Below are 72,089 nucleotides of genomic sequence, written 5' to 3'. Positions count from 1 at the left end.
TTAGGGGACCAAAGGGCTCTAAAGTAATTTATCTATAACCCTTTATTGAGGGATAATTTGTGAAATGTTATAGAAGCAAATGTGTTTATCTTGCAGTTATGTATCAAAGCAATGTATTGGTTTTGTCATGTGTTTTGTAATTAGGGGTTTTTAGGGGCCAAAAGTCCCAAATTTTGATCACCCATATCCCAGAATGGTAAAATATTTTGAAATGCAGTACAGAAGAAAAGTTGTTCAAAATGATGCAAAAGGGCTCTAAAGTCTTTTATCTATTACCCTTTATTGAGGGATATTTTGTGAAATGTTATAGAAGCAAATGTGTTTTTTTTTATAGTTATGTAATGATTTTATCATGTGTTACGTAATTAAGGGTTTTAGGGGCCAAAAGTCTAAAATTTTGATCACCCATATCTCAGAAAGGAAAAATATTTTGTAATGCAGTACGAAGAAAAGTTGTTCAAAATGATGTTCTCAACAAAATGCAACCTTCAAAATTTCGTTAAACGGCCCCTAAAAGGAGATAAAGGATCAGCCCTTAAAACCTTCTTTCTCATATATCTCCAGAACGGTAACGAGTTCTAAACACTTGTTGACTAAATGTGTTCAGAATTAAATGTCCTTTCATTTGAATCCAAGAAAAAGGGATTGTCCCTTAAATTAGGGGATCAAAGAGCTCTAAAATCTTTTATCTATACCCCTTTAATGAGAGCCATTTTGTGAAAGGTTATTAAAGCTAGATTAGGTATAATACGTTTATATATCCTAACAATATAATGATTTTCTCTTGCGTTACCCAATTAGGGTTTTTGAGGGACCAGAGGTAAACAAGTTTGATCTTTTCTATCTTAATTGAAAGAAATGCAAGTATTTAAAAAAGCAAGAAAACTTATAAAAAGCGATACAATAAAGCATTTGTACTTCACTCCTTTTTCCATAACATGTTTTGTTGTCGAAAATCAAACTCGATGATGTCATATTTCATTCTAGAAATCGAACGGAAGACCACCTCGTTGCTCGCAACGAGATCGTGTCTAGTCTTATTATTCTTTTTATTCTTTTTTTGTCTTACAAATTTTGTGCAGGCGATTTCTCGAAGATGGCTCATTCGATTTTCTTCAAATTTTGAGGGTTGATGTGTGGGTATCTGCAATTTGTACCGCCGTTTCAATTTTTTGATAATCACTTCCGGTCGGAAGTTATCGTCCGTTTACGATTTTTAAAAGTCAATTTTGTCGGCTAGAGATATAAAAAACGAATAAAGATATAGGGCTGAAATTTTCAGCGAAGATAGTCTTCCACTTAACCTGTTGCAACATGGTCATAAAATCGTCCGCCGTCACTTCCGGTCGTCACCGGAAGGAAAGATAAAAAATCGGTTTTTTCAACTTTTTATTTATATATATTTTTCTAACGGGTAGATAGAGACTCTTTTACTGATTAAGAATATGTAAAAAAAATTTAAAATCGATTGATGCGTTCCCGAGATATTAAGCATCAAATTCCTGAAGCGAGAGTCCGATTAGCTCAGTCGTTACAGTGGTGGACATGTGCCCAGGCGACCTGGGTTCAAGCCCTGGGTGCCGACATTTTTTTTCCTAATTTTTTTGGAGTTTATTAACAATTTAGTCTTAGAAGTGAAGGATTTAATCTCATTTACTCAAAAATCGGACGGAAGACCCACTCGTTGCTCGCAACGAGAACGATCTAGTTTTTAAATGATGTTTTTTATGGATTCATTATGCTGTTCAACTATGGTATATTTCTTTTTACTAAAGGCACAATTGAAGAAAAAAAATTATGCTCTTAAATGACCCCAGCATACTAGTTCAAACCAATTAAGTGACTCAATGATTTTTTTTTACGAAATGTAAAGAGACAATTGTTCTTTATATATGATAAGGTTGTCGATTTTTTAGAATGAGAACGCAAAGTAATTCTATGCAAGAAAAGTTTTTTTTTCCCTCTTGTTGTTTTGTGGAACAAAAAAAAGTTAATAGGAGGCGGTAAAATCAATAGTGAAAGAATCAAGATCAGCTGTGAGTAATGTTTGAAAGACCACATCACAATGCCAATTAAAGTAATAGTTAAAATAATTGATAACTTTAAAAAGTCAAACAAATAAACCACAACGAAATTTTTAATGAACACAATGTTCATATGAAAATATGAGATTGTCTTCAGTTGCATTTAAATTGGGCGATTTTTTAAAACGTAATCGAGAAAGTTAAATATTTCGATAAAGAATCTTTTCTTTTATTTTTAGATAGCTGAATGTTTAAAGCAACCCAATTTACACATGCAATTTGCGCGTACACTAAATACCCAGGTTCACATTGCCGGGTAAGCAAACGATCTCTTTCTACGTCACTTCGATAAAAGAGAACGCATGTTTCAAATAATTCGGAAGGCAAACGCTTATGATTTTCGGCATTAATTGTTTATTTTGCCAATTTACGCCCGTCACTGTCATTTTATTAGGTTTTGAATTCGAAAATCTACCCGAAAATTGGTTTGCAATTGGCATTTAATCAAATGCAAGTCGCCTCCTGGGGAGAGAAAGAGAGGAACCAAACTAAGGAATACTTTTAAACCTGTCGATTAAACATTTAGAGAGAACAGGAATAGAAAAAAAAACTGTCAGTATTTAAACGGGTCATTTTAATAGAACCTTAAAAAAACATGATTCTAATGAACGGAGAAAGACTTTAATTATTTAGTATATAGAATTCTCATTTTAAAGCCCTGCGAGGAACACACAACGGTTCAAGGAGATAACAATCGAATATAGACTTTTCGTGATACTCCAATTCTTCCATAATTATACCTTTCGAGCAGCCAGGTAATAATGATATCAACAAAGCCGATGACGTCAGAGTAACCTCTTAAAAAATACATTTGGAAGAAGAACTTGATATCCCCAGAGAACAAATAAAACAGGAGCAATCGGAATATGAATCTCTAAGTTATAAGTCTTCTATAACCGATGCAAGAAATATGAAGAATGTTGGCATACTACAGATGTCGGTTTTTGTTAAGACTGGACAATACATATGAATTATTTTTGTGTGCTGTTTTAGATATCGAACAAAACCCAGTAACGTTATAGGAGTTCAATGTTCTCGCTGGAGCTGGAACAATTAAATTAACTCCATGAAATATTAGAACCAACGTAGGCGATTTGATAATTGAAGTCAAGAAGTTGTTGTTGCAATTTCAGATTTTTTTGGCAAGGGTCAATATTGATGCAGTATTGGAAATGGAATAATAAAGTTCCTTTAGAGTCATGAGTTAGGACGAGGGATTGAGGCAGACAGGTAAGAAAATTCATTATCGACAATTTGTTTTTAATTTGGTTTTCGTTATGGGTTTGAGAGACTTTAATTTGTTTTTAAAGTTGTTGAAGAGTGTTTTATTGTATTATAAGTCTACATCTCTCTCTCTCAATCGACTAATTAATCAATCACACACCTTAGGTTGCATTGTTTAAAACTCGAGAACACATTTCTTTGATTATTACACACATGTATAATCCTTCAAAAATGATAAGATCTGAAAAAATACTCGAGGCGTGATCTAGCCGTGCTTTATGTACAAATCAGCATTGATATTAGCAGAAACTTGTAGGATACATTAATTAGTTTAACACGTGCATTGTATGTGTATTTACCTGTGCCTAATGCAGTATTAATGAATCGGATTTCCTGATCAAAATAATGACAGATGCTTTATACCCTTATTAGGTCCGATATGTATTGAGGGTCTAAGATCAAATATTCATGAACCCAGAAACAGAAAGGGGTATTGTTAGAAACCAAGATCAACATTCCCTGTAGAAAAGTCAAATCAAATCGAACCACATTTCACAGACATACGCTCACAGAACATGGTTAAAGTGGTCAACAGGTCAACATATTATTATTGTTACTGAAACAAAATGGAGGAGGATTCTGATTATGATAGTGTTGAAAGCGAGCCTGTAAGTATGTGTTTTTACCTTTTAAGCAGTGCAATACTGAAGCTCCTTGGTCTTTAAGCTAGAGAGAGAGATAATAGTATTATAAAGCAGTGTTTGAGTACAGACCGTGCTATAATGGATGCACTGAATGTAACTGCTCTAATCTGATCTATAATACATTACATCGAAGGTTTAAGTCCTAATAAAACGCTTATAAAACTAACTTTAATGAAATGTTAAAAGATGCTATTATACTACATTAATGGAAGATAATGACATATTGACCTACAAGCGATTGTCTCTAGATGATCCAATTTCTTTATTTAATCGCGTTAAGGACAGAAAAGACCTTCAGAAACAATACGTGTTCCTCCCTTAATGAATAATTTACGTATCTGTCAGCCCTTTTCATGTCAATAACATCTCCCGAGATATTCCAAAGAAATAAAACCCAATAAGTAACCCCCAGTTCGTCTGCTTCCAATGCGAGATAACGGACGAGATTTTGGCGAGATTAAACTCTTCCACAAGGTATAAGTTGCAAGAATTAAAAACACAACGTTAACTGGAAGGGAAAACATAAAATAATTGAACTGAATGAAATTATATTTTTGAATTATTAATACTTCCTGCATTTATCTAAAAAAAATATAAAAAAAATGATTCAAATGGAGAGGTTACAACGTCCGTTTGATGCGTACTCTGTCATTATTGCAAAGTAAGGTTGATGTAAACCAAAAAATATGAAATTCAAATATAGTAAATACACCCCAAAGGATTAATTGATAAAACACGATCCCTGTCCTCAATGTGCTAAATGTCACATCATTAATTAAATTTTTGTTTTGGACAAAATCCACGATATGTACATGTAGTTAATCTAAATGTACCAATAACACGCATTTTCAAATTTGGGAGAATCTGTATACTATTTCTGCTACATGTATCCATTTCTAGACATACATGAATGTTATAAAGGTCATTATTTTTTTTAAAAGAATCGTCTTTTTCTTTCTATATAATTTTTCCAAGGCTCACACCATTGTGCTTATTTTGGAATGAATATTTTCTCTACAAAAAGAACAAATTCATAAATTTCAAATAAATAACGGTGTCTTTGACTTTTCTGATGATATCTTGGATTAAAAACGAACAAAACAATAATCAGAGTAGACAAAATCTGAGGCCAATACATCGGCATTAAAACAGTGAAAACGGTTGCGAAACTTTTGGAGCGTTGCATATATAAAAGCCAAAATTGCAATAAATTCCAATTATTTCAGAATCCCACAGAAAAGTACATTCATTAAGTTATTTATATGTATATATCTTTCCAATACACTACAGTTATTGGAGCAATTAGTCTTATTTCCTGCAATAAAAGGCAAGAAAGAAGTGTTGTGTTATAAATGTCGTCGCTATTAAAGGGAAGAAAGATGGGATTGTTTATCTATATTAGCACACATCTCTTCCGTCCGTTGTTAATTGCAACAGTAGCTTGTAAAAGCACTTTCGTAACGAAAGAGGTGTTTTGTGAACCCTACCGACTTTAAAGTGCAATGCTCGTGTAATTAATAATTTTTTTATTTGCATTTTTCACTTAGGTACAAGGCAGAAAGAATGGATACGCAAAATGCACCGGAAATATAAGTTCTCTTGCAATGGAGGATGTACGTGAAGTAGCAAAACTGTTCTTGGCCATCGCAAACGGAAAGGTCCGCCAAATAGACAAAATACTTGGGCAACTGGACGACATAAATGTCCGAGATGGAGAAAACAAGACACCATTAATGTACGCAGTATGTTGCACCAATGACGAAGTGCGCACACACGTAGTACGCTTACTGTTACGTCACGGCGCTGACGTAAACGCTCAGGACGAGAATGGCCAGACGGCGCTGATGTTCGCGTGCATGGAATGTGATCGAGTGGACATTGTGAGGTTGATATCGAGAAATAAAAGATGCGACTACAACGTACAGGACAGTGACGGATTCACTGCAGTGATGCACGCCATAAATTCGTCGAATTTGCTAGCACTTCGAATGCTCGTCGATCTCTCATTGAAACAAGACGTAGATCTTAAGCTACGCAATGCTCACAGCTTGAACGCCCTTGAATTGGCCGTCAAGCTTCAAATGCCGGAGTTTTGCAAATGTTTAATTAACGACGGAAACGCGAAAACCGGTTCGGTGCGAGATCAGAAAGGACTACGCATACTGCTTGACAGGGATGCCAAACCGAACATGTCGAGCAGCAAAATGATAATGGACATCCCAACTCTTCAGATTCACCGGCCCGGAACACCAATATCCAACAGCTTCCGGCGAGAGTCGACGTTTGATCGTGATATTAATAGACTGTTAGACGAAGGGGACAACGGTAGAACGTCAAACGGTCCCAGGATACGAGAACCCCCGACCCCTACAAGTTCTAGAAGACAGCAGGCGGATTGGATGGAAAGCCCACGGGCGTTGCGCCGCCCTCTGAAGCCCATTGCGGGCGTATCGGCGCGCGAGAACCAAGTGACTCCCCATAATTATATTCAGAGTTTACAGCCTGAATCGCCCGTATTCGGACACCGGATGAAGCTTCCGAGTATTCCGAGTGGAAAGCGACTATATCTTGTGTCCACAAAACGGGGGTCTTATGAAAGTGCACAGGAAATTACCTAAACGATGAAAAAAAGTTGTGTATTCATTTTCATTGAGTATATATTTGTAACCTGTTAACCATGTTTTTATTTTTTTTTTTTGTTATGATTTTGTTAGAATATTTTATTGCAAGTTTTGCGATCTCTCTAAATCATTTAAATCTATAGGTAAAATCATTGTAAATACGAACAGTCATTGTTTGATCAGCGATTGTGTATTCAGTGAATTATGGCCAATTTTTTGTTTACCTTCGCAAAACGACGCCAATATCCCGGTTTTGGAAAACCTGTTTTTGCATTAATAAAACAAATAAAATTAATTGTTAATGTTTGACTATGGATGTGCGCTATTTAAAAAGATTTCTTTGTAACAAAAATGAACTTTTAAACTGGTTTTAACAAGGAAATCAGAACTTAATCCCTCCAGATCCCTACTTCAAATTTCTCCCTCAATACAGTTTAGAAATATTAATTTAAAGGATAACCACTAACCACTGACGCAGAATATTTGGACGGTAACAAGCAAGGCGCATTCATAAAAGCCAAGCACCAAAACTCCCTATCAAAGATGAATTCCCATTACCAGACGAAATTGAGGCCTAAAAGTTGTTACGAACTGACATGTTTGTAACGCAACTGCTGTTCCGAGGCATAATTGAACAATAAAATGCTTGCGAATTGTCAATCAAAGAGGAATGCTCTTTTTACGATTAGAGAAAGGTTTACAAGATATTGGTGCATGTAGGCATAGACAGAATTCTTTGGACCAAGCTCTATTATATGTTATATTACTGCAAAGTATTATTACTGTGCTGATATTTGATTTATGTCACATAAATGAAAACTCATTACTTCCAACATGAAGTTTTATTGAGTAATGTTATTTTTTACGATAGTATTAGGATATTTTAAGTGAGTCATATTATTCTCGTACATGCTTTGATCAAGAGCATTAAAATCCACATGTAACATTAGTTGTTTTACTGGACAAGATAAAATTGACTGAAAGCTCATTTAAATTGATTGAAAATAAAATGATTCTCTTCTTTTAGTGTACACTGCGTACCTGTCATGATCTTAAATACCGGTATCAAGAATATTTTAACACTGAAGTAAAAGTAGTGTCAGGTTATATATATTCTTCCCGGTCACACTAATAAAAGGATCCTTAAAATGTCAAATTTTGCAAATACATGTTTATTTTAGCTATTTCCATTCAAAAATCCACTTTCTTAATGATAATTATACATTTATTGCATGATGGTGAGGAAAATATGAAGATTTATGATTTATTCCTCCAAAGAAAATCATATTTGCCGAGGGCAACGGCCGAGAGAAATATGATTTTTTCAGGTGTGTCTGTAAATCTCCATATTTTCTTCATCATCATGCAGTAAAGTGTTATTTTGCCAAACGACAGATGATTATTTAAAAAAAGAATACATCTGGTTCTAATCGTTTTTCAACTTTTTAAAATTAAAAATTGTCAATAACTCAAAATTATTAGTTTTCTGATATAAAAAGGATAAAGATGTTGATATAATCCAAAATTGTTTGATAACATCGTAGGCTCTGGCTTCCAAAGGGATGAGATGTGAGGAAAATACGACGATGACTAGGAAATGTGAAGTCATATTGTCCAGGCACGTGATTGTCTAGAACCAATCAGATACAATATGTAATCAGTTATATTAAACTATCATAATTAGGTATAAAAATATGCTCTACTAGTTTCTATACCTAAATCATAAATTCGTTTATTAATCGTAAGCTGCGTTCAAGAACGCAGGTGCTAAGGTGGCAGGGGACAGTTTTTTTGATACAATTCATTGTAGCCAAGGGATGCATGTCTTCGGAACTCTGTAACTAGAATTTCCTCAGTTCCCATTCAGCACAAATACCTTTAATTCACTCTTTATAAGGCCAGTCACCAATTTCTGAAGAAAATTATTAGTCAAAACCTGTAAAATTCTCTACATACTGGTTTTGATGAGATTTTGACCCTTTCATATTTTGCTAATTTTTCATGATTTTTCAGCTTTTATACCTCCCCCAGCTAATTCCCTGCAGAGAGTTGACCTTCCGTACCGCGTGCATGAAATTTGTTGATTTTCAAGGAAAATATTAATTATACATATAATCAACATTATAATTATGTAAAATGACACAAAAAATGCATAGGTATATTATATTTGATGCAGTAGTAACTAGGGTAGCCTTGAATATGATACTTATCATTAAAATTTTGGCTACGATTTTCTATTCATCCTAGATTTAAGATAGTAGAGGTTATTTGTGGCAACGTAGCCACTATGAATAGGCGTCGGAACCGGGGGGAGGGGGGGGGGCTTGGCCCCCCCCTCCCACTTTTTTGGCAAAGTTATACCTAACCATTAGAAACATAGCATGATAGTGGGTTCAGCCCCCCCCCCCCCCCACTTTTTCTCGCAGGAAAGATTATTGTTCCTAAATTTACCTTGAAAGATTGAGAAGTTGGATTTAGAAGAATACAGCCCCCCCCCCCCCCCCCCCCCCCCCCCCCCCCCCCACGGAATAGGAATATCATGATTTGGGGAAAAAAATTTGGGTAAGTAAGTTTTTTTTTATTTTGAAAGTATAGGTATACCCCCCCCCCCCCCCCCCCGGATTAGGATTTCCAAGATTTTTTCTCAATATTTCTGAGGATTAGTCTAGCCCCCCCCCCCCCCCTTTCAATTTGCTTCCGACGCCAGTGCTATGATCTTGAACGAAACCCTGGAAAAAAGGATGATGTACGCCTATGCGTCGTAACTAAAATTTCATTAGAGAGAAAGAGAGAAAAAAAAGCTCAGCAGTACAAATGATATTGGCAGCTAACAATCATAAAAAAGTATGATCAATATCAAATCAACCTGTTCCTGATGATACAATGGCCGCCATAAACTTGTCTGAATAAGCCGATTCATTTACAAAAATGGAGATAATATCTCTTTTTATTACAATACGAATTCATACAGAACTGAAATAAGTAGTCTTTCCAATTATCTTTTCCGATGTGAATGTCTTTCTTTGAGTCAGCACCACCTAGAGCTCGCTCTCTTGTGCAATCACACAACGATGTGAAGTCAATAAAACGCTAATCAGACTTCGGAGGAGTCGTTACACTTTGTCAATAGATATTAGGACGAGTATACTTGCGCAGTACGTGAGATTGGCGAGAGACAATTTTCAGAGGGAACTTTGATTTTAATGCCACTGTCTCGACTCTCCAATTGGAAGACCGTTTTGGTGTAACGAACAGTCAATTGTCGTAATTATTTCAGTACATCAATAATATTGTAGATGATATAATTATAGCGATTTCTTACAGGAATTAAGGGTCATAAAGCAATGATGTTTTGTTGAGTATACAATCTAAGATTTTTATTTATTGAGAGTCTATGACGGATATAGCCGGTATTTAATAACAGAAAAAAGGATTACGTCTGAATTCCGTAATATTGTTTTTTATTTCCTTTTGCGGGGGGGGGGGGGGGTAAGAAATGTATGTACTCCTTACAAACATCATATCTCTTTATTTTTAGCCTTGGTATATTTATACACGAATAATTTGATGAAAGCATAGCGAAATGTATATTAAAAAATATTAAAAAATATAGTAAATTTATGACAGTTCCTTGACCTTGTATAATTATAAACTTCGATTTGTACCTAGTGCATCATTAATATAGTTTAAAAGAGAAATAAAACAAACTAATAAATGTTTTTAAAAAAAGCTAGAGGATTGAGAATCATTTGTCGAATACGTGAGGGAAAGAATCTAAAATGATATTTTTTAAAGGTTCCTTATTACCGTATCGCACATTCTACAAGTGTATGTTACATGTTATCGCAATGTACACACCATCAGTATGTGAAATCTGATGATTTATGCGGATTAGGAAGGTAGCGATCATTGCAGGAACTATTTTAGCGGGTTATATATTTTTTCTGCAATGTCGCCATCTTCATATCCCGAATGAATCACCAAAGAAAGCATTTTATTGTTTAAATTAACACGGGTTTGCAATTAATTAATTTTAACTTTCATTCTTTCTATGATTTTCTTCTTCTTTCAAAAATTCAAAGATTTGACTCTAAGACACGAATACAGGATCTCTTATACAAGCCTGTGTACAACTGTTATGCGTTGTTTTCCAACACATTTACTATGACGAGTTATTTTCAATTTCAAACCACCCAAGGTTAAATCCATTTACAAATTCATGAGCTGTGTTTACATTTCATTAACTGTTGCGTCCGTTTAAACTTAGGCTTTACAGTTGATTCTGCGAGCATAGTGTATTTAGTCTTGCCAGTGAGGTCACAACAAAGATGTAATAGTTCGATAATACACACGTCGGGGTAACAAGTCGCCATTCATATACTTAATCTTTTTCAACAAAGTCAGACGCCTTTACGTTCTGTAGGGGGCCAATTCAGACCAAAGCCTCTTAATCCCGCGTCTTTTCTATTACAGTGACAACTACACTGTAAAATTTCAAATTTATGAATTTTCTGACAGAAAATATAATATCCTCAGGGAAAACGTGGTGTTCTGAGTTTTATGCATCAATTATGCTACATAATGTATATGGTTATTTTGTTGTTTTTTCCTTATCTTGGTCATATTTTGGTCCATTACTCATTTTGACCCCGAAACAAGAGACAACATTGTACGATTTCAGCTATTGACGATTAGTTAAAAACTACAGATAAACATCAGGACCGTTTTACTAAATTCTAGGTCTATAGCTGCATTACGCGTAAAAACAAGAAGATTATAAATAATTTACTTGAAATTGAATAGAATCCAATTGAAACTCATAGACGATTTTTGTAGTCAGCATGGATTTCATTCAAAACAGTAGCTTTTAATTACACCAATTTATGTGTTAACTATCTGGAATTGGATCAATCTGAATAGTTTGAAATTCCCAAAGCTCGCGTTCTTCAGATTTTGTTAAAAGCGATTGATTATTAGGATGCATTATTACTTTCCACTCCATCTAGTTCTTCTTGTTTAAATAGTTCACTTTTACGAATGTATCTCTTGTGCCACACTGAACTGAAAAAAAAATAATAAAAAATTGGTATTGATATTACCATAATATGTTCTACTTAAGGTATACGTTTACTCATAATGAAAAAGATTCCACTGATGATAATGAAAAACCATCTATTGTGTGTTAAAGACCTATCTTGGTAGTGCTATTTTTCAGTTTCAATAAAGTATGTCAATGACCTACTTTTTGAGATAATGGCCATTGAATATTTTTTGAAAATTTAAGAAAAGTCCCTAAAAATTTTACAGTATGATTGAAGTTTTCTTAATTGTGAAAATAATACAAATTGCTAAACTCTTTTAAAAATGAAATACAGTTTATGAATGGTAATGACACTGAACAGACACAAAGCATTAAGTTTTCATTCACAATTTTTATGAATTATTCCAGTCCGAATTTCCTCTATCAGTTTTCAAATTCCTACCCTTTTTTGATTCAATTTTACAAAAAACTGAATGATGATAATACTAAAACATTTATAGCATTGAACTAGGTATATTGACCTTACTCTGCAGGCATAAAAGTTGTACGAGGTCAATGATCAAAATTTTGAGATATGGTGTCTTTTATCATTTTTAAGCATTTTTCAATATTTTTGTAGTGTGTGCCATTCGAAAATCTAAACGAAAAAGTGAGATAAAACCAACAGAAAATATGCAAAATTATGTTGACTAACAGATAAAATCTTAACTTTGAATATTACAGTACTACCAAAAATATTTCAGTGAAAAACAAAATTTGAAAATTTTAGTCCGAATTTCCTCTGTTTTGCTAAAAGTCCAACTTCGTTTGAGCCTAATTCCATAATATAGTAAAAATGACATTGGTTTGTCAATAATAATTCATTTCATGAATACTTTTAGTGTTTAGAACAAATTTTACTCATGACATTGAACTTTATAACAATCCGAATTTGAGAACTCACACCATGAGTAAACAACGTCCTTAAACATTCAAAATTTGATAATTACATTTATTCTAAATTCATTTATTATTTTACAGGTCCCAATGTATTTTTTTAAAGACACATTTTTCTATTAAGATTTAGGTATTGGTGGTTAAATTACATGTTCCCCTTTAACATGTCAATACGAATGCCTTAAAACTACGTGTATTTTTGTGTGATTTGCACAGAAAAATTAATTATTTGGTTAGTCTTTAAATTATAACTGCAAATAGCAATGAGGAATAATAGTACAACTTATGTTTTAGTAATCATATATAAACTTTAAAAATTGTTTTATTAAATCGGTGTATTCTTTAAACTATAAGTGTCACTCATTCATTACCAAGAGGATTGGAGACTGGCAAAATAATAAATTTTATTGATTTTCTTTGTTTACATACACCAGGAAAAAAAGATCGTAAATTAATCGTCATATAACATCATTTCCACAGTTTCTGCATGAAGTTGTTTACAGATTTAGATTACAGATTGAAAACGTATCATATGATGCAGATATCACAAACCGTATCGATGTTGCAAAGGATATGGAAATATCACCAATTGTGTTCGAATTCTAAACATTTTTATTAGAACTTCTAGTCTTTTCGTATTTGCTGGGGATTTTATTTTTCCAACGCAGTATGTTTTTGTTTGTGAATGTTGCTTTTCACAGTTGCATGAACAATCTGAAAGGATATTAAACATGTTTTCATACACTGGAATTTTTTTTTCTCATTCAGATGAATTCGAAACTTGTTTAGTTTACTTTGCCATGCAGTTTACACTGACATAATCAGAATCAGAATCGTGAAACGTTATGCGCCATTGTTTTGAGATGACATTCTTCGATTTCAATAGAGTGAAGAGCGGTGTGTTTCCAGATGATTGATAGAAAGTTTTCCTCTCCCGGACACGGATAGATTTACACAGAACCTTACACAAAAATAACCAAACAAAAAAAACCCCCACCAAATCGATGAAGAGAGGAAAGTGTTAAAACCTCGCCCCTAGTCGCCAACCTTTTATATCCTTCTCTTTTTATGGTTTAGTAGGTTGTTGCGTTTTAACATAAAAATAAATTTTATTCGCATTACCGTTTTCCTCCGTGTGAGATCGCCCTCAATAAAAATAAATTTCCGTATTCCACAATGGTTTCATCTTCTCTCGCGTCTCGTACTGTTCCGTCGCAGAATCCCAACCAGTGAAAATTCAGTTAACGGTTCAAGCGATTACGTTTCTATGAACTTACAGCAATATGAAATATTTATGTCGTGTCGTGGAAATTAGGAGATTGCTTTTAGTTGAGTTATCAACTCGTCCACGCTTGATATCCTATTTCAGAAACAATTACTGTACAAAAAGAATAAAAACGATCGAATCCTATGGAATCGAGTCTGTGCGATATTTCAACGCGCGCTCAAAACCTGACGCTGCGTTGAGGTAAAGAAAACCCCCCTACTCGGATGTTCCTGGATATCACTTTATCCGTGGAATTTTTTATTCTCCTCGCGTGTTCATGCGACACACCGAATTCCAATTAACGAGACCGATCAGAGAAAATGTTTTGATTAATATAGACTAAAAGCTCATTGCATTGCCTGTGTGATCTAGGGGGAGATCGCGGTTGTATTGATCGCTCCTTGACTATACCTGTCGCGATGCCTTTTGAACGTGTGCATCATTTTTCAGATGAAATAGTGGTTTCTTTCGATGATCATTCAGAAAACTTATATCCCCTTTTCAATCATTGACACCGTTCCGCATTCGATCACTGCAGCCTGGGTTCTTTTAATGTCCGTCGTAAAACGCTGTCATCGAAAAAAAGCGACAGATAATCACAACCAGTGACTATTATTGGAATTCGGAACACTTTGTGTACTTGCTCTTCCTTGAATATGAAGGCTGAACACAGCAAGATTTTTGTTTATGTTGTGACCTTCTTCACAATGGTTACGTGTTCCATTTGCAACAGCAAGATCATACGAGATATCGGGAACCTATATTCCTACAGGAACGGAAACGTTAAAGGATTTTTGATCATGTTTCCAAACACCAGGCTTCACCCTGTGGACAGGGTTCTTGGACTGACCTACGCGACTCCACGAAATCCTTTCGGAAGGCCCGAAAAGTTTCTCAATAGAACTTCGGATGTTAAGAAACACATCAGCGAGTCTCCTCTGTGCTACCAGCGAGATGGTAATCTAATCTTCAAAGTTAAAGACATGTGCTGGAAGAGAGCAACCAATCTGAACAGGCTGGGGCTTCTCCAAAAGAATGAGATGACCGAATCGTGTCTTTCCCTCAGCATAGTCGTCCCAACCAAGAAGAAAGGTAAGAGATAGTTGCATTTCACAACAAATGCCATTCATTCACAACATTTTATATACTGCGGAATCATTAGATTTCGTAGTTGCTCAATTTTCGTGGAATTCGTGGGTACCTCTTATCCACGAATTAACATTCTCAACGAATTAATAAACTAAGACAATTAAGTCATATTTCCTTTTGTAGGTATACGAGAATACACGAAATTATGTCCCCACGAACCTGTAAAATTTAAGCAATCCACGAAAATTGGCCCCTACGAATTTTAATGATTCCACAAATGAAGATAATATATGGTAAGGTATTATTGATAATTTATTAAACTCTACATCAGTATATAATCTGGAAGATTGAAATTCATTTGTATAGAGCAACATCATGTTTTAACCCTCTCAGTTTCATCAGATTTCTTTATAAACATCCAAAATTTTGCAAAAATCACTGCAAAACATGATTGTATGTTCATAGTGGAAAAATAGCTAAATTGACTTTCAAATACATATAAACATGTGTAAGTTTTAAGGAGACGATACAGTACACTTTACTGTAGCAAGGCATTCATTGTGAAAAATATCTCAAAATGAACCATTTATTTCGAATTGCACGACCTTAAAGCCTGTCTCACACAGAACACACGGCTTATACGGTTGGCCACCCGTGTAAACCGTACATACAACCGTACCAACCGTGGCCTTATCCGACTTACACTCGGGCCATTCGAGTGTATCCGTGAAAGCCGTGTATGATTTTTTAAACTTTTAAAAAACTGGCACGGGTGCCATGTCCGTGTATGATCATATTAGCGATCGTACAAGACCGTGTGAGACTGTACGAGACCGTATATACAACCGTACGATTCACACGAGTGTACACACGGTTTTATACGACCAATACGGTTTCATACGATCGCCATACGACCAATACGGTTCAAGTACGAATTATACATGGTCAAGTACGACCAGACACGGTCTCTACATCTGCATGTACAAAGCTCGTGTATGATCATACAGCACTCGAACACAACAGAAAACACAACTACCTGCTGACACCTTGAAACAACAGAGTACTTGCTACATAATGCCTCCAAAGACGAAGAAGGTCCCCAAAAGAATCCCCACCATGGAAGATTTTCCCAGAGAGAATACAAAAAGGGCCACCAAGACCCTTCTGTTGAGTCATTCTCTTGTCCAAACTTGCCTCCTTCTTCTTCTCCTTCTAATGGCTTGTTCTTGTCTCCCCTCGCGCCTTCTGGCCAAAATAATCTCAATGTCTATCAGTGTTATCCTGATTTCTAATTCCCTTATTCTGTCATCTCTGTTGAAAATTCGAAAATTTATGAAGCCAAGCCATCAAAACGAGTCAATTTATATCAAAACATACACAAATGTGTGATAATTCGAGCATAACTCGAACAAAAGTCGATGGGACAGTATGTAAACCCTGTAAATGTCCAGTTAATCGAGTAAAAGTCGTGTGCAATTGTATTAGGCCGTAACAGACCGTACTAGACCGTACTTGGAACCGTACAACAATCGTATGAAAATCGTTTGCAAATCGTGTTCAAATCGTGACAAACCTTGCTTGACCGAGTATATCCGTGCTTTGTTCGTACATACTCGTGCTACATTCGAGTCTAAATCGTACCAACTCATCCCGAGGCACGGTTGGAGCTCAATACTCGTACCAGTCAACCCGTGTATAACCGAGTGTACCGTATTGGAACCGTGTGCCCAACCGTGTTCTGTGTGAGACAGGCTTTAACTACGGTGATCATAAACTCGATCGACATATCGTGTATATGTAGTCTAACCATGAGAAAAAAGATTTTAGATCCCGTTTAATTTAAACCAAAAGACTACATTTCATAGGCACATAGCATCGTTTTTGAAAGGTGGACTAGCCTTGGTCAAAAAACCTTGACATTGAAAAAAAGGAGAATTCTCGAAATCGTGAAAATCTTTAATCGTGTGTGTGTGTGTGTGTGTGTGTGTGGGGGGGGGGGGGGGGGGCTTCAATTTCACTGTTGATTACATTACATGTATTATATCTTAAATTTATTACATATTCCCCAAAACGGAGGGGGGGGGGGGACAACTCCATGATAATTTTTAAAATTCTTTATACACAGCAATGTCTGTAAATTTTAAAACCAAAAAAAAAAATCACCCGCCCCCCTTAGCCTGATGCTATGTGCCTATTTCAACGTTTGCAATTGTATGTACATGTATATAATGTCGTCAAAGGTGTTGCTTGAAAAAAAAACCCACATATGATTGCTTTGTTTGACTCCCATGTAAACGAAAATATTAATTATGTATCATGTCGTCAACGGGTGTTGATTTGAAAAGTGCATTCACTTTGAAATATATATGCTCCGTTTGATCTTTCGATCTAGCTACCCGATATTAAACGCACAAGCACTTTCAGACATTAAAAGCATGGGTACACATAGGCTATACTCTTAATTAATCTATATCTGATGTACGAAGTATCCTGGCACAAGCCATTGCGTTATAATCAACAAATGACTTGTAAGTACAGTATAACAGTTACAATAATAGTTCCAAGTTCTCGACGGCAGGTCATCAAGAGCTACTCACGTGTACTGCATTACAACACAAATACGACACCGTGCAAGGGATCAGGGCTCGAAAACAATCAACTAAATTGATAACAGATTTTCAATTCCATATTCATCCCCATATTGACATTGCAGGAATGCATCGCACTTGAAATCAATTTTATTACAAGCTTGTTGAACCTTTTCATCAGACGGGTCATTAGTGCTCTTTAAGCCAGCCCACTCTTTCAAAGGAATCGGTCATTAAGGTTTTTACTGCATAAAACCTAAAATAAAATGAGGGAACATAGAGCGCTTCATTGAGAGGATTTTGAAGAACAATAGTCTTGTTTTTTAAGCCTTAATTTCCCCAATCAGGGTTTTTGTTTACAATTAGCGTGGCCTGTCGACACATTAAAGAAGATCGATGCGGCAACATGAATTTTACTTTACTGGATAATTCACCGAGTGATAAAAACCCTAGAAAGGAAAATGGTGCGCGTCAAAGGGACGTGTTGGACCGTCATTATGTTCACCCTCTGTCACGTCAATTTGTAGGGGTGTGCGGTAATTTGAAGTTACTGCACTAGGCTAGTGGTTGCATGTGAAAAATGTCAAATGTTTTACCGATGGGCTTGCATGCAAAATGCATTGCAGCCACAAGCAGTAGTAATTCTTGCTTGAAGCTAGTTCTATCTATCTATCTATCTATCTATCTATCTATCTATCTATCTATCTATCTACATATTTATCCTTCCGTTTTGTTTTCAGTTTAATCTATACCCTTAACTAATTGCAGCAGATCTAAATGTTGACTGTTGTTACCCTCGAGATTTAACTTTTAGATCTATGTTTTAATATTTAATCATATTCTGCCTTTTCTGTACTGTTTTATAATCAAATCAATATGATACTACAACTAATTCAAGTTTATACATAGAAGTTTCTCGTGTTCTATCAAATATCGAGTAGCCTGAATAATCTTCTGGAAGAATTCGTCGGTTTAAAAAGACATATTTAGATAAATGAAAATGGGTTTTTTTTGCAAATGTTTTAATAAATTTACAAAACTGACGACACAGAAATTCTGATTTCGGCAGGGTTTTTTTTCAATTTTTGTGAAAATAGTAGGTACTTAAAAGTTTTGAGATCCCGGTATATATTTTAGTTAACCAACTATGCTAGGTAAAAAAATCATTATACATTATAAACAAATCGTAAATAGTATTTAAGGTGATATTTACTGTAATAGAAATAACGTCTTAGACAGACACTTAAATACCAAAGAGCAATTGATGGGCAAGGTGTATGCCAAGCATCTAGAATAAACGTTACTAGTTTGAGAGTTTCGATGGACAACCCAATCCTTGATCCATGCATTTTAGCTCGAACGAGAATTGAAAAACGTACAGTGATACTGAAGGTATCGTATGGCCACAGTTTGTTACCATGACGATCATTTGGTGGTCATTGTTCATAAAGGTTCGAATCCCTTCATGTACAAGCTCTCGCTACATGTCCATGGCAATTTGGCTGAAAAAAATTTCTTCGACGCTTCAACCAACAATCAAACAAATACTCAAACAGAATCTTAAATATTAGTACAGTCCATTATTTCTGTGCATACTTTTTCGTTTATGACTTTTTCTCTTATATCTTTATTAACTTGTATGATATCATAATTCCTTTTAGGACCTTTTACCTTGAGGTGGACTATGACAGTACTATTATGCATTAGTTACATGTACCGCGGTGTGTATAGGAAGAATAATCTATATTGCATGTGATTAGATTGATTGGTCGTATTGAGCCTCAATCGGGAATTTATCACTCATATGGAGATATCGCCAATTGCAATGACTCAGTGTTTAAGCACATTTTTTGCACTCTATGCGCAAAGATAGGGTTCTTTATCGTGCAAACAGCTACATCGACATTGGGATCTTTACTGTATATAAGGTCTGCCAAAAAGAGCAGTTATACTGTCGAAGGCAAGTGTTGCATCGCAATGTCCTGGCCGGGAATCTAACCAACTGCTTACCGCTTATACATGTAAAATGGAAACAGACGAATCAATATACATTGTAATCATGCAATCCTTTCCTCTAAGACCAGAATACATGTCACTGTATCAGTGAAGTTGAATTTTAAGAGTCTCTTTTAGCAGTTCACAAAGTACATGCATGCAGTGCGTTTTGCATAAACATGAAAAATGTATCAAATCTCACTTTCATGTTGTTTACAAATTGATGGATATAGATGTAAAGAGTCACGCTAATGTCTCTTATGTCATCTTTGTGTCTGGTCTATCAAAGATGGCGATAAGTCGATCCTTCAGGGGTTTTTTTTTGTCATTTTATTGAGAAAATAAATCATATTCTTTGAAAAACAAACTTCTGAAAAATCATCAATATTTAATTGCCAAAAAAGATAGCGCAAAGGTTGCAAATAAGATACCAAACTATACACAATTATGGCTCTTTGAAAAATAATCTATATATGTAATAATTAATGATGTCAATTTAAAGCGTTTCAGTAATCGAGAATTGTAATAAAAAATAGTTTACTTCAAGAACATGTTTTGACTGTTATCTTTTACTCAATGGAAAAAGGGGAGTGCCTTTTGAACAGTGTAAATAAATTATCGAGTTTGTTTCGCTTTGAGTTTGTTTCGCTTTGATCCTAACATCCTCTTATAAATATTGAATGTCTGAAGTATGTTCATTCAGAGTATACAACATATAGTCAGCATGCTATGTGATCTGTTGTTTGAATGGAGAAACTGCTTGTTCATTCTGCCACCACCGAGTCATTTTGCAGCATGCACAATTTTGGTTCTCACAAAAAGTTAAAGCAAATGTGTGTTAGTTTAAGGTGTTTCAAAGATACGTGGACAAATTCACTGGTCATATCAGTATGAATGCAATTTATTGAATATATTAAACAAATTATGCTACAGTTTTATGTACATTAAAAGTGGCGGGTTGAACAAAAACAAAACTTCGTGTGTTTAGAACGTACAGTGTACATTTGCAAAATACATGTTTGCACAACGATAAAAGTCCAAATCTGTTTAGTCTTTCATAGTGGATACAAATATTGGCGAAAGTTCGAAAATGGGATTTATTTACTCTTTCTGTTTGAACTGGTTTTCGTTTCTACTTTAAACAAAATAACACATATATGGAACTTGATTCAAATAATTATCCATTAAAAACAATTACCATGTTCGAAGGGAGTTTGACACGATTTGTGATGGAAATTTTATTTCTAATTTGTATAATTATAAAAATGGTTTTAAATTACTTGTGAATGATTGACCAAAAAATCAAGTTACAAGCGAGACACAGAGGAAAGAAGGGGTTGTTATGTTAACAAGCTCGGGCCTTGTATTTGTGTACAAATAACGTATAGTAAAGATAGTACCATTTCTTTGGCCCAAAAAAATTGTGGCAAACAAGATAGACTGATTCAATGTGTTCATAAGCTATTTTTTTATCAACAACAAAAAGCAGCAATTGATTGAAACTTAATATACCAATACAATACACATGTAAACAACAACGAGCTTTGTGTACAAACCAAAGACTTTTAAGGGGGGTGTGCGGCCATCTTGTACATTTGAGTATAAGAATGAAACCATTTCTTGTACTGGCTTGTTTCTGTCCGAAACTGACAAAACAGTTGCCAAAAGATACAAAAGCAATAAATATGAAGTCCTACATGTCATTTTGTTTGAAACGTATGCATACAAGTACAGGACAATGCATTTTTAATCATTAAAACAGCTGCTGAACTGCGCAGCAAGAGACTTAAAATCTGAAAAGGTAGGAAGACCTGGGGGTTCATTGGTATCCTCTCTACAACCATTTGTTGAGAAAAAGGTCTAAGCTTGCTTATTTAAGTTGTAACAGATATGTTCGACAGCTGTTTTAATGATTAAAAATGCATTTATTGCTTTTATATATTTTGGCAACAGTTTTGGTCAGTTTCGGACAGAAACAAGCCAGTTTAAGACATGTTTTCATTCTTATCCTCAAATGTACAATATGACCGCATATCCCCCTTAAATCCTCCTATAACTCTCTTTTATCTCGATATTTGAATTTCAAATTTTGACTTAACTTAAAAACATCCATATTGACCATTTTAGACATTAAAAATGGAGTAATTATTTTGAAAAATTTGAACTCGTGTCTTAGTCCTTTAAAAAACCTTACGGTACTGTAATGTTCTCTTGAGTACATGTACGTTTACCAACGATAAAGAAACGGAAACGAATAAAATTATGAACAAAGGAAAATTAAATTTTGTAACAAAAGGTACTGTCTCTTAAACAAAAGTAAAATATAAATTTCAAAGTATATATTTTTAAACAATATGTAAGAAAATATAATTAATGACTGACCCGATTATTAGCAAATTGGTATATAATGAAAATCGATCTTGATTATTTTTCGTGTCATTGAACTAGATATAAAAAGTACATTTTTTTGTAAAACAGATATAAAGGTACTAATACTTTATATTAAAGACATTTCAGCCCCCCACGGCTCAGCACCTTAAAATGGGCCGTGAAAAGTGCAAAAAATGTTCCATTGTATTGCTTGACATTCTCGTGTTTCTTGTTCAGTACCAATCAGGGACTTGAATTAGTATAACAATGGTTCACTAATTGTATAAAAAAAGAAACGTATTTGCATACGCATGGAATCTGTTTATTAGGTAAATGCCGAAGGAACCCTGGGGTAGCGTTTATTCAGTCGTATAATCTTTCCTACTGGTTATCCCGGTAAATTTTTTTCCATGGTCACAGATCCATTAAAAGAAATTAGAACTGTATATTTTATTTATTACCTAGGCATATACTTTAAACTAACTTTTTTTTCGCGATTCACCAGTGAAAAACTACTTCGCGGTGACATAATTTCGCGGCAGAGCTGATGATGGTGCTTACCTTCCCCTCCCCCCCTTTTTTCTCAACACATTGGTGTTCTTTCGCTACATATACGTAGTACTCATAAACTGCCTCCGTAAACAATTTATGCATGATAGAAATTCTTTGATGTTTTTTTTTTCCCTTCTCTTTCTTTTGGTTTGAATAAGACAAATGGCTTGTGATCAAGAACATTGCTATTCACACTACGCATCTGTGTATGACATAATCAAGATTAAATATTTCATGAGCCTTGTTTTATGGCTTTCTTGCTATCTTAGGAAAGATGGTTTCCGATATGTCTTCATTAGGGATACGCACCAGTTACAATTGATCCAAATTACGATATTTGTACATGTAATTTGTTGAAAAGCCCTTTTCCACATTTTATAGACCTTTTTCTCGTGGATGCAACAGAAATAAAACCTTCACCGTCTTTTCAGAATATTTTTTTTCAAAGTTTAGATACATTGTGTATAATTTTGGGTTTAAAGCACAATTTTTAATACAAACTCAATTACAACACAAAAAACTTCATTTATTACATGGAAGAAAGGAACTCGCAAACTCTTATAAATATAAAAATTTTCAAAAAGTGTTATTAACAATAACACGATTACGAATTAAATTATCTGTGAATCTGTATAAACAGTGAGTTGTGATGGTTGGAAATGTCATACAGTAATGTACCTTATAAGTATCAACTGAGAAAGGTTCATGAAAATCTGAGATGGTGTGTGCCAATGATGCTACAGTAATATTTTTGGTCTTTACAGAGAATTGACATTGAAAGATCTCGTGTTCTGAGTGACCATGATTTAACTCATTACTCTGGACAAGGAAATTCATTTCTTAACTGTTGACATAAAATAAGAAATCATTAATTTTTTTAATATCATGCGAAGAAACAGGATTTGCAGTTTTTTCTCTTCTTCCAGAAATAAAACTTTGATAGTGTGCCCTATTTGAAGCCACGCAAACGTGTCTTCTATACGTGTTTAGTTATATTAAAATGCAAACTTGTTATGATGCCAAATTTTTCTAATTGAACGAACAAGGAACATTAAAAGTTTTCGATAGGTTGTGTATAAAGCTCATGTAGTTAATTAATGGCCATTTAAAAAATAAGACTTTTTATAGGATCGTAAGTTCTATTATAAGATATAATTATAACATTTTGCGGTGAAATTTTCAACGATCTAATATACTTATTCCATCAAGTCTATCCAATTAGTTTTTTAATTGAAAAAAATTCTTTAAACGTAATTAATGAATACAAATTTCCACTTAAGGAATATGCATCGGCAAATTTTAAGTAAATTATTGACTCTTATATTACAAAATGATGTTGTACTGTGACCATAATGTATTCAGCGGCAGTCTATATCAGCTTCACCCAACGCTAAGAGAGTTACCGTCCTTGCTTTATCGTGAAATATTTTCTCAAATCAGCAGAAAATTACTTGATTATTATAGATATCATAATGGATAAGAAGTATTTAAGTCTAATAGGCAAAAAGTGCAATTTTGGATGAAAATTTACATTTTCAAAAATTTGATTAAGTTAAGATGAACAAAAGCTCCAGGCGGATTCGAACTCATGATCTGCGGTTCAGCAGCCCAATACTTTACCACTGAGCTACGATGATATACAACCTCATCGAACGATATAAACAGTTTAATAAAACATTTAAATCGCCTTCTTGTGACGTAGCGTCTTAAAAAGTATAAGTGTAGGTGTAGTGAAGTACCTTAACGAAAAGTTTTTGGATTCTTTCTTTTATACCGACTTAATTAATCATTAAAATCGCTTTATTTAAAATCTAAAATTTAAAAATTACAGGAACTTATTCGACGAGAAATATGTGGGATTAGTAGGGTTCTTTTTTTTTTTAAATCTTTTTTTCTCAATATCTTGTGACATAAGGTGTGACTAGTTCATTCTAATTTTTTTACATACTCAAAACTGCCTTCGTAAGCAATTTATGCGTGATATAAATTCCTAGATTGTTTTACTTTTATTTCTTTTGAACTGAATTACATGTAGACAAATGGCTTGTGATCAAAAGCATTGCTTTTCACAGTATGGTATTGTGTATTACATAATCAAGATTAAATATTTCATGAGACCTGTTTTATTGCTTTCGTAGGAAAGATGGCTTCCGATATGTCCTCATTAAGGATATGCATCAGTTACAATTGATCTGAAATGGCGTATTTGTAATTTGCTGAAAAAGTATTTTATTCATTCTTTTTTTTTCTAGACGCTACAAAAAATAGAAAATTTTCCCTGTATTATCTACTGTACGTCTGTTATGCATTCTTTCATGTTCTTGCACAGCTAGAGTTTAAAATGATCGACATTGTTTACCGATTTTTTTAGCATTTAATTTTTTTTCAAATTAAAGTTAAAATTCATTGTATATATTTTAAAGCTTATGCGAAAACGAAAATCTTACATTTATAATTTACTGCAAAAAAAGAAAAACGAAAATAGACCGGATTATTGAATTCTGTAGGCATCGGTATCAAAAGTGAGCTTGCATTAGTATTTTTAAAGAACGCCTGTTTTAAGAGACCAAGTTTTCCTCCGTGATTTAAGTCATCATTAAATACAAGGACATTCAACTCTTAGCTGTTGTCGTAAATTAGAAATCATTAATTTTTGTAATGTCATGGAAGAACCGGGATTGTCTTTGTACCATACTTTCAGAAATAGAACTCTAAGTGTACTTCCTATTTGTAGACATGAAAAAGGTGTTCACTTCGTGTTGGGTTATACCAAAATGCTTGTTCGTTGTTGAACACAATATCCTATGAACGTACATTTTAAGTACAAGATAGTTTTATAAAAAGCACAAGTAGTTGGTTAATGGCCATTTAAAATCCATCACTTTCTAAAAAATAAGTTATGGTCTTGCATATGGTCTTCTATAATAAAGAACATTTTATCGGCTAATGACAAAAACTTTACCTTCAAATGATGTCTATCCAATTAGTATTTAAAATTTATACAATTTTTAACTGCTATTAAAGAGTAAAAAACTTCGGCTTTATGAAATTTCACCGCCAATGTCAGTGGCGCATTGATCTGACTAACCTAAATAGCATGTTATTTTGTGACCACGCATGTTGCATTCTTTTATTAGAAATATAAATTGAAAAGTTTCAATAGCGCCTGACGTACAGTATTATACAGAGAAAGATGGAAACGTGACATTACCGGCTACAGGCAGTCTATACATAAACTTTACTCAACGCTGAGGGAGTTATCATTCCTGTTTCTAGATCCTTTAAAAAATTAAATGAATACTCATCGCGTAGCTTCATTGAAAATGTCTCCATTAAATCTGCTCTCTCTCTCTCTCTCTCTCTCTCTCTCTCTCTCTCTCTCTCTCTCTCTCTCTCTCTCTCTCTCAAAATTGTAAAATGTAGAAGGACACTTAATTTTCTTACATCCCACCAAGAATTTGTATATTTAAAAAATCGCTTATGTTTTTATGCAATTTTGCATTCATTGTTCAATTGCATCGTGAAACATCAGGATAAGCTTAAAGCAATACATACAGTAGGTTTTTTCAATCTAATTTTCTGATTTTTTTACGTATCAATAAAAAAATTGAGGTCATTAAGTTTTCATTCAAAAAAAAAATTATCACGTTCTGTCATTAAATTTGAATGCAATAAAAATCATTGTCTTTCAATGAATTATGAGTTCATTTGGTTTATTTTTTTTAATTTTTGTCTTTCCTTAAGCATTCTCTGCTAAAATAAAAGTTTGAATGGGACTAAATTACTGTTAATGTGTTCTGGTTACATGTAGTATATTCAAGTGGAAATAAAACGAGGTAAAAATGAACTGATGGCTTAGTTTTTAGATAAGTTGACAGGAAATTTTTTTGATTTTGTTTTGCTTAATTAACCAGGTTTCTAACAGTACTACTACGGTCTTTATTTGTGAACAATTTAGATACGTTCAAATTTGACATAGCTATATATATATATATAATTTCAATTATATTTCAGTACTTTTGAATATTTTATTATACTGTGAGAGGAGGGTTAGGGTTGTGGTTCAACGTTTCAGAAGAAATAAAATCCAGTATATTTCTGCTGAAAACATTAATCTAGGTCAAGATCTACAAAAAGATACCCGGCCCAACTGTCACCAACTTTGCTCAAGTCAATACTCAGCCTCAAGTCTAAGTTTTGACCTCAAATACATCCATTGTTTCTTTAAGGATTTGAGTTGAGTGATTCAAAAATGTTGGTGCACGTGGCGGCGGCGCCAGGGTGTCTTTTTGATGCTAGAATCATTATGACGTCATAATTGATTTGAATCCCCCCCCCGTACTTTACGGCGTTAAAGGAATTACAGTGTATGTATAAAATTAAACAATTTCCATATTTAATCACGGGAAAAGTAGTCCCGGTACCTAAATTCAATTTGACATCACATTTAAAGAGGAGGTCACGAGCTTGTTTAATTCCGTTTTTGGGGAGACTGTATGCATTCTAGATATATTTTATAAATCAAAAATGGACAACACTCCTAAATTTGTTCCTTATTTCCTTCATATTTAATCACGGGAAAAGTAGTCCCGGTACCTATATTCAATTTGACATCACATTTAAAGAGGAGGTCACGAGGAGGTCACGAGCTTGTTTAATTCCGTTTTTGGGGAGACTGTATGCATTCTAGATATATTTTATAAATCAAAAATGGACAACACTCCTAAATTTGTTCCTTATTTCCTTCATATTTGATTGAAAATGACATTAAAACTTGATTTTTTATTGTGTTTTCCAAGAATTTTAGCCCCCCCCCCTCCGGGTACACCCTATCAAACAAAGCTTATTGTAATGAAGCATCATTGAAAGAATCTATATCATAAATTTTATTATAAACCTGTAGGCACCTTTCATTTATTAGATCTTGATATTAAATGATTATTTGTATTTTTATAGTTATTTTTAACGACAAAGATTTATTTAAAGCCAGTATATATATAGCGCCTGTCCCGATTCTAAGATTTAAACCATAAATTGTCGGGGTTTTTTTTCTCTCTAAAAATTAGTATCATCGACTATTTCATTCACTATCAGAGTTATATTTTTACAGGTCCCATCTGAAATAAACGGATGAAAATGAAGTACTAGTATTTCACGAACACAAAATCTTGGGGTGATGCTTTATTTTCTCATCGTTTTTTCTTATACAAAACGCAAAGCCATCCCTTAGCTCATGGATAAATATAAATTGTTATCATGGTAAAATAAGTGAATAAGATTAGGCCTACCTAGTCATATGATTCATTTTACTATGCATTTTAGTCCCCAATTGTCAATTTTCTGTGAAGTGTTCACATTTCTTTTTGTAATTTGTTTGACAGTTCCGTCGGATAACGCGAGGCAACTCTTGCTAAAGATCTCAATGCCAGGATTTGGTTTGCAAGTGGATCGTACATGTAAACATTTGGCAAGCGAGGATTTTTTAATAAAATATAAGCCTAAATAAGTTTATGCCTGTACACATGCATACATAATACAAAACATGTATTTGTACATGTATGTACATTTTGCAAATGAAAGAAAAGATTTACTTGAGAATGTTTTAAATTTTTAATTTTAAATAGTTATTATGTGTAAGTGTAATCAGTATTGAGTCCAGTCACAGACATTCACTTTATATTCACAGATCATTGCTTCAAAATTCAGCGTCCGAACGTGGTCTTCCCTTAGATTTGTAGCATTGAATACAAATACACTCAGGCCAAAATTAAAAATATCTATGTTTCCCCTAACGCGACCGACTCAATTAAAACCCGCCGACTGAATTGTTTCTTTTACCACATTGAAAAGAATTTTTTTTATTGCAACCTAATTTTACCCATATTCGTTTTTTAAAGACCCACATCTTTTTCGTTGTACAATCATTTTGTTAGCCTTGATCATCAACATGGGCGAAATACTCGCTTTATACATGTATATGATCGGTAACTTCGCCGGAATTTTCTCCGAAAAAGTTGAACTCACCCTGTATTTTGAGTTCACGGGTCTTGTTAATAAACCCTAGGAAAATTAAAATAATAATCATTTAAATAACAAACATATATATCATTATTCCTGAAGGTCATGCTGTGTCAAATACTGACAGTCTCCCTGATTTCTCAAACTTCTCCCTACTTTTCTGTTAGGGAGAAATAATTCTCCCAAAAATTATGTTAGTACCTTTGAAATGATTTTTATGTTGTGAAAAATTCAAACAGTTCTCTTAAGAATTCGTCAAATTTCAAATCAACAGAAACAAAACAGTTGGTTTTGTTAATGACTATAATTAAAGTGTTTTTTCTTCCTTGGCATTATGTTTCAAATTTGGGTTAATATTTCTTTGTATAGACACGCATTTCCTCGTCAACGAAAGATATTCACTGCAGGTGTAGTGATTTTGTGTAAACTTAATATTGTAGAATCATTAAATAACATTGTACTTCTTCCACATTTATAACATTAACTTAAGTTTATCAACTTTTATTGTTTTAATATACTTTTAGACATTTTATAAACCAAATTTTGAAATATTAATTGATACATGTACTTTGAGTTATGTAAATTATCATTTAAATGATATTTAAATATAGGTTTATTAACATGTACATTGTACATCAACAAACAAATGATAATGAATCTATTCATGCACATCTAGTCATTGAATCAAACATGTTTAAATTAAAGATTAACAAATTGTGAATTCGATATTAAATTTGTTTTACATGAATTCCCATTTGTACAGTTAAGTATAACACTTTGTTTTACAACTGGTCGTATTTTTTAGTTTTGATACAAGTATTAACTAAAGAATTGATTGATTTTTTCATTTTTAATTTATAATGTATTATATATAAGCCCTCGCTTAAAAAAAAATATTTACCTACCTACCTACTCAACTTGAAAATTTAGGGTCGGGTTAGGGGAAACAAAGTTATTTTAATGATGGCCTCAGGAACTTTACTTAAGCTATTTGCTTACTAGGATGTTGGTAAATCGGTTTTAAAATCTATTTGGCGTTAAAGTTCTTATAAACAAAAACAGAGTTACGACTTACATTTTTGCGATAATTCTTGGGAAGTCTTTGTTTGTTTACCAGTGAATAGACAAGCATCTGTGAAAACTTCAATGAATCTCCAAAAAAACAAACTCCATTTCAAAATCAGTTTGTAGAACTAAAAGCTCGCTAATTGCATTTTAGCAAAAAAAGGGGTTTGGATGCATGCATCCATCTATTTCGGTGTTTATAAGTTGCTGGTGTTAACACTTGCCAAGAATAGATCAAATATACAATGGGAAAGTTGCAAATTCGCGCGAGTAGTTGCTTTCAGCATTAACGGTCATCAGTGTTATGAAGGCAGACACTAACCGTCTTTTATTGGCAGTTAAGTATACGGGGAGGCTTGTAAAAGTCGCAATGCCTGTAGAGTAGTTGTACTCAGATTTTTTTTTCTCTGGAATAAATATATTTGCATTTTTGTTCTCCCATACTGTTTCCATGTGGTCGATTGTTAGGAGAAAAAAAAAATGACTCCGCAGAGCTATTCCCTTGTGCAGTTTGTCTTCGTGGCTTTGTTCCTGGTGTCATTCTCAGCCGAAATCCTGGAAAAATTAAAACGAGGGCGAAGGGTGTTTACCGTCAATGGATGCCAGTTCCGGGGAGTGGTGGTGCATTTCCGGCCCTCTGAAACCCTATCTGACATCGAGGCTATCATGGGGGTGCCATATGCGGACAATGACCACTTTTCCGTGCATTTCATCTTTCCAAGAGTCAACAGGACTACGATTTGTCAGGACGAGATAAAGATAATCAAAGAGGCAACCAACTTCGATTTTGTTTGTATGCAAAGTGAAACTGGAAATATCGGGGTAGTTAAGGACGCCAAGAAACGCTTCTACGAGAGTCTCGTATACAGACTTGTGTATAAACGAGAAGAATGCCACAATTTAAACCTGTATATTCCATATCAAGGTGAGTATTAGAATTCTCAAAACCATTGCTTACCATAACAAAGTTTGAAAGGATGCAAGGCCAGTGTGACGTCACTTTGACAACTTTGACAAATTGGCCGTCACGTGCATTATACGACTATTTGCCTGCACACTGTTAACCCTTTCTCGATGCAGCATTTATTCTAAGCTGTAAATGATATTTTCATCATTGTTAGGGTCAATAGCCTTTCGACTTTGTTGCAATGTAACTTTCCCGTATGTAGCGGAAAAATTCAGACAGCTTAGCACTCTGTTTCTATCAATTATCGTTAAATGAGAGTTCACAATGTAATTGTTTTTGTATCATCGTCCCCCCTCAACACACACACTCACACACACACTGTATACACAAAATAATGTCCTAAGATTCATTCTTGTGAAGCAATCTAGTGAATATTCATGCTTCTAAATAAACTGTACGTAATTTGTGAACCTTCGTACAGCGTTTAAAAACATGGGAAGCAAGCTGACATGCGTTTGTTGGTATGAAGTTTTTGTCAACATGATGATGATCATCCTCACTGTTATGATCATGCATCATCATCTCATCATTGTCATGATCATCATCATCATCATTGTCATTATTGTCATGATCATCATCAGTAATGGTACATTTGTAGCAAGATGACAACAACTGATATGCGTTTGTTTGTATGACGTTTTCGTCATGATCATCAACATCATCATGATCATCATCATCACATGAATCACCATCATCATCATCATCATCATAGTGAGGACATTTGATTAAGATATGTGTCTGGTCGGTGAAGTAAATCTCGCCTACCGTCTTCAACTTAAATAAAACTAGGAATCACCCATCAAATTGCTCCGGTCGGAGACGGATTGGTTCGTTTTCTCCAGTAATGGTGTCGTTAGTATTACTCCGCGGCTGTGAAATGGCGGTCTTTGGTTCATGCGATCACCGGCTGAAACTCAATAAAAACCAGGCTACAGACTTCTAGGGGGAGTCGTTTCTTGTTAGCCGTAATTGCCTTCAACAGTTAACATAATGACGTCCCGTTTTATGCAGATTTGATCGTCAATATGATAGTTACTGAAATGGGCCAAAAATTCGATAAATTCCGCCATTAGGGGACGATTGTGATTTGGTTTAAAAGAAAGTCAACCGGAAAGAGAGCAAAATCTCAATTAATGTAGCTAATTGATCACGAAACAGGGAAAGAATCGAGTGTTCTACGTTACGTAACATGTATTAGCAATCTCTGAAACATATTGAAATAAAGTACTTTTTATGAGCTCTCGAGAATATTAAATAACAACTGGTTGATTTGTATTATTAAAAAAAATACAAATCGATAAAATAATTGCTGGTTAACAAAAAGCTGGTTTAAAAATGTTGGTATTTTAAAAAAGGGGACATGAAAGAAATTATTTATATTAAATGGACATAACACAAGTAAAATGATCAGTCCTTCTTCCGTCAGGAAACTTTTAAGCACACTATTGCATCCTTTGCTCACACGAACTAATATTTTCAATAGGGTGTCATTCGACGCCGCTGTTTGTCTATTGTCTACAGCAGTAAGCTAGCCATCTTTGATCAATGAATCTTGAGTCTTTGATGGTGACTTCTATAGATATCGGTGAAAAAAATCATAACGAGTCCGATATCTATAAATGGGTTGAGTTTACTTGATACACCACCGCTGTATCCCAGTAATTCCCATGTGGCCGAATAGGCTACTAAACAATGTGATTTTTGGGATATTGATGTTTTGGATATCGTGTTTTGGGATCTAACTTCATTAAGTGCTTTAACAACATAAGACGAGAGGCTGAGGAAATATATACACCAAGAATTAAAACGCTTTGACCACTATTCACAGAGCTGTGGAATAATAAAAAAAAAATAGCGATACTGCTTCTACCGCAGGGAATGAGATATCGGCATCCCTAGACCCTTTTATACAAAGGAATAATTAAATCAGGGAAAGCAGCAGATGTTTTCCGAAGGGAAACGCTAACAGGCAACAACTGCACATTTCTAAATGAACGATAAGATGTCAAAATATTGACGCAATACGTCGAATGGGGAATGTCGAGCAGCAAAATAGACGAAAGTTTCCCCTAGGATGATTTGTTAACCCACTAAAAACGAAACTTGGAGAGAGAAAAAATTAGAAGTTATGAACAAAAAACAACTAAAGGAAACACACTCTCCTGCAGCACAAGTGCTGTACACGCAATGACGGTGTTCTCGGTGAGGTGGATTCAGTTTTCCTCGGAAAAGCCATAGATCTGTTTGAAATTAGCCATAACGAACACAATATGAATGTTATATTTTCTCCTTCTTCATCTAACTTTCTGTTATTTATGACCCGCAAATGTGGAAATTTCGTAATACCTCCTAGCACTTGAATCGACAATCCATCGGCTAAAGGTGCGTATGATGTCTGTGAAAAGAAATTGGCTTTGCTGTGGAATCGTTCTTTATTTCCAGTGTGTGTCACAAATCAAACTTGAAGAGTCAAATCTTCAGCGTCTGAAACTAAGTCAAAGGATAATTACAACTCGCCTGGGCAAGTACAGAGGGGTCATCGTGGGATTTCCGGAACGGTCTTCTCTCCGAGATTTGGACGCTTACATTGGCGTCCATTATGGCAGTTTCGTCAATGACAATCGCCGTTTTGCGTACCCTCGGCCAATATCAGAACAATGGGATATAGTAGACACTTTACATCCCGGACCCTCTTGTCCCCAGGGTCCGAAAAAATCCCTGAGCAAGGTTGATTTCAGAGAAAACGGCGATAGGAAAAGATATGCATTGAATAATGAAACTAACCACGAAGACTGCTTATACTTAAATGTTTATGCACCTGTCCAAGGTAAGTACATTGTATAGGTAATATAAGTAAATGAGAGATCGGTTCCTGTTGATAATAATAACTTTTAGATTCAGTATTTAAACACAAATTTTGTTTCATTCCAAACTGATGCTTTTTATAGATTTTCAAACGGAGAGTAACTAAAATATAATATAATTTTTCAGAAAATAGGAATTCTGCAGACATGACTTAAGAATACTAAACTATAATATAAAGCAAGGAAAAATGTACACTTCTATCACAAACAAGTGCAAAACAAGCGTTGGACCGAGACAAAACCAATTAAGATTTGACAATTATTCTAAAGGTACACCTCTTCCGATTCTTTACATTAAGGCAGATGAATGGTTAACAGTTTAACCATCAGATCTACGTAACATTTTAAGATATGGTTTGTTAAGCTTATAAACTAATATTCCGTAAAGAAAAAGTCCATATCTTACAAACAAGAATAACTAGTACTTTCAAGAGTGACAACTAATGCTACTAGTTATATTTCAAAAAGTGGAATTTTGCAATAACTCAATGGAAAACAGACGTTTGAGACGTAGAGTTTTTACAAGCCAAATTCCGAAGTTCATTCTTTATACATCGATACCAGTGTATCTTAAATTACCAGTAATACCATTGGAAAAAAAAACTAGATGGCAGTTTAGCAGATGACATTGCAGCAGTTACATTCCTGAACATTTAGTCTTTCTTGAATCTTGGGATTTGAAAACAAGAATATCGATCGCCTTTTCCTCATGTCTGTTTATTTGATTTCATGTTTGTCCCTTTTTTCTCCAAACTATTATCATTCTCTCATAAATATCAAAGATTATTGATTGAAAATTACACAGTTATATAACAAATTCCCAAGGGATTATACAGTCATTTTAGTTTTGATTTCTTGATTTGATAAACTTTTAAAATTAGTAATAACGCAAAGAGAGAGAGAGAGAGAGAGAGAGAGAGAGAGAGAGATGTGTTGACCAAATCAGTGTTTGACCTGAAAACTGAAGTTGTTTTGTTTTCAGAATGTAAAATAAACACACTGATCACTTTCTCATAGTAGCATCTCATAAAACCTAATAAAAATAGTTTCTGCATACGTATTAAAAAATCTAATAACGAGAGCAAAACAAACGGACACAATGTCTGCAATTCTTCTGATCTTTTTGATAAAAGAATTTTTTCCGTCATAATAATATCCTTGATATTTAATTACATGGCTGATAATTAGATTATCGGCCATTTTAGCTCATTTTACATGTAGATGGGAGAGGGGAACAAAGCTTGACTAGCAAAGTCTTTTAACGTGATACGAAATGTCAGGAAGCACTGCCGTTTCTGAGGTCTCTCTATTGGGCTTCCAAAGCTCTCGTAAATAATCAACTCTAATGGAAATTGAGACATGGGCAAAATTATTAATCATCTGGAGAAGAAACTTTTATGGTCTCCCAAACATGAAAGTACGGAGATATTAAATCAATTTCAAAGAAAGTAAACTCGATTTTCTCCACGATAAGGCATCACGTTACATTGTGCGGAAAGAAGGGACGAAATGAAACGATGATAAGGAACCGGCGAAGGGACTTAGCCAAGGGAGCGAAACCATACCGAATGTCTTCCAATAATTGAGAGAAAATGAAAATTGAATTTAAGTGAGGCAAATGATATTTTATGCCCGTGTGATTAACGTGAAAATAAAATTAGATCATAAAAAAGCAAGCCAAAAGCTTTCACTACTAAAGAGGAAGATCCGGAAAGGATGAAGATAGAATGCGGAGTGTGCTAGCATGTCTTCGATTTTTTCGCTTAGGCATTAGACAGTGGCGTTAGGTAAAAGATCCTCTCTGCACTGAACAATGCAGAGTACTTTTGGGTAATTGCAATAATCTACCATATGAAGTAAAGTAAAAAGGAAATTTTTCCCCCGATATGTCCAGTTATTGTATGAAGGAAATAGAGAAGTAAATAAAATGGTCGATTAATAATGTAAAGTACAATATTGAATATTGCTGTGATCCAGTACCTTTTTCGTAATTTAATTGTTATTCTTACAACAAAGCATGATTCTTTTTTTTTTGGGGGGGGGGGGGCGAAAAAATCTACATAATTTTTTCCTGCAAGAAAACTTAAAATACTGTTAAATGGAATGCAGAAATTAAGTTAATATTTTCTACGTACGTACATGTACTGTGGTTTCATCAATTTTCGTTGGTACCAATTTTCGTGGATTTTCTGAAAACTACAGTTTCAAGGATACGTAAATTCGTGACCAATGGTCCTATCAATACAAAATGTTAGTTGAAATTGAACTTCAATGAACATTTAATTTCGTGGATCAACTTAAGAACGAAATCCACGAAAATTGGTATTCAACGAATATTGATGAAACCACAGTATATGAGCAAATGAACTGTTTTGGGAACCTTTACACATAGATAATTGCAATGATCAACTTGTTGCATGCTATGTTAACGTCCCTTACACTTTTAGCTTTCTATAACTGTAGGCATATAAACTGTTATTTTTTTCTCAGCTTTTCCTTCGTTCTCTAAGCCCTCTGCATGTGATTTATTCTTGTACACTGAGCGACCATCTAGCCAGTAAATCAGTCGGGATCACAGCTACAGCATGAAATCACAGACACTTGTAATGACTTACTTCTTCTATTTTCAGACCTATTTCAGAATATAAAACATTTGTTATGACAGTGTCCTTTATGTCAGTTGGTAATGAAAGTGGTTAATGGTAATATATATCAATGGTAAATTGATTTAACGTTGTAAGAAACGAAGAGGGGATGGGGGGTGATTATTAAAGGACCCTATCTCGCGGTTCAAGAGTTATAAAAAAAGACAGTTGAACTTGGGTATTCCGAACACCGATATCTCGAATACAATGGATATGTCGAAGTGATTTTTAGGTCCCAAACACTTAACCTTTAAGTATTTTACCCTTGATATCTCGAATACTCGTATATCTCGAAGTGTTTAACCAGCCCAATCTAGTTCGAGATAAAGAGGTTTGACTGCATTTCTAAACGTGAAAATTTATTTCGAGATTGTACTGTTCCAGTCCAAACAGGCTTCATTATTTCATCATTAACGATACTGATATGGAATTTAATTGTAAATATTAATTACCCTTACCTCTAAGAAATTGCAGATACTGGATACAAACCTTATAAAACGATGCAATCTAGAACGGTTACTTAGTATATGTTGGACAACATACCCATTCTAACCTAGCTCAACTCTTGTGAATAAGAGCCTCAGTTTTCTACTATTTCTTTCCAGTTTGTTTTATTGTTTACAATATGACAGTATGAGTAGAAGATGTTGTTACTTAAACTACCTACAAATGTACTTGTTTATTTAGTACAGTGTTGTTTTATTTTTATTTAATTTTTATGAACGATTTTTTTTCATTTCACTTATCTAACACCAATGTATCTTTAAATTAGTCTATTCCGTTGCAAAAGTTTGGGGGAAACCTGTCTTAAAATTGTGCAATATTCAGATCAACCTTTATGGTCGAAACATTTAACTTGTGACTCCAAATCAAGCTTTTGTACATTGTATTTCCTTTTAAAAAGTCTGATTTGTAATACTTGGAAAGTTATAGTTCTTACAAATCAGATCGTGAAAATAAGGCCTAAATTACTAGCTCTAGAATAATTTTTAATTGCATGAAATAAAATCGTCGATGACAATCTTAGAACTTAATGTAATCAGTATACAGAAGAGAATTTTTTTGTTGTTGTCATCTTTTCAAAATATAAATATACTTTGATTTTATTTGCAGTTACATTTTGCGAATTCAGAAAAACGAAAATTCAATGATACCCAAATGTTGACATTTATTTCGTTTCGTGCAATTTATACAATTCATTCCTCAATCTAAAAAAGACAAAATTCATATCATAATGGATTGCTCGCTTGTGTGAGAGATTTATTGTTTAATTGTTGCGTGTCATTCGTAGATGGGAACGCTTGGGATTTTCATTAGACAATCTATTCCCACTTTGACAGTGTAAGCGGCGAGAATTTATACAATGGATGCTGGCTGGCAGAACAAAGTTAAAAGTATCTCGCCATGAACATTTAGCATGCTGATAGAGGAAACTTCCATGGATTCCCCCAAACACACAAACAGCACACAGATGTACCCAATTATGTTATAAAGTGATTAAAATTTACTCCATAATTATTATAAAACATTTGAAAAAAGAACTTTTCCTTCACTTTATCCTTGAAAATCCAAACTCATTCCGGAATATTTATGAAACCGTGATATTTTATCACTTATTGTCATTTTATACTGAGTTTACACGTGGTTGTATTTGGCCTTTATTACTTAACACTCTTGTGACCAAGTCAGCTTATTGATTTTTTGTGTTCAACAGAAGACAGTACATGTATATTCAACGTTTTGATAAAAATTACATGTACAGTATGCGTAGTGAGCGCATATTGTGAAATACATGTACTATATGTACATGTTCACGAGGTCCTTTTCAACACCTGTGTATATAAGTACTTTGAAATTCGAATAAAACGGATCTCCCCATAAACGCTCTTTCTTGGTTACATGTATTATACAGAAATTATCTGATGATTATGTTGCTTTGGTCTTAAATTTCATTGATGTTTATGTAACGTTTTCTTAATTGTTTAATATCAAAGGCAGTGCATTATTTGAAACGAACAAAACGCGTTCTTTATTAACATGCAGAGTATCACCTTCAAAACCCATTTATTAGATACATTTATTGTTCTCTTCTGGTTCAGAACCAAAGGAAAGCTAGACAATGAATTTATATTTAGATTTCAGATCCAAATTCTAATCATTTCTTTCAAGAATATGTTCAATGCGTCCAAAAATAATCCGTATCTTTGATGATATGCCAACACTAAACATACATTGTTTCAATAGCGTTTTTGTTTTCCCAGTATAAAACAGAGGAATAACTTTGATTTCTGAATTTTTATCGAAATAAAAGCTTAAATTCTCTTGCATTAGAACCGTGTTTTCTTCCTGCTAATCATGATCTAATCTGTTTCAGTTCGCCAATGTACGAAGTGCATTTTTGTGCAGCTTGAATTGTCTCTCTTTCTACAGTCTTGTGTACTTTATATTAACCTATTGTCTAAACGAAGATTTGATGGCAATGGAAAAAGCACTTCAATCAATTTTATGAAGTGCTATTTCCCTTAAAGTTCCTTGAAAATTCTGTTGAATTTGGGGTTGATTTGATTTGAGTTGATTTGCATTCCCCTCTGGTAATGTACTCGTGGAATTCATCACTAATAATTATGTAGCTTTCCCGAAACAAACATGAATGGTTACTTTATAAATATTTCATTGGTCAGTCTCATGCCAGTCTCATTGTTCAGTCTTCTGACCACTGCAGACCTTGGGATCATTTAGCTTAATATTTATACATGTACTAGTATCTGAGGCAGAATTTTAAGTTGTGCAGCTTGAAAACGGCGACAGTATTGGCAATTCTAGCTAATGCTTTTACTTTTCTGACTATATGATTAATATTTAATAAAATCACATTTAGTACAGTATATGTACTACATGTAAATCTATATCTCAACGGTTCGCGTAACGAAAGAAAACCTTTAAACTATTTAAGTAATATCTCTCTCTCTCTCTCTCTCTCTCTCTCTCTCTCTCTCTCTCTCTCTCTCTCTCTCTCATATTTCACAGTTTAATTATAGATTTTTTAAATTTTTTATTCATCAATTTAAAAGATTAAATAATAGTATTCGAGCCAGTCGGAGGTCTCTATATAAATGTACATCTCATTCTGAATGTACATTTTTCATTGGAAAAAAAAATCGAGAATGGAAACAAGTAGAACAAATCAGATATACATGTAAAGAAGGGTAACTTAGTTAAAAGAACAGACGGCCTTTTATTGTGAATTTATGAACACAGTAGAGTTATGCCACTAAGACAAGGCTTCAACTCTCTGTTGCTGATGAGTTTGACCTTGACATCACCCTGCAGTTATCGTTTCCTGTCTTTAATACCACTTCCTTTGTATTTATCAGGTCGTAATCCCACGTTCTTTTATTCAAGTTCTCTTATATATCTTAATGTATACACGGAGTCTTCTGATGTCAAAATAAGACTTTTCCACTGAAGAGTTCCGTTTTCATAATTGCACAACATATGTTCTAAGAACCGAGCACCTGTTTTTGGTTAAGACCCTCTTTCTGTTGTAAGCGGCTAATTGTATAAGATGTTTAAAGAAAATTCGTGCAACTTGTTTTCAAACATAAAATTTCGATGTACACTTATCAATCTAACAAAGGATTAAAGGTATATCTGAAATCAAGTATATTTTGGTTAAGACGCGCCGCTGCCAAAATATCTTTTCTCTCACGTTTGGCGCAATCATTTCGTCAATAGGATGTACGCTGGGCTTTTTGGAATTCATTGTTTTGACAGTTTACACATACTGGACACGGAAGTAAGGAGAGAACATACCGTGCTCCTATCTTATAAAACAGCATGAGCGGTTGCGTACACCTGCATGCACCCTTCTTCTTCTCATTTAGTATAACAATTACCCTCCCCAACAGAACTTCGGCCAAAGAGAGTCATGTATCTTGTGCTGTTGCTCTTGATATCTCATCTCCACTTAAGTCTTGTGGATTGTGAATTCATCATTTCAAAGTTTGGACGAAATATTGTCACCACGTCTCTTGGTAAATTTCGCGGCGTCCAAGTAGATCTGCAATACGCTTCAAATTTTACATTGCAAGATGTCGACTCATTCAGAGGAATAGAATATGGGTCAATGGACAAAGGATTATACCGCTTCATGCCTTCAAAGGACATTTATACATTTTGGGACTTAGTCCGTAAAGCAGGCATGTTCGGACATTCCTGCAACCAGAGAAGCCTATGGGATGGTTGGTTCACCGTATCAGAGCCGAAACGGATGTCCATACAACGGACCTCGGTCTATAAGCACGTGATCCATTCTTCAGAAGAATGCTTGAATCTCAATCTTTACATCCCCACCGGTAAGTACTAGCTAGCTATCCATTTCCTGTACAGGAAGTGCGTGTCTGCGCAGGACGATGGACGATTCCGGGGCAGATCTAGAAATCAATTAATTACTGGGTGTCTGCGACAGGACAGACCGATGTCAGCAATGAGAAATGACTAGGGACCCGGTTCCATTCCGAATCGATCGCAATCTGTATAATCCACGATATTTGATTTCAAAAGCAAACGATGGCATTCAAGATAATGTTTGATTTGATGTTCATTACACATTCCCATTAATATAATCTTACATGTACATGTAATTTTTGCATGCACGCGGAATTTGAAGTGAATGAAGTTGAATTCAAATTTTGAATTTAAATTTTCATTTTTAGAAACACTTTAACTTTAATTTTTACTACGAGATATAAGTTACACTATTTTGTTAATAACAAAATTGAATTTTTACACGGGGGGGGGGGGGGGGGATTGGGTTGGGTGTGTTTAATGCCGGTTTGTATAATCTAGAGATAGCCGACCTTGATCATCTACATGTAGCCATCATTCTTAATTTAAATATTTAACCGAGGCACATAGACTCTGATATTTAACGAAACATTTAATTACCGCATAAATGTAATACAAAAGAAAAACGAGGACGACAAGAATAATTCACGTCGTGTCTCTTAAACAACATTTGTCGATTCATTACAGTGAACGTTAAAATCAATGGGCTGACGAGATGGAACGAAAACGATTTTAAATGAAAGCTGTTTTTCCTTTTCCCTTGCGCAAGAGAATATCTTGACAATGTGCAATTCTTTTTGTGTTTTTTTTTCCTTTTTCGTGTGTTTTCTTTAAAAGCTGGGCTTGAGAATCAATATTACAATATTTTTGAATTTGGATGTTTTTAAATTTCTATTCTGAAAAAAAAAAACGCCAACCTTGCGCTCAAGAGAATAGTAAGATCAACAATTTTGTTATTATTCTGCTTTTCTAATTAGATTTGCCTTATAATACAATGGTTTCCTTAAAAAAATATCACTATCCTTATCCAATGCAATTTCAATCAAGGATTATCTTTGTCATTGGCGCCCGTTCCGATACAAGGGCGCTATTCAGTTCATGCGCAAAGGATAGCGGTGAGCTCTTAATGACAATTCTCTCTATTAGTTCCTTCTCTTATTTCCGGTGAAGCGCCACCTAGTTTGCTCATATATTCTTTAGCGTGGCCATTTGGGGTTAGTTAATGCGCTCGTTATACTATATACATGTACTAACCTGAAGGACTAAATTCACCCAAGTGTATTAAGGAGGGTAAACCAAACCAATTACCCGTCAGGACTACCTTAAAGCAATATAAGCTGCAATTTTCATGCTGATTTTTTTTTTTTACGAAAAATGTTACTTTCTACTAAAATGTCAAAAATATCACGGTTTTTAAAGTTCTGTTAGCCATATTTTTATTGGAAAAGCCGTAAAGAAGCCTTAAATGAAGCAAAATTGAATTATTGTCGTCCTGTTCAAAAATTGATCTGCTATATATATTCCTTAGAAGATAAATCTTTCTTCTGACGAAATTTAATGATTCTTTCAAATTTTATTTATCATAAGAGTTTAATTTACATGCACACTTATCATAGTAGCAGGTTTTTGCAGCAAAATTAAATTATATAACAACAGCTCATATTGCTTTAAAAGTTTAGAGTGTCACCTGGCGATAACTGACAGTGTTCAAAATCAAACATCCAAAGGGAAAATACAAAACAGGAGCAATGCAAACAACGGTTAACACGGATCTGTTAAAAAAAGTATAGGTCAGGTGCCATGGAGGAGTGAGCATCCTCTGCTGACCGATCACGCCCACCGTGATGATTTCCTTAGCCGTTAACTATTATTTAATAAAGAATATATCCCAATACTCTAGCTTTAAAATTTGATCCAGTTTTTAAAAAAATTTCTATGTTTTTAGTATTAATTCTGAGCTCTTCTTCTCAAGGAGATTGATGCAGTCTGAGAATAATTATTGCTCTTAAAGCAATAAATGTTTGTGCATGGACGTTTTGCAACATGTAATATGAACCTCGCCATATTGGCCACAGAAGTCTGTGTTTGAGGAACACGATATTCTTGTGTCATTTAGAACGTATACATTAACTTGAATATTTAAAACCAATTTGTACTTTTTAAGTTTTTATTAACATAAATAATGATGAAACATAACTAGTTGCGGAAGCTGCGATCGTATATATTCTTTATATTTTTAGAAAAAAATCTATTTTTTCGATAAAATGAAGTAACCAAATTTTGTATGCATGATTTCGCTGTCTAAAATACACGAATAGAAGAGTCTGACTTGTTTTGGAACCTACACATTCCATAAATATAGCAAATAATTTGAGATTCGCAGCACTTCGTCCGTCGTAAATAATTTACCAACCCGTAACTAAGAATTACTTTGTGACAATTTCTGTAATGAGGGTCTGTAAATGATGTAGCTGCTAGTGCATAAAACTCGGAATGGGCTCAATAAAAAAAACCGCTTAGGAGCCAAAGGTTGGAAATCAATTGATCTGTACCGTATTTGTTCTTTGGAAGGTTTAAAATCTGGCGTTACTGTTATATCTTACGTTGTATCAACGTTGTATCAACTGTTTTATCAACGTTGTTTCTTGTTAGATCTAATCCATCATTTGAATCACTCAAACACCATTGTTACCTTTCATCATTTATCTTTGAAGCGAGCGTTGTCAATCAACCCCCCCCCCCTTCCCTCAATTATTTTAAGAATAGGGAGGGGGGTAATATTTTAAGAATAGACAAAATGAAAAGAAAAATACCGATTATGCGAGTTTGAAATAAGAAACGTTCATTTATCAAACAGTAAACACATTCACGATATCAAATTGTTTGTTATTTTTGGTTCTGTGTTCTTTTTCTGAAATACAAGGTGGGCAGAAGCACGATTAAGCGAAATAGAACAACGAAGCCATATGGCACAAAATATAGGGATTTTACTTGCACTGAACACATGTAGAATAGCCTTAAAATTTCGGATGTATGACTATATAATAAGTCAAGTAAGTAGATAACGAGGGTTGGACAGTCTTGGTCATTTTAAGACTATATTAAGACCTTCAATGAAAAGAAGAGCTTTATATAAAAATATAGAAAAACTGTGTGGAATTTTTCCTTACTAAATGATAGTTAATAACTAAGAATATCTATCTACAGATTAATATTATATAGTTTATCTTGACCAGACAGCTTCCTTAAATAAATACTTTATTTTGAAATTGAACAATTTACTACAACTAAAAATCAGTACATCTCATGGTAAAGTGCACATTGTTTCGGGGTTAAGGGAATTGGAAAAACTTCTGAAATAAGCGTGTTGTATTTCTTTACAACATATCATATAATATATTATTGTAGATTATAACATGTATTTTGTTTCATCAGTTATTGTTCAATATAACCACTTCTATGATTAAGAGGTGCAATTTTAAAAAATCTCTCGCCGTAAAGTACATATGTGCACATTGTTTCGAAGTTAGAGGATTGGGGGAAAACATCTGAAATCACCTTGTATATTTATCTTGCAGTCTGGAATAAAGAATCATTCGTTTGAGAGTCTGTAAACCTAACTGGTAATTTTCTTCGATTTCACATTTCAAGGAAACCTACAGCCACCCTGTTTCCTTCCCCGCTGTGCAGTAATCGACAAAATGTAGCTTTTTCTGTGAAAAATAATTGTTACCACATTCTTTGTTTTCCTTAACTTAATTAAAAACTTGGAGGCCACTGCCTATAATGTCTTTTTCGTGCCTCAGAATGCCAATATTTTGACGTAAAGGAACACTCGGAAGAAATCTCAGACATTTTATTTATCAAGAAAATTAGCGTTTATTCCCAGCTACCTGTGAACGTCTGTTCCGTTTCTATCCGGGTCTCTATTTTTTGCCCCGCAAACTATGCCAGCCTCGCAGTAATGTTTTTTTTTATATGCCAAACGCACGATGTATCACGTGATACTTATACCCAGATAGTACACTCATCAATTTAAAATGTGAATGTATGTGTGCATTCGGTCTAAAGTTCAATGTCATTGTGGTATATTTATCTGTATAACATAAATTGTTAAAATTGGCTTGCAATCTAGGTTATTTCTGCACATTTCGTGTGGCTGAAATAATTTGTACAAATTTCGACTGGTTTTGTCGAGAATAACTTCCCTATCAGTTACAACATAACACAGTTATTCATATTAACAAAGTCGTAACTCAGTTAAGTGTAATCAATTATTTCAAATCAGATTGAAAATAAGAATGTAGCCACGTGCAAATTATACTGCTCACACATTTTTGCACTTAACTGGATCTAAAGTTTTCCTTTCTATCGGATCAAAAACCTATATTCTTGCTATTTTTATGAAGCATTATTTTTGCTTCTATTATGCCCATTGGCCAAAACAAGCTAGATAGTTATGCCAACATGTCGATTTGGCCGAATTGTGAATGTGAAAATATCTTTTGTACGCCGAATATCGACACAAATTGCTGGTTGTAGAAATACACCAATATGACAGATTTCTTCACTTGGAGAAGGCGATAAGGATACACAAAAAGATTAGCTAAAGGAGGACTTTGATTCTTGGGCAAAAAAGGGAGCATTGATCGTGCTATTACAGACACTTAGCGGCAATTTGGTACAACAATCAAACAACCCCGGGAAAGAGGCTTGCTGTATTACCGTCCACTTTTATTGTGTGTTCCCTCAATCGATTTGTTGCTATAATATTACTTTTTATTGTTCTTGATATTTTGTGTTCTGCTCTCGTACGTTTTCATTCAGGTGTTTCATTACCGGTTTTATAATAGAGCATTTATAAATCTTGACATAAAAATATGTAACAAAGGACTAAGTGAGTTTTATCAACACTAACAGATATGTTTTTAATGGTTGCTCCATCCTGTGAATTAACCCTTATGGAACAACCAAAAATTAATTTTGATCAGGTTTAAAAAAATTAATTAAAAGGTTTAAAGAAGTGATGGATAAATAAGCAGTTATCATACATAACCAGTGATAAACACCGAGTGTTAGAAAGCTAAAAAAAATATGAACTTACACCATTTATTAGAATACTAGTAACAAGAGCAGTGCAGTATGTTGAAATAAAGCATCAAAAGTGCTAAATCGAAGCAAAATTACCAAAAGAATGCTCGAAAAATCATTTACTACATGGTAATACAATTAATTATTTTTCATTATATTTTTAATTTAAATGGTATGCATCATGGTGCTGCATCAGTGATCAAAAACCGCAGATTTCAGTGTAATAAAATATGCATACCAAAATCCAGACGCAGTTTTATTATAGTTTTAGTATGCGAATAACTGGATGTTTTATGTCTGTCTAAAGTAAGCTAGCCCAGTCCGACTGTTTGATCATTGAATCGAAAGGACAGTGTTTAATTTTCGCGAAAAGTGAAGTATTCAATCCGAGTCCAAAACAATAAAAACTTTTGATTAAAACTGTCACACGATCTGCTATCGGCGATAAACAATGCATCGAAATGGAAATTGATGAATAAATGTGTTGTATCAGAGCGAAAAGCATTAGAAAAAGAGAAGCGTCGTTCTTCGCTAGCTCTTTGAGCTGCACTGTAGCTTCGTCTGGAATTAGTTGTGGCACTGGTGGAAAGTTTTCCAAAGTAATGTCGGTTTTCTCTCATCAGGCGTATCATTAATCACATGGTCTCTAATTTATTGATCCTGGACAAAGCCAAGACACCGATTTCTTTTTGTTTTTCCTCTTGCAACTTTATCTCGCTATCATCTACAAATAGCGGAAAAAATCGGATTCTGATGTAAACCACCCGACACATCTCTGGGGAAACGAGAGAAATCGTTGGGAATAGAATTGGAGTGTAATTGTTTACAATGAAACAACATAACATGGGGCTGAAGAATTAAATTTGGACGGTAACTCTATCTTACTCCCGCTGTGTTTGCATTTTATCGAATCCTCGGCCTAGTTAGAGGTCTTATTGGCAGCCTTGCTCTAACGTTAGCGTTCATTGACGAAGGTCCAAACTTATTAGAAAAATACCATAAAACCTTTTTTATGAGCTGTTATGACAATTACATGGATTTTTTTTTTCATTTTGTGTCTGTTCTTTGGTGGGCGCATGCGCTTTGGATTTTTTGGCACGCGATAGTCAGACGACAGACTTGTGTGTTATAGATTCCACGCTCCTATGGTCTAATTAGTGTGGTTTTGCAGAGGGAGGTTTGAAAAGCGGGAAGTTTTGCTTGATCATGTATGTGTTCGTTGAACATGTTGTCTTAAACAGATGGAAATATATTATCTATCTTTGAACTGATACGAAGCCAACCGGTAGTCGAGATGAATTTCCGTTGAGCAAAGAGAGCAGAGAGAAGGGAACCCTTTTGCTAACTCTATCATTCAGCGAGCCTATTAATAGAAACAAACAACGAGAGATCTTAACACAGCTAAACAGATTGTATTTATTCTTTCGGGATTATCTGAATGGAAGAAAATGAGCGTGCAGTCTTTTCTACTGATAGTGGCAATACTAAGTGGCAGTGTGTTGACAATATCATCTGAAATTCGCCATCTCGGTAATTCTGTGGTTCATCTGAAATCTGGAGATATAAGAGGACTGTGGGTGACATTCAAAGACTCGCGTTGGACCCCTGTTGAATTGTACAGGGGTCTGTCTTATGGGTCCCTGGGTAAACAAGACCAGGCCACGACGGAATCTAACTTTTACAGCCAGTGGAATAAAACCCTCATTGTCGACCAATGGGCGAAGGTCTGTCCCCAAGAGGACATAGCTGGAGTGAAGTCTTTGAAAGACCTGTTAAAGGTGTTGCCAAGGGTACATGTTATTCGTTTATACCACCGGTCTAATTACACCAAAAATCAAATGGAAGATTGTCTGACGTTAAACGTGTTTTTGCCTGCACGAGGTAAGCTTTTTATCAGTGGGTAAAAATGACAGGAGCTTGTATCAGATCTATAAAAGTCTCATGTCATAGTTTTCACACCACTGTGTCAGCTGAATCTGACAGCCATTTTGCTGACGACAATTTGCACTGTTTTGATTATTAGTGAGGGTGCAAATGTACGCGGATAATGGGGGAAAAGTTATTTGTGTTCATCACATAGAATGCTACACTTTTTTATAGATAGAATGGTTATTATACGATTTTGTAACAGTGATGTAACATACCTATTAATTAGCGAATTCTTCTTTGTACAGCAATGTTCTGTGATTAATTTTAACAAACTCGGTGCAATGAAAAGCGTTTCACTTTGCTAAACGACTTGGTGTAGGTTTCTCTCTATGCACCATCGCAAAAGTTTTCTCAGGGACCAAAGCAACAAAATCTTTGCTAGATTTCTTAAACAGAAATTCCCACGAATTATGCATATCCTATAGACTTTGCAGTCTATGTTTATTAGTATTTTCATGACTTTGTCTCGTATATCAAAGTGCATTATCATAAGTCTGAAGACTTTATAATTTCAAATAAATTCGCCTCGTGCTCACGCAATTAGACCTGGCGCTCGGTAAATAAAAAATGAAATTTAAATAACGCAAATAATACGAAGAGATCCAAAGGAATGCGGTTGGGGATAATAAAATACTCTCTCTTTATATGATTCTGCTCTGTACATTTAAAAGCCTAATAAAAATCGTCGAACCAAAAAATACAGAATTCTTGTGTGGCAAAGTGGTATCTGGAAAAAGCGTTCTTTACAATTGAAGACGAAGGGGAAAAAAGCACCGTAATTCATGAACCCTGTACAATAAATTTTCTAGAGAAAATATTGCAAAGATTTTTTTTTCCGAATCAATCATCGATTTTACAGACTTTATCTGATTCATTCTCCTCGGTCTTTTTTGTCGGTATTATTGCTATTTATGACCGGAAGTAGGTGTAAGAATGTTTTGTAAAGTATTTTTTCGTTCGTGTATAATTGTATTTTCCGCGATAATGGACAAAACTAGGAATTTTTTGCATTGCTCCGCGAAAACTTTGTATGCATTGAATGTCGGCGATTCTTATTGGACCATTCAACGACAAAATCTGGAATCAATTCATTGCGATGACAGAACCTAGGCCTTATCTTTAGACAGAAAAAAAGCTCCGAGTGACGATCGGTCGAAGCAAGCTCGGCTCTCTGTCTACAGTTTGAAATCTCTACATTTCATTAAAGAATTCTATTGGGGGAACACAATTCAATCATGTCCCTGGCCTCGAAGTGATCCGTGTCATCATTGGAGGTCGCTTCGATTCTTCTTCCCACTTCCATAACTTTGTCTTGTACAAGGAAATTTGGTTAAATTAGGGAAATGCAATGCAGCGTATCTTGTGACGCATTGTACGACACTGCCTGCGACCCTTTCTCCCAGATTGACCATTAACTATCGCGTGGTGGATCTGATAAAATGTCATTTGTAATCCACTTAAGACATTAGCGTCCACTGTATACACGGTGATGTGTTTAGGTAATTGATTCCAGTCTGTTTGTCTGTCTCGACGTCTATCGATTCTGAAATCTAAGATTCATATAGTCTCCAAATTGGTTTAAACATACTCAGATGCAATTTGTTGTAAACAAAAAAAATTATTAATCATTGTTAACTCTGATTAAAACACGACATTGTCATTGACTTAAGACATTTGATATTGTCAACACTCACAGAATCTCTCTCTCTCTCTCTCTCTCTCTCTCTCTCTCTCTCTCTCTCTCTCTCTCTCTCTCTCTCTCTCTCTCTCTCTCTGGAACATTCAAATCAGACTCTGAGTTTTCAGTGGCTTTCACAGTAAAACGTTGGATAGCATGAAAACGTTTTACGTGCAAAATGAAGCAGACTTCCACGTTAGAAAGGCGTGATATTAACGCTAAGATTATTTTCTATGACAAGACACTTTTGTTCTGTTAATGATTGCGCAAATGTTTTCGGGCGTTATCCACAATAAATGCCACATAGTTTTGCGACTTCTGGTATTCCAAAACATTTAAATGGTAAACATTAATGTAAATCAATTAAAAGCAAGAATTCAAACTTTCACAAAATGAACAGTGATTCAAAGGCACCCTAACATTGATAGTATTGAATTAAAATAAGAATTCAAACTTTCAAATAAATGAACAGATTTCATAAAAATTCAAGTTCACTCTTTTCCCTAAGAAACAAAATAGCATTAATATATGGGGAAAAGGGACAGGAATAGCTTGGAGCTTCAGCAATGGGAATTAATAAAATATAGAATAAGTACTCTAAGTTTCCATCCGGATATTTTTATGCTCCATTTTTATTTTAGATTTTGCCGATAAGACAATCATAAGAAACTTGATTATGGAATACCATCAAAGAGAAAACGTTAGTTCTGTAGTGCCCTGGTTTATTACTGAGAGAAATCAAATATTTGTAATTCATGGGCTGTTATTCCCCAAAGAGCTCCACTCCATTGATTAGTTCCCTTTGCAACCCGTATCAATCGCCGATATAACCAGTGTTCCAAAGGAACGGGCATGTTTTTTTTCTCGATCCCTCCGCAAGCTATCAGAAAAATACGATTTTCACATCTTCGGAAAATTGAATTACCGTTGTAAAAATTGATGGATGTTGTTTCTTCATATAGATTCCTTGTAGAATTTGTTGTAATATTTAGACACGTTTAGTGTAGATATGAGAATTTTTATTATTAATATCTTGCGGTTGGAAAAGGAATTAATATTCAAGACATTTTGTTCAGAAAACGTTGTCCATACTCTATATTTGTGTTATGTTTATCCAAAGCCCCCTCCATCTCTCTCTCTCTCTCTCTCTCTCTCTCTCTCTCTCTCTCTCTCTCTCTCTCTCTCTCTCTCTGAAACCCCAATGGAATCTTCATATTCATTTATTGGACTGCATTTTTTCTATATTTATTTGATATAGAATTTTATATTCAATGCTCGTGCAAAAACAAACTTCATTCAATTTTTCAGTAAACTAGATCTCTTCCGAATTCCATCATGTTTATAATGAAAATGGTCAATGGCTTACAAGTAGACAACATATAGCATTTACTTTGGCACGATTCTGGCTCTCCGATGAAAATTATTCGCATACCTACATGTGATACATGTTAATAATAGATGATAAGTTGGTGCTATAAAGAGACCAGACGACTTGTTAAGCCATGTATCCGCAGAGCCTCACCTGAAGAAATATCGGTGTCTGACATTCTATTGGACTCCCGTATCTTTTATTTGTTTATGGTTTAAGAGATGCAGACGAGGGATTCACTCACATATTTTTCGCGCGAATGAACTGACATCGTTTCAATTGCCTTCTGCTACTGAAGGGCTCCGCGTGTCAATTCTGAATGAAACTGACAGTAGAAGGTGTTTCCCCCTAGCCTCGCTGTAAACACACTTAAACTCGTGTAAAGTGGGCCACTTAGGTATATAGATTATCTGGTGTATATCTTTATTGTAAACCAGGAAATGTCATGAAACGGTAAAAAAAAAAAAATGATATTTTACAATCATGTTATTATAATAAAGACCATGCAAAAATTTCGACAATTGTATATGGTATTTATATATATATATATATATATATATATATATATATATATATATATATATATATATATATATATATAAAGTGGATTGACACAATTTATGTGAATGATAACTTAGATAATTTCTTTTGTTTTTTTATTATGTTTTAAATTACTCCAAACGAACAAATAAAAGCACTTTGCAATTGAGTAACTTTGATTTGCAGTACTGTACAGTAATACATTTTTGATTTAAGCTAAAAAAATTCTCAAACTTGAATTTTACCAGTCATAATGTTTAGTGTAAGGAATTAGGGGGTATTTTAACGCACATTGAATTTTTTATATGTTATTGTCTCCTTTATTATTGTGCCATATTTTTGTTTGCATTAGTCTTGTATATTAAAATGTGATTTCATTTTAAGTCCCATATTTTGGAAATCACGGATGATGAAAATTGAGAAAATTTCAGCATCTTTTGAATTTGACTGTATTTTGAGTTTTATTTCGTTGAGCACCAGATTTCATAGATTCTGTTGTAGAGTCGATCCATAGAATGCAACCTTCAATAAATTAAGAAACATGAGCTAAATTTAGAGGTCTATATGAACCAAAATATCATCATACCTTTACACCTTACGAAATCCTCGAAAAATGATGCTTTATTTATAAAATATGGAAAGGCTTTAAATTTATAGCATTCATGGTTTCTGTCTTTGGAAAGAGGCCGACTTTGTGGTTGTAATTTGATGAAAGTTTCTTCCTCTTCGGAAATTGGTCTGTATGAAAAATAATTTGATACTTTAATCGCTAAAAATCAGCCCCATAGCTTCAAATTGTCTGCCGTAATGATAGACCAAAATTCAAGTATGATTGCACAATCATGATACATCTTTAAGGTCTTAGAGAGAGAGAGAGAGAGAGAGAGAGAGAGAGAGAGAGAGAGAGAGAGAGAGAGAGAGAGAGAGAGAGAGAGAGAGAGAGAGAGAGAGAGAGAAAGAGAGGTGTTGAGGTTACAACGAGAAAAGTGTCATTTAAAAATCGATGCGTTACCGCAGTTACGTAATTCCGTCTTCTTTATAAAATGAACTCTCTTCACAAGAACGTAGAAATCTTATTCCAAATTGCTGGATGAAAATGATGCATTTGAACAGAAAAGGCATAATTTCAGTTCAATCGAAACCTTAATTTTCTCTCTGGATTTGTTGATAAATCACCGTGAAAACAATTTTGTTTTTTCTTTTTCAGCCAACTTATAATTTGGATATTATTTACAATGTGAAGTAACCGTATGTTTTAGGCTGTGTATATGTGATATGAATTAAAAAATAAATAGTGTGTGTACTGGTATATTATTTTCATTACGAAATTTGAGGTTTGGAACGAGAAAATGTCAGTTCAAACAGTTGTTGCCCGCGATGTTATGTCACCAGGCATACAGTGTGTCTGAATATAGGTCGGTATTTCGAGCACCAATATTATATTGCAAATACCATGGATAGGTCGAAGTGATTTCTTATTTTTTTTTAGTTTTAACAACAATATCTCAAATCTTCGGATATCTCGATGTTTTTCCTGGGTTTCATTGGTTTAGAGTTTACGAGATTTTTTATCGTTTTTGTTTGGTTTGGAAACAGTCCGATTAAAACTAAATCAAACCTTCACATGCTCCTTTTGTTTTGATTGTCCCGTGAATGTTTGATTTAAATCAGACTGGTTTTGACACAGTGTGAGCATGACGGATATTTTTTTAATAATTTAGAATAAAAAATTAGAGGTAGTTTGCACTCTTACCTCAACCATGTTTACATTTTATATGGAAGACAATACTTAAATTAACTTCATAGAAATCCACAGTTAACGTATCTTCGCCTAGGGTTTACGATGCACGCCGCTACTCTAAAGCGTTGTAGAGAAGAGAGAAATAGATCGTTACTGTTACACTAGGGAGGGTGCTGTCGCATTCTAATCAATCATAAATAGGTCGAAAAACTACGTAAGATTAAAACACAATATTGAACTTTAAGATTCAAAGCTGTAGGAATGGTACATCTTGTGAAATCTGTCATACACAGTAACGGTTTATGTCATCTTTTTCAAATCCAAACTTTGTTTTGTTCTGTTATTTCAATGCTTCAAATGCAATCTATGGACTTTGCCTCCATTAAAACTGGTAGAAAACGCGTGATGTAGCAATTTTAATTTGTTGAAATTCTGTCCAAAGCAAGTGAGAAAATGTGCTTATGATCTAATTTACGTACGGTTTAACAAATTTACAAGAATACCAGTCGTTAAAAAAAGGAGATACGAACACTAACAAAAAAGTTAGTACTGTTGGGGGAGCTCTCTAAATTACATCTTCTTCTAATATACTATTCACAATTGAATAAATCTGACAGATGAGGCAACTTTTTCTGACAGTGTTACATATACTTGTGCATGCTTTTCATACACTTAAACTATACTTTACCAAAATTATCGTTATCGTTATGAAATTCTGAAATTTAAAATTCGAATTTTCCTCTAAACATTAAATAATGAGAATCTTTTGTTTGTAAAATTTTGAAACTTGGTCCTATATTCTAAAGACCCAAGCAATCATGTTAATGATGTAACTAAAATAGTTTTTATTATAACACTCGGGCTCAAAATGCAGCAATTCGAACCGGATATTAGAATCTGCTCGCTGCATCCGCAAGCCAGCGAATATTAAATTTTCCTTGCTAGCATTGGAATAATAATTTGAATACAGCTCTCCATCCATAATTAATCATTTGCTAAAAAGAAAATGGATGGTGATTATCTTTGAAGTGTTCATCTCTGAGACAAAGCAGGGTTGGGAGGCCGGTGAAATTCGGGCTTTGTTATAGTTGATTAGAAAAAAAAATCTACAAGAGAAATGCGCCGCTCTACTGCAAGCTATCAGTTGTCAAGATCCATGGTCCAAAAGCATAAGATGTTGGCGCATCTTGTATTTTAAAGGCCTCATAAAATTAATCTTAAAAGGGGACGCATTCTGTGGTGTTTATGGTTAATGCAACATTGAAGTTTTCCATTAGTATAGATTTGATATGAAGGGAAGCTGTTAAGACGTAAATTATTTAATGTGTAATTTTAATCACACTTATTTGCACTCCCTTGCCATCCAAACTGTACGAGGCATTAACGTTACACATTTGTACTACATCTTTTTTAGTTTTGTGTTAATTCTGCTACAGTAAAAAGAGGTAATGAAGTTGGTATTGGGCACCTCGCAATGCTAATATTAAAGAAAGTATATCGAATCACGGTTTTAATTCATTTTTCAAATTGTACATGTACAATATTTGACTAAAAAAGAAATTTTAAAAAAAAATCTTAAAGCTGTAAAAAGTTTTTAAAAAACTCCAGTGGGTTTTCAACTCATGACAGGCAGATCAGTTGGTAGTGCTATATTTGCGCTACGCTGTAAGATATTAAAAGTGTAAATTTCAATCTTTGTTTATTTCAAACGAAAGTACGTTACATTGTAGAGCTGTCCAATACCTTCTTAAGAATTCAACTTAATGAATTTTTGCATTGGCGCTCCTTTGGTTGGCAGGAAGTGACATGTTCGCCTCACTAATTCTTTTTTCCCCCGGAAACATGTTGTTTGGTTCTGCAATCTACATCATTTAAATTTCGATCACCTGAAACTAAATCGTTCATTCATCGATTGTATGCTTGGGAGAAAAAGCACAAATGGTACCTTTGCTTCATTCTCTGCAAACAGTTTTCAAAATAGATGTTATTGCAATTTAAAGACGCAGAGAAGAAAAATTATAGAGACGATGATTTCCTTTGATAACGCGGTTCATTTCCGCACGAAGACAGAAGAAGTCATGACTTTGCAATGATGCGCTCAAAAATATATCTTTATGAATAACGGATTCTTCTCTTGTGACTATTTTTGTGTTCATTCGTCTACTAAGGGAATAGCAATTTGTGAACATAATTTCTTGCGCTTTTTAATGATTTGCTGAGATGGATGACTTCAAAGGTCTTATTAGATCTCAAGAGAAGATTAGTTTTTTGTTCAATTTTTGTTATGGAATGTTTTAATTCCTGTTAAATGATTTGAAGGCACTCTTTTCAAAAAATGATTTGTTTTTCTGGAAAAGTACAAAGGGGGGTTTTTGTAATACGAAATGCAATGACATAGACAAGATTGCCATAGGTTCAGACGAAACTATGAAATTACGTTATTTTTTTATATAACATTTCTATGAATCCATTGCACTTACATCTCCTCTTTACCAAACAAATTTAAAAATAATGATCTTGGTTTTAGTTACTTGGTTTTTCTTCTTTCACAACGCATTTGTTATCACTCATAACATGTTGTTGCAATTAACATTATGTTTTAAGTTGAATCGGAACAAGAAATCATGGCTAAAACTTGATGCTGTTTTCAAAATATGAAATTAAATTACGCGCAAAACTCTCTTCTTCCTGTTCCTATATATTTGGAAAGTACTAGTATTTGTGGACAAATGTATAATGTATAGTAGTCAGTACCAAGTGGTTACGCACGATCACGCGTATAGCTCTCGTACAAATATGGAGGTGAAGTGAAACTAACCCAGTATTTTATATTTTTCAAAATCTTTTTACCATCGATACTTTCAGAATGGACGGACACAACTCCTTTTGCAGTCATGGTTTTTGTCCATGGAGAATCCTATGAAATAGGAACCGGAAATGCGTATGACGGAAGTGTCCTGGCGAGCTATGGTGACGTCATTGTTATTACGATCAACTATAGACTAGGTGTCCTCGGTATGTGTTCTTATAAATGTATAATAATCTTGAACAATGTAATTTATTAAAGGGGGGGGGGTTGAATAAATTAATTGTTAGATCTACCTGAAGTTTTTAGATATGATTGTTTTCAGATAAAAACTACATGTATATTAGTATAGCATACATGTAGTAAAGAAAAAAAATCATATATCTGAGCTTTTTGAATACAATATTTTCTTAAATCTCAATACTGAGTTCGGGCTTCTTTAGATCAAAAGTCAAAAAATGGCCACCACCCTCCATTCCTCTAAAAAGAGAAAGAAATGTTTAACTTCTTTCTTAACGCAATCAAGCTTCATTAAATTGCTTATACTTATTTGAAAACTACTTTTATTAAGTATGTTTTGACCATGTTATGTTTAAAACTGCAACATACTATCAGTTTGTTTTACAAGCTCTAAATAGTCCTTTAGCGTGATGTGCTAGCGATTCTAAAACGCATCGATTCTGCGAATTTCCCACATGATTTAGTGCATCGACATAATTCTTCATTCGGTAACAGATAAAATTCGGTGTGATGTAATTTACCCTTTTGCTTCATGTTGGCCGAGAAAATGTCCAATTTTCACTATTTTTAACCATAACTAGCAACTAAGTGTGATTTTTATGTGGGAGAATTTATTGTGCTAGTAGGATGACTTATGTCTGAATTACCAGAAATACAGATCTCCAGCGCAAGCTTGTACATTGAATATTGATATTCATTAGCAATGTAATGCCATTGAATTTTAGGGGAATGTTCTTACATGTAATATATAAAAAGGTTGTTTTGGGGAGAGAAATATAAACTTCTTATAATCAGTAGCATCTGACACAACATGAATTTATCCGGATAAATATTTCTAACGATTTCATTTTTGTTTGATATTACAGTATGTTTACATGATTGATAAGAAAAAGGTTATCAGCCTTAGCATGCATCAAGATGTTATATATTTGAAATTGTTTAGCAATATAGAAGGTTATTGATGGATTGTGCGATACAAGCTATCTTGGAGATAAACACTTCTTAAAGCATGATATTTTATTGAGGTTTTTTGAGAAGATAAGAATCTTATCAAAGAAATACCACTTGTTGATTTAAAAGACTGCTTATTTGATGGTTAATTGCACTGTAGATAAAATCTCTGTTATGAATATTGAATGTTATTCCGTAGATGCTGTAAATTTGATCATGAATGTTTTGAGGAAATTTTTTGAAATTTTCTGTAATAAATCTATAAGGATTTTAATAAACAATTCACAGGTTTTTTTTTTCAGATTTGTTTGCCATACAGTAAAATTACTCTTTAATTAATGGTGAAGTACTATGTACATGTAGATGATAAAGTTGAAATATTTAATATATTTTCTTAAATGCTTAACAGTTAATGTTGTATGTAATATATAATTTGATTTGAATAGTTTCCTAAAATCTTTTTTAATAAAAACCATGAAGAAGGAAAACGAGTGTGTAAATATTTCAATATACCGGATTCGTTTGTGTTGCAGTTTTGTGTTTTTAATTAAATAAATGTTTGAAAAACTTTAGGAGGAAAACTTTGTTGCAAATCCGTAGATGTACATGTATATATGATGGTTATAATAATCCTACATGTATCATGTTATACATAATCCTAGGGCTGTAGCAAGAAATTTTGTGAAATTTTTTCAAAGAGGTTTTTGTAAAATAAGAAATCACGTTTCCTGAAATCCGGAATCGTTTATGATACAGTTTTGGTTCTACACATTATAGGTTTCCTGAACACCGGGCACAGCTCGGCCCAGGGTAACCAAGCTCTGATGGACATCCTGGCCGTACTACAGTGGGTCCAGGACAACATCGCAGCCTTCAATGGCGACCCCAACAAGGTCACGCTGTTTGGGCATGGACACGGAGCAGCCCTAGTCAACATCCTGATGTTCTCTTCCCTAACTGAGAAAGGTATTACATTACTACAGTGTATTGCATTATTATGATGTTTTTCAGTATTACTAGTATGTATTGTATTTTTATATTACATTATTACATTGTATTACATGTACATTATTACAATGTTTTGCATCATTACAATGTTTTACATTATTTGTATGAAATACAAGAGGAACAAAGAATTAACATAGGGGAAATTAAGTTATTTGTTAAAAAAAAATGCTTCTTATAGACACAACAGTTGTATAACGAGATTAAACATATATTAACCATTTAACCTTGCTTGAGTTAAATGTAGGTGATATACAAACCTTGTAAAATAAAAAAAAAACCTTCAAGATAGTTGGTTTTTCTTTTATATTTTATTTTGTTTTATGAAAATTATTATAATTTCTAATTAAAAAGCCTGTAGATATAATTTCTAGGGTCTGTTTATATAATAGACCGGGAACATAGTATTCATTTATCTTAACCAAGCTATCATAGGTTAACATATTAGTTAAACATATTTTCTAAAATTTTGCAGGGAAGTATTTTCAAAGGGCAGTCATACAGAGTGGGTCGGCGCTGAGCCGTTGGGCGGTGTCCTACGACGCCTATTCCTGCGCCCAGTGGTTGGCGCGAAACGTCAACTGCTCCAGCTTCCCCAACGACATAGAGGGCCTCACCAAGTGCTTAAGAAGCCGAAGTGCGCAGGATCTTGTCAACAGCTCGCCTACCGCCCCGAAGTATTACTCCTGCATGGCGCCGTCACCGAATCCATATGGAGAAATATTTCGGGCACCTGTTGAGAATCTGATGAGCGAATCCCGGAATACCTTCACATCCATTCCAGTTATATTCGGGGTCACAAGCAATGAGGCGTACATGTACCTGAAACAAAAAGAACTCACAGATGGTATCAGCGAGGACAGGAAGTCGAAGATAATTCGGACGTTTGTTCTGAACAACTTTCAATACAACCGGCAGAAGATATACGAGATCTTGTACCACCAGTACACGTCTTGGGATACAATACAAGACGACTTTACACGGAGAGACAATGTCCTACAACTGCTGAGTGACGGTCTCTACGTGGCGCCACTTGTCAAAATGACGCAGCAGCATTCTCTAAGCACGGACACGTACCTGTACGCGTTCACGCACGCGACTGTGTCGGACACCGCCCTTTACCATAACTGGACCAGCGCCGTCCATGGGGACGAGCTGGCCTACATATTCGGTGCCCCGCTTGTCGAGGGCGTGACTCCATTTTCAGAAAAATTCACCCCTCTAGAAAAGACCATCAGCGAAACCATGATGAGATATTGGACCAACTTTGCAAAGACAGGGTATTGACTTATGATAAAATCTGTATTTACTCAATGCCAGTTGTAATCCTAGAAAACGATTTTTTTATGCGACTGATATTTTCTTAATAAATCCTATTTGAATGCTGTTTTGCAAGATAAATAATCTAGAGGGAACGTTTTCCAGACAGTTGTATTTATAAAAGTTGTTAACCTTTCCTCGCAGAGATCCCAACAAGCCTGAAGGGGAGTTGGCTTTTGAACAGAAGCTTCGCAGTGATCCTGGATGGCCCAAATATGACAGGAATCAGCAGAGATTTCTCCACTTTGGTAAACAGCTGATGCTATCATATGCTTTATATCTATAGCGTTTTATATTCACTTTGATACAAAGGTTGATGCGATCATATGGTTTATATCTATTATAGCGTTTTATGCTAAAACTGTGCATCGAATATTGTCTAAGTTGTGCACTGTTTCCAATCAATGATCTGAGCGGCATGCATGGGACAGGTTAAATATGTAAATGTTAAAGTGGTCTATATTTTTACAACGTGATTCATGCAAGACACAGTTGGTTATAGTTTCAAGCTTATATAATATACGCTGACTAAGTGCCACTTAGGTGGGTATTAAAACCTAATTAGTTAATGAATATGTACATTACGCAATAATGACATCCAAATTATCACTTTTGCACATTACAAAATTTCGGGGTTTTTTTTAAAGAGAGAATTTCACTGCATGATGAGAAGTTTAACCTGTTAGTCATAACTTTACAGGTTCTAATACTACAAGCTCTAGTCACTACAGAGGAAAAGAATTATCGCTATGGCTAGACCTCATTCCAAAACTCAACCAGCCCGGAAAACCCAACCCAGACCCTCGGGAACACGAACTCAAGGACCAAAACAACATGGCGACTTTCGACGACCCGCACCGACTGATCACAGATTTTAAAAAGTTTTTTCCACCCCACCCACCTATCCCCCCTTCGCCACCCCCATTGAATAACGGAGTGTACTTCCCACCCGGAGATTCCGAATATACAAACAAAGAGAAAACAAAACGGGAAGACTCTTTGGAACAGTTTAAACCTCAATCGGAGGAGAAGGCGGAACAAGAGTCCAGCCTGAGTAACTCGGTGCCTCTGAGTATCACAGTGGCTATAGGGTGTTCCTTGTTATTCATCAACATTTTACTGTTTTCTGCCGTGTATTATCAGAGACGAAGAATTCAGAGATTAAATCGGGAAGCCATAGAGCAGGAACATAACGATCAAAACGACTTTCCCGACATAGGACACAAATCTCAGAGAGAAAACACAGCCATTAAAGAGCCTCCCGATCGTGATTTGCATCTCGATCCCCATAGTAAACCTAATATTCAGAGTAACCCTTTATATACTGTGATAAGTAAATCACCCTGTGACTTAGCCCAGGAGTCGTCGCACGAGTCCCTGTCGACGCTTTCCTGCGCGTCATCGGGCGTCCACCAGAAAAATGCTGTCAATCATAAAGGTGTAGCCCCGCCCACTATACCGAGAGACGCTCCAGTGATTCAGAGAGACCATATTCCAAACTCTAAATATGCAGCGAATAGTAGTAGTAATTTATCAAAAGAAAAAATGAACAATGTTCGAAATTCGACGCCCACACATGACACGATAACTGTTGTCTAACATTGTTCAGCTTTAATGGTCTTATAAAAGTAATTGTTATTTATATGATGATTGAGTGAAGTTATTTTGAAATATCGTGGAAACACGATCATCGTCTTGCAGTTTCGTTTTTGCAGTCCCAGGGGGAATGTGTGAAAAATGAAAAATATTGAAGAATGTTACAACCCTACAGTGTGGGAAGAAAAATGAAGAATTATTATACATTATTTTCAGAAATTGTTAATCATCAATCATTTTCGCTTGCTGTTGTTCAGTCATTGATTTATTTATTTTGTACACATAGTTAATAAAGTAATTTTGTTTTACTTGTCTTTGAAAAGCCGCAACGGGTAGTGTTTCAATTTTTGTAAAGGTTCGAACTATAAATTTTAGACAGAAGGAAAAACTGTTGTGAGTTTGCCCTCTCTCTCTCTCTCTCTCTCTCTCTCTCTCTCTCTCTCTCTCTCTCTCTCTCTAACAATACCATGGAGGCCTATGGCCTATTTTTTTTTTTTTTTACACTTTTCGAACTGCTGTACCTCTCTATTTTGAACTGAAGAAAAGTTAATGTTGATCAAAATGATGTTTAGGACCTATTAAAAATTAATTATGATAATATTTCTTTGGGATATGACCTTTTCGAATACATTTATAAACTTGATATTTGTTTAAGCTCACCTGAACCAAAACGTCTGTCGTCCGTTCAGTCTTGGCACAGAGCATCCTTTTCTAATTTCTTTATTAAAACAAAGGACCAAACTTTTGTCAAAATGGAGATTATCACAAAATGTGAAAAAAGGAGTGTGTCTTCTTGTCCACCATCTTCTTCTTCTTCTTCTTCTTCTTCTTCTTCACCAGAATGCTTAAACATGTATTTTCAAAAATCTTTCAAATATACTTATGAAGGACCGCAATGCTACAATTTTTGATTTTACTAAGCAAACTTCTATATCAGTGTTGAAGTTTTGAAAACCACAAATGCCCGGACCAATATCTACGGTCCATGAGAAGTTCAATTAAAATTCAACATAGATACACACGTATATAGAAAAGTCTTATAAAATCTTAGCTGCAGAACGTTGGCTCTACAAGAAATTCGAAAATTCTATCAGATATGACTGTACTTCTTGCGGTCTGTCAACCAGAATTTCCAGTAGAACTACAGTTCTGCAGCTATTAAAATCTAGAACTCATATGCTACAGTTTCGGATCGATGATATTATGCAAGCACCTTGATGAAGAGTATATTCAAATTGTTTTACATTAACAGCTGAAGCAACACTGGAGGTACATATATCAGGAGGAATGCCAAAATTAGCATACTAATATTTGGAAAATTTAATTTCAAATTATACCAATGTACAATAAGTGAGTTTATTTTTGCAAATGTTCTGATATATAACGTGAATTTAACTATTTTCCGATATGTTTCAACCCTACTACGAACCACTCCTGTTTTAGGGTTTTATATTATATAACAAATTATAAAGAAAAAAAGATTACAAATACTCACTTTAGAATTGATGTAAGGTCAACGATGTAGCCCTTGGGTCTCTTATTAGCTACCCGGTATTGTATTTGACAATCAAAGCATTTGATATAGAACGGATTATACACTGTACATTGTATTATTAGATAAGTAAAATATATGTATATATTCATAAACAATGTACATGTATCTATTAATCGCATATCACAGGCAACTAATATCAGGTGAAGAGGGGGGGGGGGGGCATTTTCCTTGAATTTACATATATAGAATCAGACACGTAGCATCGTTTTTTAAAAGTGGAGGGGGGGGGGCAGACTCATCCAAAAAAATCTTGACAAGCAAAAAAAAAAGGAAAAAGGTTACTTTCCAAAATTCTGAAAATCCTAATTCTTGGGGTGTTGGGGGTGTATACCTTTAATTTTTACATGGTCCTATAAAAGTGGGGGGGGGGGGGGGGGGGGGCAAATCCATGTTATTCAATTTTTTGTATGTAAATTTAAGAAAAATCTTTGCTGCGTAAAAAAGTGGGGGGGGGGGGGGGGCTGCCCCCCCCCCTCAGATGCTACGTGCCTGAGAATTGAATTTTAAAAGAACTCACATCCCCCCTCCCCCCCCCCCAAAAAAAAAAAAAAAAACCACACACATACATACACACACGCACACACTTTTGGGGGAGCGTGTTAAGAATTATTCGGAAACAAAAAAATGATGAAGATGTACTAACAAAATCATCTTGCAAGCATGATGACATAAATAAGTTGCATGTTATTATGATTATCATACATGTTAACATAAATAAGTCGCATGTCAACAAAATTATCTTGCATGTTAAAATGACTGTCTTGGCAGTTGCATGTTAATATAATTAACCCGCATGCTGACATAAATAAGTCGCATGTTTACATACCTATGTGTTGCATCTTGTATGTTTGATGTCAGATTCTGGCGATAGTAAAGGAATTTACCTATATTTAAAACATAGTCTGTAAAAAGATTGATATAACTTGCATGATAACATAGGTTTTTATGCATAAAGATATGTTGGCATTCTATTCTTCTATGTTGACATAGTTTATCTTGAATGATGTATGCCACCATTGTACATATGCCTAGTATGTAGGGATATTTTTCATTATTGCAAAAATCGATGGTGCCTGTGAAAAAATACATTGTATTTGTCTTCTCTAGCATAAAGACATCTTTAAAAACGCGAAGTGGTCAATGAATTAACCATCAGATCTGCCTTAAACTTTGGCGTATGATATTTTTGGCTTAAACTAACATTTAGAAAGACTCCAAATGGACTCTGATGGACTCTAATTATAATTAAAAACGATAAAAAAAAATGTTTATGAATTTAGGAAATAATCATAAAACCAGGGTATATTACACACTTTCTTTTTTCCTTTTTTTACTACAAAACTCGACTTAAAAATCAGCTTTTGCTAAAACTAAACTAAAAAAAAACTACATAACAATTTTTTATAATATTTATTACATAAAGTAAAATTTAATATGAGTGTCTGTGGTATTAAAGTGTATTTTGTTAACGTTACCGTAAGCTGTCTTTATACCATGCTTAGTACATGTATATTTCCTATCAAATGGTAGCAACCAAGATCAATCGCAACTTCTCGAACCTTTCCGAGTACTGGAAAAACTAGATGCTTTTTCGAGCCTTATCGGAAAAGGCCGATAAAGCTGTGATTGCTACTAAAGTATGGACACTGTCGATCTTTCCCGATCATCAGGGACCCGTTGCTAACAACTGCGTTCAGACAATGGTAAGGCACCTCGCAACTTCTCGGGCCTTTCCGGCAGACCTCGGACAACTCATCGTATGTATTAACATCGCAGGATGTGAACATTTCATTCGAAATGGAGTCGTTTCCTGTCAATTTATGTGGTGTATGTTTAGACAGCCTTGAATGTCTCTCCTAAACATTTTTGTTATATCATTGAATTCAAATCTCAACACATATAAATATATTGTTCTATATTTACATCAATATGCATGACATGCTTCTTAATACAATTGAAGTTGTTATTTTTTCCGCTTGTTGGAAAGGCCGGTAAGTTTGGATTGTGGTATAGCATTCCTAGAAACCCAACTGCAGTAGAGATGTCTGTCTATAATCAAAATCAGGTTCGATCATCGACATCTTATTGACGTCACGCAAACAAATACTTTGTCCGTGAAATTTAAAGCCAAGACATAGAACCAAAATATAATGGAAAAATTGATTTGTTAAAATCTGATGACAAGAAATTTAAAGCACAGTGCAAGCGCTGATGCAGATCTATGTATTAATTTACACTATGAACATCATATAAAAAAAAAGAAAACGAATTCTTAAGCATTTTTCACACCTTTTTTTTAACAAAAGATGACAAGATTTATTTCTTTTATTCCTTTGATTTTAAAGCGTTAGTTAAAAATTAAAAATTTATTATTAAATTTTTTTTTAATCACACGTTGTAATTTTGAAGATGGCTTTATTTACATGTGCCTGTACATTGTTTGATGGTAGCTAATGTTCGCAATTCATTCCTTTTTCAATGACCCATATCAGATGGTATCTTGGTTATTTTTATTTATTCGTTTTATTGAGCAACCGAACCCAACATCAGGTGATTTCTCATTAGCATTCAATAATGACCTGTAACTAGATCCACATTTCATTTCTTACAGGTCTTAATCACGAAACAAAATAGAATTCCTCGCTTCAAATTTCGTCATTAAGATTGGAGGGCTTCTGTAAACATTTGAATTCTCACGAAAAGCACGCATAATTTGCTTTAAGAACAAACATGTGTTTATTTATTTTTTTCATGAAATTGACATTTAACGATTTTTCGCTATTTTTATTCGTAATTGATATTTTTGATAATTTACATTCAACTTCCATTGTTCCAAATTGTATAGACGCACCAAATTGTATGTTCAATTGTAAATCTAGTTTAAACATATTTTATAGAATAAATTCAATAGGATTGGACAACAGGCACACCCTATGTATGTCCTCTCCTTGTATAATAGCTCAAGTTACATAAATTCTATAATTATATAGGATAATATACATATTCAACTATCATCAAGTATATACCCAGAATTAAAATCTCTTCGTGGATTTAATAAATTCACGAACAATGGAAAAAAATTATAGTTTAATTCATGATCATATGAATACTGACTTTTCCCCCTTAAGAGGGTGTCAAGTTCAAAATCAACACCAATATGGTACGTTTGCAATATTTGAAATTGAGCTAAATAAATTAAAAATGCACATGTTGATGCAATATTGATTCTTAATTTCAAGTCTTAAAAGCCTTTATTGGCTTATTGATTGCTTTTGCAATGTACATGTAACTTACATATAGCGTGAATCTATAACTCTTCCATAAACAAATGGATTTCGGACAACGTATTGAAGCTTTACCCAGTATTTTCTTTTCTTTATGCAACGCGATGTAATGTTTGTTAAAATAAGAATAATCTGTCGTATAAAGCAATTAAAACTGTGCCGGATAATAATGCCAGTGCCAAGGTGACATTTTATCACCCGTTTAAGCTGCTTGTATCGAAATAGTCAAAGATGCCATATGATAGACCATTGCTTAAGGAGTTTATAATCACCTTTGTTATTGGTGTATTTCACCTGTCAGGTAAGATATTTACCTTTAAAAAAATAAATTCCTAAAGGAAAATAATTTCTCCATAGGGTATTTGGAATTTCCAACGGGAATAAAAGAACTTCCTTAAGTAATTTAAATTCCGATAGGATTTGAACAAAACTCCCGTAGCATTTTAAAATCCGATAGGAAATCTTTATTTCCTATAGGAAAATTATCTGTCTGAATCAAATTTCTGCAGCAAATACTTTATTCCTTTAGGACATTTATTTCCTGTAGGATTTTTAGAAAATTCTGTAGAATTTTCAATATTTTTCCTGTAGGAAAATATTTCTCCAATAAGAATTATTGTTTTCCTATGGGATGTTATTTTTTAAAGGTAAATATCTCACCTGTCAGGTGAGACACACTAACAACAAGTTCATTTGTCATTCAATCAAATCGACCCGTTTTTTTAATCATTTTTTTGCCGAAGCATTTCTCATTAGATTTTTCTTTCAGTGATATATATTCATGATAAACAATCATTTCAGAATTCGCAAAACGGTTTTTCTATTTTGAAGAGAAAATTTTGTTCATTTGAAACAAATACGTTTATTAATAAGGAATGAAAAATTTCATGTGCCAAGTGTTTTTCAGTTCTTTGGAAGTCATCGATTGCCATAATCTGATTTAATTTCATTAAGATCGCATTGTTTCCACACACCCTGAAGTCAACTAATCATGCAATAGATAATCTGTTTATTCCTACGGTATCGCGAACCGTAGGTTTAATCTCTGCATACATGCACATGTATAAATTATATGCTTGGCCAAGCTTTGCGAAAGTCTCCGGATCAAATAGAAATCATTATGGCTTCATGAAATTGTTGATAGCAATGTATAAGATTCAGATCATTACACAACTAATGACGTGACAATAATAAATATTCATCGATAATTTGCTTTCTTTTAAGTCCATTATTATGGGTGCAGACTCGTCTGACCCTCCGTTCGTTTGGTGCGTGGCCAAGTTCTTTACGTACATTAAGATTTTTTTTCTAAACTTCTTATCTATAAATCGATATACATAAGTGTTATAGTACATGGGTACTGTTTCAGCGATCAAAAATGAATTCGTAAGTCAGTACTTTTTCTTCTTAAGTCCCAAATGAATAATTCTTAATCCATACCTTCTTGATTGATTTTTCATTATCTTCGGATTTTCCCAAAACGTCGGAAATAATGGTTTATCAAATTATAGAATTTATCAATTTTTTGCATATTTCTTTAAAAATAGAAGGAGAATTGGTTATGACACATTACAAATGCATATGCCGTTTCTATGGTTTTTTGACGATCGATTTTTATTTCAAGTAATGCACTTTGTAATCAATTGGATGAAACCCTTAAACCAAGAACGTCAAATTCAAGAACGAATTACAGACTTAGAGATTTATCTTAAAACAATAAATTTGGTTTGGATTATACCTTTCCATAAATAGAGGAGAGTTTTTGAAAAAGAATTTAATACATTTTATGCATTCAATAATCAAAAGACCCACCCTAACACAACAAACCGAATGACACAAGTACCATTTTGACATACCTTTCTTATTTCGACGCCCCCCCCCCCCCCCCCCCCCCCCCCCAGGCCTTGGGATCATAAAGCATTTTTAGACGTAAGTCCAAATTTCAATCATTTATAAAATTAATATAATTTGTCATAAAGTTACCGTTAAAATTGGTAATTATCAACTTAATATAGAGACACATCATATTTTTGCTATATTTAATTACAAGACAATATGACAGTGTACAAGTTTGACTTTAAAAGTCTAATACTGCTTCATAATCTTGGGGAGGTGTTTAGGAGAAACGATTTTCATGAATTTTTCATGTTTGCATTATCATAAAAAAAATCCCCGTAGCAACACGACACACTCTGACCTTGTCAATTCGGTTAAGACATCCTTTGTCATTATGGGAAAGGAAAATATTTCATACGATTTAAGACTCGCCATATGTTTATTTCGGCTGCACTTTTTGAAAGATACGAATCCCGAATCCAACTAGCGATTATCAACAATTAAGGTTGGTAAAAATGTTCATGAAGATCATACAAGTACAAATGCATGATTTTTTTTCTAATAAGTCTGAAAGTAAAGAGGTTCCTATATTTAATAAAACAATCATTTTGATCCCAACCTAGATCTCAAATCATAAACCTAAAAGCCAACATTTCCAAATTTAAAAAGAAATGGGTTTCTTTTTAGGTTTGTAAGAGAAAAGAATGTTTTCGATGATTTCATTCATTGCCATCATATTGGTCCCACCCTAGGGCATAAACCTCTCACCAGGTGTCAAGAATTTTACACAAAGTTGGGTAACCGTATTATGGTCACCATATTCCAGCGTTTGTATAATTTTCCCACCTGGATTGGCTTACAGAAGCAGATACATATATTTTTTTGAATTTGACCTTTTTTTTGCAGTTTTTGGGCACACCCTTGATTCCCTAAGGAAACTAAGATCGTTGAACCTAAAATTAACATTCCTCTTATTCTAAAATCGATGCATACTAAAAATGCAAAGAAGTGGCCTTGTACCCCCGGGAAAGAGATATAAAAATGTAAATGTATTATCAACTAACAACGGACGAAGACTACTGGCTATAGGTCATCCGAGTGACTCACTGACCTAAATAGTTGTAATTATAAGAAGGATAAAATACTAGTATTTATATAGAAATAAAAAAATAACTTGTTTTTTTTATAAGAAGGAAATCGAAAAAAAACACCAAAATCTTATTTAAAAAGAATGAAAATCCATAACACTAGACACAGGTGACACAATGTACCTGACATAATACGTTGTCTTTGTTTTTTTTTCTCTCGTGGAGTGAATTAAAATAAATCTAACCGATTTTCCTTACATATTATAACATGAGACGGAACAAAAGTGAATGCGTCATGTAATTTAGCGCTAAAATTATTTCCTGATAACATACCTACCAATTTAAGAAGTTTATATTGTTATTCTGTATAAATCTCCTTTAGAGGATTTAATATTAAATTTCAAAGCTGAAAAATTGGACAAATTTCTTTGCTAAACAACAGTTTACGGCTAAATTAAATTTAAAATTCTAATTAAGATATGAAGTTTAATTTGTTGACCATATGGCCACCTTAACCATATCTTATTTATTCATGATTTATTTAAAAAAATGAGATTATTGAATCTTTAATTTGTTCTTTATGCAGAACTCAAATTGAATGCGACTAAAATGTGTGTACGTAATGTATTAACGTTTAATATGATATCATGTGAAGTTCAATATGACAGATTGATAAAATTAAAACTAAGTAAGAGGAATGTGGCATGGAAATATAAATCAAGGCCCATTTCGAGGCTGTAAATACCTTTCATCTAAAACTTTAATTCATAATGAAGAATTCAACACTTTTTCACCAACGTTTTCACTCGCTTCAAAATACACCATGTTGACATTCAGAACTCTCGGTATTTTTTATAGTAATTGCACTGTGTTAGAAGTATCTCCCGTATTTTTTTTTTTTTTTGATGAACAGAATAAATGGCATTTCCAATGAAAATTTAAACATATTTGTATTATCGTTTCTGAGTTTATCCATGCAAATGTGACATTGTGAAAACACAAACTAAAGAGCCTCCCGTGATTTAGTGTGAATTTAATGCTCATGCGCAAGATTGTAAAATCCAAAAAATCCAGATGATTTCCAGATTTTTTAAAAGAAATTTCGTTGATTTTTAATTAGCGAAGCTTGATTGAGAAAAAATAAAAACAAATTGGTAATCTTCAAGTACCAATGATGTTTAAAATATATAAAACAAAAGACATTACTCTTCCAATTTCTTGGTATTAAAGCCGAAAAATTCGACTCTATTATTTTAATATATTTACATTTTCCAGTGTCTTTGCCTGTGATAACACTACGTATCGATTTTGTACTATATATCCCATAATACAAATGACGCCAAATTGAGGCGCCAAGGGGTTTGCTTATTTATATTTAAATATTTAATCGTACGATCGCTTAAATTTATATAAATATAAGTAATAAGGAATCATTCTTTGAATATTATGAAGTGATAGTTTCGGTCGGGTCGTGATCAAATCTATCATAAAGCCCTTGGGGCTTTATTGGATTTGATCACGCCCCGACCAAAATTATCACCTCATAATACTCAAAGAATGATTCCTTATTCCTTATATAGTAGTATAGATTACGGTAGCTTGTAATTAAACATTTTTTGATTTTATAAAAACTATAAATTGCGCGTATACATATATTACCGGTATTGTCATAATTGTGTGTATGGTGTGCAATTTCACAATCTGCCTTGGTAGTTAACTTCGTAAAGTAACAATTCTCTTTATAATCATGGAAATTTATAACCAGATACATCTAAAAGCAGTGGGGAAAATTTTGAAACAACGTTTTTAACTTAACGGGTTGTTGTTAACTTTACGGTCTAGCTGATAAAAACCACTGTTGAAGATATGTGCCCACAGCCAAGCTTTCCGGCGCTCGTCAGCGCTAATAGATTAATGCGTCTTAATGCATTCTAATAACCAAAATTCGGACAACATGAAACATCAGACAGCATTTATTTTCTATAAAATCTAATTATCGTCAGATAACAACAAATCCATACTAACAAAAAGCTCGAATCCCACTCATGGAAGGGTAAAAGAAGGAGTCATCCACTGTGCAAAAAAAATAAAATAAAAAAATACATGTTTGAATTTCATGGATTTCAAAATACAATCATCACGCATATATACTTTGTGTAGAAGAACACATTCGTACAATCAATTAGAATGTATGTTAAAAAAAAATACAACTGCGATTAGGATTGTTTTTCTAACAATCAAAATAAAAACTTTTGTGAGAAATGTGATCTTAAATACTGAAAAAAAATAATTATGGAAATCAAAATTTTGACATTTATCAATGACCTTGGCCCAATTGTGATCTTTCATTTTGACCATTGTGCAGATTCTGATGCATGACACCAAGTGATTTTCCATAATTTAGAGAGTTTGATGTGTCTATTTATACAATCATGTACATTGTAAATCTTAAGATGGCTAGATGATTGTGACCATTTTCACACTATTTTAATCTCCTTCAAACGGAGAGCTCTATATAAAGATGAAAGAAAATGTGAAATGTGAAATCTAAAATATCTGTAGTATAAAATCGTTTATGGTAAAAAATAATATATTTAAAATTTTAAGGTTAACTTGATTGATGGTTGACAATTCTGCCTCCTTAACGATAAAAGATTCAAATTGTGGGTCATCTAAAGAGAATGATACAATATACATGTATTTTAATTTTAAATCAAACTTTGAAGTACTTCGAAGCAAATCGAGCAATCCTTTTTTAAGTACCTTTGCATTTAACGCCGACTGAACACCATTTTGGGGAGACTGAACCTCATAACATTTCTTTTAAAGATCATATGCAAGAGTTGTCCCCCATGTCCTCAACTTGAACATGATATCATATACACATTCAATACAATCACACACACAAACACTTTATATGATTATAAATTAAACAAACTTTCATTTTATTTCATGTGCCCTTGATCACATATGCACATTTACACAATTACATGCATACAAAATATCGCTCAAACATCATGACAAATGAACAAGGATCAATGCTAAACAACAGTGATTGCATTAGTCGAATTAGAAGACGGGTTATCTTTGTTTGTCTTTGATTGGAGTCTGTCATTATTCTTTAATGCATTTCTGTCAGCTTTTGGTGAGCGATCTGGCGGTCGTCCCGAAGAAAAGGTGCTCACACCTTTGTACGAAGGCTGAACATTGTTTGTATGAGAATGTGTATTCCGATCCCGATGTCTATGCATCGGAGAGGAGGAGTCTGTAGGTACAGGGGAATATGAGTATTTATCTGATGAATGATCTGATGATTTTGATATGGCAGCATATATCGGGTTCCCTTGAACCTCGGGTCTTTCATTCACTGTTTTTAATGGCGTCAACTGATTTTGCTGTTGCGCCGCTTGTGACGTCATTAAACTCGATGTTTCGTGTGGATTGGAGATGCCTCCGTCGTTCCCGTTCTTCTTTGGAGTTCTAAGCTCCGTCTCACACGCTCCTTTGGCACGTTTCAGCTTCTTGATACGGTCTCTTTGATAATACACACCGGCGAAAAACAATATGTTTAAAAACAGCAAAGAACAACCTATAGCTACAGTTATACTCAAAGGGACGGAACTCCTCGCCAAAGATTCCCCAGCTCGGGAATCTGAGACCGGCGGAAGTACAGACGTGGCCAA

At 34.2% G+C, this 72,089-nt stretch overlaps 3 protein-coding genes across 9 annotated transcripts in view; 2 read left to right on the top strand and 1 right to left on the bottom strand.

The window, feature by feature from the left end:
- The window catches only part of LOC128181784 (ankyrin repeat domain-containing protein 34B-like), a 10,624-nt gene extending 3,696 nt beyond the window's left edge, over positions 1-6,928 (top strand). The window contains exons 1-3 of one of the 3 annotated variants that reach the window (XM_052850309.1): positions 2,706-3,020; positions 3,218-3,314; positions 5,560-6,928. In XM_052850309.1, coding sequence (XP_052706269.1) covers positions 5,617-6,630 — 1,014 coding nt within the window. In that variant the 5' untranslated portion in view covers positions 2,706-3,020; positions 3,218-3,314; positions 5,560-5,616 and the 3' untranslated portion in view covers positions 6,631-6,928. Of the gene's footprint in view, positions 1-2,705; positions 3,021-3,217; positions 3,315-3,760; positions 3,977-5,559 lie in introns of those variants that run through there. The other 2 variants (XM_052850308.1, XM_052850307.1) reach the window with 2 other exon arrangements.
- Positions 6,929-13,879: 6,951 nt separating this feature from the next.
- LOC128180132 (neuroligin-4, X-linked-like) lies at positions 13,880-60,951 on the top strand. Of its 5 annotated transcripts, none has more exons than XM_052848009.1 (6): positions 13,880-14,969; positions 55,591-55,740; positions 57,500-57,688; positions 58,203-59,007; positions 59,192-59,295; positions 59,748-60,951. In XM_052848009.1, exons 1-6 carry the CDS (start codon positions 14,534-14,536, stop codon positions 60,644-60,646), a joined length of 2,583 nt encoding a protein of 860 aa, XP_052703969.1. In that variant the 5' UTR covers positions 13,880-14,533; the 3' UTR covers positions 60,647-60,951. The 5 variants fall into 5 exon arrangements, with proteins under 5 accessions (XP_052703969.1, XP_052703967.1, XP_052703968.1 ...); XM_052848007.1 differs by lacking the exon at positions 13,880-14,969 and adding an exon at positions 29,940-30,479; XM_052848008.1 differs by lacking the exon at positions 13,880-14,969 and adding an exon at positions 32,217-33,348.
- Positions 60,952-70,363: 9,412 nt separating this feature from the next.
- Positions 70,364-72,089, bottom strand: part of LOC128180131 (neuroligin-4, X-linked-like) — a 12,094-nt gene continuing 10,368 nt past the window's right edge. Inside the window, exon 6 of the mRNA XM_052848006.1 lies at positions 70,364-72,089. This exon is cut by the window's right edge and continues 326 nt beyond it. Coding sequence (XP_052703966.1) covers positions 71,448-72,089 — 642 coding nt within the window. The 3' untranslated portion in view covers positions 70,364-71,447.

The sequence above is a fragment of the Crassostrea angulata genome, chromosome 4, assembly GCF_025612915.1.
Source record: "Crassostrea angulata isolate pt1a10 chromosome 4, ASM2561291v2, whole genome shotgun sequence".
NCBI classification, from domain to species: Eukaryota; Metazoa; Mollusca; class Bivalvia; order Ostreida; family Ostreidae; genus Magallana; species Magallana angulata.
The sequence above is the reverse complement of the archived record's forward strand: the minus strand, read 5'-3'. Positions and strand labels throughout refer to the sequence as shown.

Bases quoted from the DNA above. Each gene is read 5' to 3' on its own strand.
- LOC128180132 (XM_052848007.1), top strand. From the start codon at position 30,035: ATGACTCCGCAGAGCTATTCCCTTGTGCAGTTTGTCTTCGTGGCTTTG. The intron at 57,689-58,202 runs GTATTACATTAC...AAAATTTTGCAG, and splicing joins CTCTTCCCTAACTGAGAAAG to GGAAGTATTTTCAAAGGGCA. The intron at 59,296-59,747 runs GTAAACAGCTGA...ATAACTTTACAG, and splicing joins GCAGAGATTTCTCCACTTTG to GTTCTAATACTACAAGCTCT.